Source organism: Epinephelus moara, chromosome 14 (genome assembly GCF_006386435.1).
Source record: "Epinephelus moara isolate mb chromosome 14, YSFRI_EMoa_1.0, whole genome shotgun sequence".
Classification (NCBI taxonomy): domain Eukaryota; kingdom Metazoa; phylum Chordata; class Actinopteri; order Perciformes; family Serranidae; genus Epinephelus; species Epinephelus moara.
This window is the reverse complement of record NC_065519.1, coordinates 2436507-2500040: the sequence shown is the minus strand read 5'-3', so window position 1 is coordinate 2500040 and position 63534 is coordinate 2436507. Positions and strand designations below refer to the sequence as shown.

General features: G+C 41.6%; 3 protein-coding genes across 3 annotated transcripts; 1 reads left to right on the top strand and 2 right to left on the bottom strand.

Annotated features, from left to right (window-relative positions):
• Window positions 1-3734: 3734 nt before the first annotated feature.
• hhipl2 (HHIP-like 2) lies at window positions 3735-18845 on the bottom strand. The gene is made up of 9 exons (XM_050062112.1): window positions 16950-18845; window positions 14170-14822; window positions 12147-12290; window positions 9799-10130; window positions 9518-9644; window positions 7273-7418; window positions 7102-7183; window positions 5354-5436; window positions 3735-4779 (listed from the first exon to the last, which is right to left on the bottom strand). Exons 1-9 carry the CDS (start codon window positions 17388-17390, stop codon window positions 4169-4171), a joined length of 2619 nt encoding a protein of 872 aa, XP_049918069.1. The 5' UTR covers window positions 17391-18845; the 3' UTR covers window positions 3735-4168.
• A 616-nt stretch (window positions 18846-19461) lies between these two features.
• Window positions 19462-35451, top strand: wdr32 (WD repeat domain 32). The gene is made up of 7 exons (XM_050062146.1): window positions 19462-20166; window positions 23333-23446; window positions 23713-23910; window positions 24473-24675; window positions 26457-26537; window positions 26644-26789; window positions 28440-35451. The coding sequence occupies exons 1-7, from the start codon at window positions 19709-19711 to the stop codon at window positions 28809-28811; spliced, it is 1572 nt and encodes a 523-aa protein (XP_049918103.1). The 5' UTR covers window positions 19462-19708; the 3' UTR covers window positions 28812-35451.
• Window positions 35452-37432: 1981 nt separating this feature from the next.
• On the bottom strand, window positions 37433-56598 carry cpxm1a (carboxypeptidase X (M14 family), member 1a). The gene is made up of 13 exons (XM_050062132.1): window positions 56249-56598; window positions 52774-52883; window positions 50253-50392; window positions 50000-50084; window positions 47948-48098; window positions 47699-47787; window positions 47073-47196; window positions 45020-45216; window positions 43167-43346; window positions 40829-41123; window positions 39263-39402; window positions 39038-39140; window positions 37433-38423 (listed from the first exon to the last, which is right to left on the bottom strand). Exons 1-13 carry the CDS (start codon window positions 56526-56528, stop codon window positions 38092-38094), a joined length of 2226 nt encoding a protein of 741 aa, XP_049918089.1. The 5' UTR covers window positions 56529-56598; the 3' UTR covers window positions 37433-38091.
• Window positions 56599-63534: the final 6936 nt, after the last annotated feature.

The following is a 63534-nucleotide window of genomic DNA, read 5'->3' as shown; positions in this document are numbered from 1 at the left end:
GAAGGATAAGGAGAGAGCAACTGTCTGTGGACACCACATGTAAAACCATTCCTTTTTGGGGGTTGTCTTGCTTTTGCCTCTCCATTGCACCTGTTGTCACTTTGATTTGCACCAAAGCAGCTGAAACTGATTCACAATCACTTGTGCTTCCTAAATGGACACATTGATATCCCTGAAGTTTAACTGACTTCCTGTTAGACTGTGACCGTTAAACGTCACGCTGTAGTTTAAAATATGTCATGGTACAGTAAGATGTTGTCAATGTCACGTTAGTTGTAGGAAAGTGTCGGTCTGCCCTCATGTAACCTTTCTTTCTCCAGATTCAAAACAGCAGAGTCACAAAATGTAATTTCAGCCTCGTTCCAGTGATTATAAAATACATAATGTGGGTCTGAAGACCGGCAGCAGGGAAAATGTTAAATGGTGAGATTCATGTAACCTCGCTGCACGTAGTCAGGAGGGCTTTACATTTACAGCGGTCATTATCTAACCACAGTGGTTTCAGTTATGATCAGTGGTGTGGAGTTTAATTACAGAGAGCTGCTGACACACACTCACACACACTTACAGACAGTTTCTAATGTTTATTTTTAACACTTGCATGTGTTGTAAAATTAGACAATTTTAACAACACTGGGCTTCGGTAAAGTTAGAAGTTTCTGTTTTGTGTTTGTTTCCACTTCAGACTAATTTGATATGTTTTAAATGCAGACAGGGAGGTGATGGAGTTGGATCGATTTTACAACAGTCAGAAAATAAAGTTTAAAGGACACAGTGTCGTTACATGCGTAATTGCACGCAGCAGTTGTTCTTTGTACTTTAGTTCAACATTTTAGGAAATACGCTATTTGTGTCGGCGCAAGGGGTTAGATGAGGAGATCAACAGCAAATCTAAAGCTACGACCATCACTCTGTTAGCTTAGTTTAGCATGACAACTTAAAAAGGAGGAAACAACCAGCCCAGCCTTGAAGTAAAGGAATATTTGTGTATCAGTGAATCACCCTGTGTTATGTTGATACATAAAGAAAACTTGGTTTTTCTTGTATACCTCTGAGGTGACCGAAGAATCCAAAAACTGAGAAAATTCTTAATGACTACTAATAACTGTCACTACATGAGCTAGCCTAGCATGAGTGGCAGGTTTGGACTGGCTGTTCCCCAATCAGGCTCAGGTGATGAGGGAGGTAGCAATAAAAATTAAACCAGGGAAAAAGGAAAAAGACAAGTGGAGATGGCTGTATGAACAACAGCTGTGGATTTATTTTACAAAAAAACAAGAATAAAACAGTGAACATAAATGTTTTAAAAACTACTTTCTTTAGAAGGACAGAAATTGATAAACACATAACAATTAGTGACTAAATGACTAAAATTAACAACTGAACAAAAAGCTCGTCACCATTCGCCTCTTCAGGTGTTAAACCATAACGTCATTACTGGATAATAAGACCACAGGTGGGTCCAACCACCCTCATCATTGAGGGGGTGGGGGTATGGATGAGTAATGAGTTGAGCTGATCTCTCATGAGAGAACTTGTCAGCCATCAGGCAGTTCTGGTTCTTGCCTAATGAGCCGGCCACCTTGGGGGCCGCAAGGGCGCTACCTGCAATGTTGGAAAAAGAGAAACCTGCCGGCTGCGGTCCACTTAATGTTGGAACAGTCCATCTGATTAAAGGTTACATGGTCCTCAAATTGTCTATAGCCTACCTACCTATACAGTAAGGCAGGTGCAGCAGTACCAGTCAACAGCCGTTGTCACCTCCCCCAAACTGTCACGTGGATCGGTCCATCATGTAATGTTTAGGAGATGTCAAGTGATGTAAATAAATAAAATAAATGAAATCCAGGAAGAAAGAGCGGAGCAATTGGGAGAGAAATAGGCTACAAGTTAAGATGGACAACAGAGCCAAAAAACAAAAAGGGTTGCAGTGGACTGGTTTGTTCCCAGTGTGACCCTGACTAGTGGCATCATCCGTTGGAAAGTTATCATGTCCTTCATCCTCAGCATCCGGCAGTAACCTCCTCTTCTTGTCCCTGGCCTGTAACGTTACTTCATTAATACCAGCCTGCAGCTGCTCATCTGTCCACGTTAGTCTTTCCTCCTCTTCATTTGGTGCCGCCGGCAGACTGTTACTGTTATCACTGCTGGTAATGTTAGAGACACTTTTTTCTTTTGTCTTGGACCTTTTTGCTTTTTACCTCCTTTATCCATCTGGTTTGTATTTTCATTCCACTAACTCTACTCTTTCTGTCTTGATTTCACTTACTAACATTACATGAAGGACTGATCCACTTGAGGGGTTGGGGAGAGGTGACGGCGCCCATTGGCCGGTACTGCTGCACCTGCACAACCTACAGTATAGGCAGGCTACTGGCAATTTTGAGGCCGTGTAGCCCCTATTCAGATGGGCTATTCCAACATCAAGTGGGCCACAGCAAGCAGATCCTAATTGCTTTTTTTTGCAGGTGGTGGCCTTGCTGCCCCCAAGGTGGGCCAGCCCCTATGGCTGGTCTGAGCCTGAGTATAATCTTGCTGTGTGTCTCAAATCACATACTTGTGTGAGTACACTTCCATGTAGTATGTGCACTATGTACTACATGGAAGTGTAGTATATTATGTACATGTAGTATATTATGTGCACTATGAACTTATTGGCGTAGAGAGTGAATTTCAACAGGGTAGTGTTGTCTCAAACCAAACACGGCCGTTATGCACTCACCGGAAATGATGACCGCAAATTTCGACCTCTTCTTCTTTTAATGCCTAATTGTAACTGGCCAGTGGGGCATTACTGCCACCATTTGCCCGTGAATTTTCGCCCACCAAAATATCCATCAATTGTACTGTATTGTTGCTGTTAGCTAGTTAGCAAACTAGCATTAGCATTCGCGTTATCGTTTGCGGTACCAAATAAACCCAATAAACATACTGCTGGCTTATAACTGACAACAGTATAGTGGTGCTTAGTGCAAAAAACACATGTATAACTTAGATTTGTACAATGCAGCGACGTTCACGGTTGCACAGTCCTTGGCCGCCATTTCCAGTTTGAAAAGTGGTCCCTCCCCTTCCGCTACGTAGCCAAGATGGCGATCGTTGAGGGCAAGAAGTGTCCATAGTTCCACACTCAACTTCTTGACCGTTTTGAGTGCACCATCCAGGTACTCATAATGCACTGCATTTTTCCATACTTCTCAGTGTGAACGCACTTATGCACTCAAAATATTAAGTGTAAGTACAGAAGTAGGCGATTTGAGACACAGCAAGAGACTGTTGCTAAACCAAGACAGCCCACTTTAGATTCATTTCCTGTGTCACATGGGTTTTGCCACTGCCCCGCCTCTTTAAGAGGGTAGCAGTGGCCCTGAGTGTCTTTATTCCAATGGGAAAAGTAAACCTGAGTACAGATTATAACCGTTCCCTTCACCCCTTCGTCAATGTAGTTAAGACTTGACCCATTTTTCACAAGCCCCAACCCTTCGTAACATTCAGACACTGAAATGGCATTTTTTAGGCAAATCAGGAGAAAATCAAATTTGTTTGAGGCTTGTCTCTATTTTTAGCAACACACTCTCAAGAGATCTGGCAACAAATGATGTGATCTCACACTTAGTTAGTATCAGACGTTAAGTTATCAGATAAGAACAAGCAGCTAAGGAAGTAACAAACATTAAATTCATACTTTTTATAGTGATGTGGAGGGATGCGGGCAAGAGATGACCACGCCCGCCTCATTTATCCAGCCTTATATTCAGTACATATCAATTCATCAAGATTGTTCTGTTTTTTGATTCTTCATCGACTGTGGAGGCATGTGAGGAAGATTTCTTCATGAATTTGATATAGTACAGGGTCAACATTGATACAGACAAATGATCTTTTGGTGGGTGAAGTATTCCTTTAAATAAACTAGATTATAATGTGTTATTCAGCGAGCTATAAAGGTGCTGATAGGTGTTTTTGTTCCTTTAGGACAGTCACGTTAGCTGTCTTTGTGCTAAGCTAACCTGCTGCTTCATGAAAGAATCTTGTCATCTAACTCAAAAAAGCAAATAAGCACATTTCCCCAAATGTCTTACAGTTCCTTTAAAACATGACGTTCAACACTGACTGTTTCACAAACAAAATATACAAAAAATGATTCAGTCAAACAAAAAGATATATTTTAAAGTGCTCTGGTATTTTTCGTTTGCTTCCTTTTGACCTGAAGTTTGTTTTGCATTGTTCTGTTTGTCTTCACGTTCATGTTCGTCTTCGTTTTGTTCATGAAGTTGAGATTTTGTTTTGCAGATTCTTTAAAGTTCGTGCTGTTTTTCTGGTGTCCGATCGGCTTCAGTGCAGCTTTCCTCTTGTCGACTGTGTTGTCTTTCAGGCTGTTGCTTTTAAGAGCGTTACTTTTTAAATCAGCTGATTCAGTTTGTTTGATCTTTGGTTTTACTTTGTCTCTGACAGGCTTCGTCACGGTGGTCTTTTTGGATTGTTCCTTTGGTTTCTGTTTCAAAGAATTCTTCTTCGTTTGTGCATTAGTTGGCTGCTTCTTCAGCACTTTCTTCTTCTTCCATGGTTTCAACTTATTTGTCTTCTTCGCTTTCTTATCAGGTGATTTCCATTTCGGCTTCACAGCAGCTCTCGTTGTCGTTGCCGTCGTCGTTGTCATCTCGCTGGCTGCAGTCGTTGTAGGTTTGTCGTGGCTCCTCGTCAGCGTAGGTTTGGTGGTGAGTTTGAATTTTCTTGGTGGTGGTCTTGTCGGCTTTTCATTTGTGTCCAGCACAGTCACTGAAATGGCACAGATGTCAGTAAGTACCCATTTTCACAGTTTTACTAAACTCAGCAGCCACATGTCACATTTTATAAGCCTGAATATTTGGCTCCAAAAACAGGTCTGAATGTTTGAAATGCTTTCCTCTTTTGTCCCTTTTTATTTTAAGTATGTTTGATGTAAAACGGGAGGTGGCTTTTTCCAGTTTTATATATGACCTCAATGCGATTATAGCAGCATATAGACATGAAATGAGGAGGAAAAACCAGGTTCTGCTGAGGACAAGAAAACTAAAGAGTAAACACTGAATGTAGGCGATTTGAACGAACGTCTTCTTACACTAACCTCTAACATCATTGTAATTGACTTAAAAATACGTTGTGTATATTTAATGCACCTTGATCGAACCAAAACTGTTTTCTGTCATTTCAAAAATGAAAAACACCGTATTTCAGTTTTAGGTATAACTTCAGAGGCTCCACAGTGTCAGACAGTTTCAAATCTTCAGCAGGTCTGGTATGCATAAAATTGAGACATCAAGTTAAGAGAAGAAGAAGCCATAAAATGCAAAGGTAAGCGGAGGTGACTTACGTTCTCTTGGCACAAAGGGGAGCTTTTTCCCCCTAACTTTGACAGGCAGCGGCTTCTGCTTACATTTCCCTGGAGGTGCTCTCCTGCAAAAGTTTTTGAGAGTTGAAATTGGGTAATGTTTTGTTAATAAATGGGACAAATCATGGTACGCAATAATGCAGATTTTCCAAAAGGTAAAGAATTAGTCAATAATTAAATTTTCTTTACATCAAATTATTAAAGTTATTGAGTCTCATGTTGAAGAGCATTTTTGACTTGACATGACTTAAAAATCCTTAACTGTATCTTTGTAGGGGTAAAATAACATAGTTGCATCATGAAGTGGGAAGTGTGCAAATATTAAGACTGCTCATATAAAAGTGAAAAACCTAACAAGAAAGTGCAAATCCAAAACATACGCTGCCAAAAATCTAATTGACAGTATGGATCATAAAATACAAACAGGTTAACGACAGGGATCAGTCCATGCCTGGTTGCATAGATGCGTACATGTACCAGAGGTCAAGTCACATGACTTGGACTCGAGTCAGACCCAATCGCTGCATGCACCATGCGTGTTAAAAATTACAGACGGAGGTGCAACATCTTCCAACTTTGTTCATGTAAAGTTGCACAAAGAGCAGTAAGCAGAGGTTAATGCTAGCTAACGCTTAGCTAACGTTAGCTTAATGTTAGAGCTTAAAGAACCTTGTTGCTAACGTTAGCTTAATGTTAGAGCTTAAAGAACCTTGTTTAACAAATTTTTAAAAAAGCATTCAGGATTTTTGTAAATTTATATATTTATTATTTTCAGTTTTTAGAATGGCATTACACTTGGCACAGGAAACACAGCTGTGTCTTGGTAAAAATAATCGCTTTTCATTCAACTATCCTGCAAGGAAACGCAGTGATGTCTCAGTAAAAGAAAACCAATTTTCATGGCACTATCACCGCTGGAAACGCAGCTGTATCGTGATAAAAAAGACAACAAAAAAAACAAACAAAACACTTTTCATGACACTATCCCGATAAAACAGCCACTCTTCGTGTGACTTTCCCAGCAGGAAACGTCTCAGTAAAAACCAACTGCTTTTTATGCCACCATCTCCGCTGAAATCCCAGCTGTGTCTCCGTAAAACACGTCATTTTCCATGCAATGTTCCTAGCAGAAAATGCAGTGACGTCTTGGTGTAAAACAACCACTTTTCGTGTGACTTTCCTGGCAGGAAACCCTGTGATTTCTCTGTAAAATACCTGCTTTTTTTGTGCGACACTCAAAACCCAGTGACGTCTTGGTAAAAAAAACAACTGCTTTTTGTGCCACTATACCTGCTGAAAAACAGCTATGGGTCGCTAAAAACAATTTTGTTGCTTGTTGATTTCAAACACAGGTCTGCAGCTTAGCAGATGTCGCACCTAGATGACACCCTGTCCACCATCCCCTTCACCTCCCGATAACAAAGTCAGCCCCAATACTTTAGAAACACTGCTATGTATGAAATATGCTAATTTAACAAATTCGTGGTTTGCAGAAACGATCAATGCCAAAATTGTCTTCTGGCGACTGGGCTGTTAATGTGATGTACAAATTGTCAGACAGGAAAACTGACAAACTTATCACCATGTGTAACAGATAAAATGATTATTTCCCTATTTGTCAACATGTTTTTATGGTCAATTTAATAACACGTAAATGTAGCATTATGGTAGAAATCTATGATTTCAATTAAAAACACGTCCCATGGTTAAACGTGTGTCTGATACGTCACCTGGAGGGGTCCATGAATTTGAAAACAGTTCCAAAAGGAGACGTGGCACTGGGGTACGCAGTCGCCAAAAAATATAGTTCCCCTTAAACCAAAAACAAACAGAAAACAAGCTCATGAGTACGATTACATTAATGCATAACTTAACTTTAATGCTGTGAGAACGAATGTTACCTGCTTCATCCTCAGCAAATGAGATGATGAACTTGTGGTGATGGTTGATGAGTCCAGGAAATGAGCACGTCTTTGTTTCCCCCATGCACACGCTCCTCTCCCTCCAGCTTCCTGTTGTCCTTTCTTCCTCTAACGCCATGATACGTCTGCAAAATTAAACAGGAATCACTTGTATTGTTATAACCAACCATTTATACATATAATGCAGGAATAAATAATTCATATCTCAACTTTACTGTAGTGAAAATGATGCAAACGCCACTGAAAAAGCTTGTAGACCGTAAACCTACTACTTAGCTGGTAGGAGAAATAAACAAAGACGATTACTGCCCTTTGAGTTCATCTCTATCCAAAGAGGACATCCCATCACTTTAAATATTAAAGGAATAGTTCAACATTTTGGAAAATACAATTTTCACTTTCTTGCCCAGATTAAGATGAAAACATTGATTCCGCTCTCATTTTTTACGCTAAATACAAAACTACATCCAGCCGTCAGTTACCTTAGCTTAGCATAAAGACTGGAAACAAGGGGGGGGTAAAAAAAAAATCTTAAATGATCTTTTAGACAAAAAACAAAGCGTAAAAAACAAGAAGTCGATGTTTTATGGGGGGTTATGTGCCAGACTACACTGCCTGTGATCACATCAGGCGCAAATAAAACAATTCACGCAAGTGAATTACATGTAAAGTTAATGTAAACGACGCAAATTCCTGCCAGGAAGCGCAATGGATGCAATGGACGCCAAATATGCAGAAAACATGGCGCAAATGAAGGGAGTAGCATGATTTTGCGCTTATTGCAAGAGTTGAAAAATGTCAACTTTAGCAACCAATTCACACCACAATAGCCAATCAGCACTGAGATCTTCCAGGGACATATGACATTGAAGATATTCTGGCATAAGTTTATTCACTGATTCATCAATTTCACCCATGTATTCGTGCGCATGAAGCCAGTCAACACAAAATATTCTAGCATTTAAATTTGTGCAAGTATTTCAACGTGAAAACTTGCATTGCATTTGTTGTGAACAAATATAAAAGGGATAGCCAACAGGACGGAACCATGGACAGGACGGGTGTGAAGTTTTGACATGTTATACATGTGACCCACTGCCAGGAGATTGAATTCGAATTTTTGTGTCTCTTTACTCCTGTAAGATTGAACAGCGGTCCATTTGTGTTTATTCATGTCATCCTGTAAGACCCTCCAGTAAGAAGAAGGAGCTTATATGCCAGATATAAAAAATGCCTGAGGGTGCAGCGGTTGTGCTAACTTGGGCTAATGCTAGAGCTAACTTGGTTCATAGTAAAGTACAACCAAAAGCTGAACTCAAGCATTAAACACATATTTTCAGAACTTACAGGGTAGTCCAACCTCTGCGCTGACATTTCTCCAATAAGTGGCTTCTTCTCATTTTCTGTCTGAGGTAGAATCGTAAAGCTCCGGGTGCCCACTGACCACTACAATAATCTCGTCCTCCATCTTTGATTTAACAATGTTGTCAGAGCACTTAGAAGAATCTCAACACTGATTTTACGACACAGCGTCATCCAAAGTTCATGCTCAATTTGAAAAATTTCAAGTCATGCAATTGACACAATGATGCGAATACCACATCTTCACACCAGTCACAATGCATAATTTGTGTTGTGTCACCCGACACAAATTTGCATCTATTCACGTCTTGCATTGACTTTGTGTAAAAAGGTTTCTTATTTCTTGGCCAACAAACAGTCCCGCTGATAACACCACACGTAAAACAATGCATTGTTGTTTTTACACTTTGGTTTTTGTACAGATTAAACATACAGAATAAAAATCACCAACTTTGGTTTTAGTGTTTTTTACTGAGTATCACCAGTTGCTTGTCCCTGTTTCCAGTCTTTATAATCAGCTAAGCAGTTAGCAGGTGGCTCTAACGTCGTATATTGAGCAGTAACGATATTCTCATCTAACTCGATCATTTTCCGAAAATGATTAAGTCAGGGCAAACAAAATGTTTATGGTGTGGTTAAATATCAGGGGGTCGATATAAATACTGGAACCCAAGTCAATTAAATTTTAATTTAAGCCAAAGCAATGTGACTTGAATTTGTTAAAAAAGGCATGGGGTTTTTTATAGGTCAGATTTGCACAACAGCTGAACAAACAAGCTGTTCGTTCCTTCACTCCTAAAGATCTTTTTTTCCCTCACAACAGTTGGAGTAAACTATTTGGCTGAGATCAACACAATCTTACCCACTCATGAAGTCTCCAAAAATGTACAGGCCGTTCAGATTGGGTGATTCGCATCCTCTGTACACATATCCCCCCGTCACAGACTTCCCAACATGATGGCTGTATGCAAATATAGGGAGGATGTCATCTGTCGTGGCAGAGAGAGATGCACTGAATTTAACTAAACTCTGAGGAATCAAAATTAGATTGAAAGCAGCGAAATAACAGGTGGCGAAAGTATCAGACGAGACAGAAAATAACTCTTGATTTTTATCAAGTTTCACATGAGCAGAAATACTCACTTAGGGAGGAGTTGTGGCACAGTTTCATATCAAAGCACTCAAAGCCCTCCTTGGCTCTCCATCCATAGTTTCCTCCCTTCACAATAATGTCAATTTCCTCATAGCGGTTTTGACCCACGTCTCCACAGAACATCCGGCCCCTGCCGTAGCGGCTGACCGGGTCTCCGCGGTCCACAGAGCATCGCCACATGTTTCTGACCCCATATGCGTACACCTCTGGTCGGGCTTCTGGGTCACGGAGGAATGGGTTATCGGGGGGGATTCTGTACTGCTTCCCACTGAAGTCACTTCCATCTACATCGATGCGGAGTACTTTCCCCAACAGAGCACTCCTGGGTGGGAAAAAATAAGATTTAGCATCAGTTCAGAGGCCTTGTTGTGCAGTGGTTCTCAATCTGGGGTACGTGGAAAGATTGTAGAGCAGCTTAACTAATGAGAAAACATTTAATGAAAAAAAAATCTGCATATTTTATCAGCTGAAACTCCACCAAACTCTGTTGCAGTCCAAACAGTTAACTAAAATGAGGCCTAAATGGAAAGTGGTTGAAACAGATGAAGTCATCCCTATGTTCCTAGGGTCCTGTGTCTCTTTTTACAAACCAACACAGTAAGTGACTGGCACGAGCTGTCTTCACAGTTCAAATAGCAAAACAACAACAGGCAAATGGACGTTTCAATTGTAGTTTCAAAGGCAAAAATCTGTTCAGTCACTGTCAAGTCAAGAAAACTGTCTTGCCTGCGAATTTGAGGGAGCAGGTTTCGAGGAGTTTAACATCAGCAGGCTATAAGCTGTAGTTGACTGATTTCAACATAATGACCCAGGGAAACATGCAGTGAACATTTGACTTTGAAAAATAATGCTGAGAACATAAAACCCTTTGATAGGTCTCCTTAATGAGTCATATGAAGAGGATATTAAGTTGGGGAACATACGACCCTGAGAACATAGATAGGCTTCCACCAAAATAGTTCAGTTTTAGCCAATTTTAAAAACTGCTTAAAGTAGTGGATAAACAGTGAAAAAGTTTCCTAACAAATATCTTTGAAATTATTTGTTTGGATAAACAGTTAAAAAAGTTAGCTAGGTGATAAATTAATATGAAATTGTTTGCTAAATGTAATCAGCTGAAATTGTTAGCTTAGAGAAGAACAGTTGGAAAAAATAAAAGTAATGGATAAATGGTTTAAAAAGTTTGCCAATGAATATCATTGAAATCATTAATTAGGAGCAATGGATAAGTTGACATGGTTAGCTAAATGCATAAGTGGTTGAAAAAGTTAGCTAAGTAATGAAGTGGTGATTGAAACAGTTCACTAATGGGAAACAGCTGAAATTGTTAGCTTAGAGTAAAACAGTGGAAACAAGTAAAAATAATGGATAGATGGTTGAAAAAGTTTCTTGACAAATATGGTTTAAATTTTTAACAAATATTTGGGGAAAAAGCTGAAATTGTTACTTAAAGGAATGGAAAACTGTTGAAATCATTAGCTTATTAAGGCAACAAGTAAACAGTCAACATGGTTAGCTAAATGAATAGACGGTTGAAAAAGTTTGCTAATAAATACTACTGAAATTGTAGCTAGAGGTAAGGGGAAACAGTTGAACGTGTTCGCTTATCAGAGCAACTAATTAACTGTCAACATGGTTAGCTAAATGGATAAATGATTGAAAAACTTAGCTAAGTAATGAAGCTGTGTTTGAAACAGTCAAAAAAATAAAAGTAATGGATAAATGGCTGAAAAAGTTTGCTAATAAATACTACTGAAATTGTTAGCCTGTTAAAACAACAAAAATACAGTTGTTTAAAGTAATGGGAAACTGCTAAAATTGTTCATTTGTTTGTGAAATTGTATAATGGATAAACAGTTGAAATCGTTAGCTTAATGGATTAACGTTTGAGAGTAATTATAATTAATGGATTAAATAGTTTGCTAAAAGTATAAATGGGCAACAGCTGAAAGCGGAAGCTTAAAGTAATGGATAAATGGTTGAAATAGTTAAAAGTAATGGATAAATGTTTCAAAAACACTAAAAGTAATGGATGTGGTTGTGTCAAGCTTCTGCCACTTCAAGAATTAGGAGAATGCAAACTAGAACGACTAAACTGACGTAAATACTGTTAGTTCAATTGTATGAAAAAATATTGTAACAAAATAGACTTTCATAATGATTAATAGTGTTAAATGACATTTGGTTTTAAATCAAAGTGAATAAACACATGTGGAAGATGACAGGTGGTGCTGAAGGGGTGCATTCATCTGATAGAGCTGTTAGGCTGCTTCAAACAATAAAAGTTTGGGAACCACTGTCACTGTCTTCCCACTTGAAGAAACCTGAAGCACCTTACTTGTTTTGTGCGTTGCCGTACTTCCCAAATGGATCTCCAGCTTTTCCACCATCACCAGTAAAGATGTACAAATATCCATCGAGACCAAACAGCAGCTGACCTCCGTTGTGGTTTGCAGCTGGCTCCTCGATCTCCAGAATGACCCTGAATGTTAAAAGGAAGCAAGTTCAGTACAGTCACATCTAAGAGGTGATATGTGTTGTTTCCAGAGATAAATATCTGGTTGCCTTGATTCTTAAACCTCGATTCTATCCCTTAAGGTCATGATTCATCCTGGCTTTACTTTTCCAACACCAGTTCTTGGCATGAGACACTAATTCTGCTGTAGTAATTATTTGTCAGAAAGACGTGATAGCAGAGCAGGCCTCAGGCGTCAAGAGTTGGTTCACCCACATCACAGAAAAACATGAGGGTTTGCTCCATTTGAGATTTCTGTAAACACACCAAATCAGAGCAGTTGAATTTTTGTAGGAATGATTCTGATCGTTATTTTAAAGCCAATATCGGCTGATACCGATGATGTGCTGATATTATCGTGCATCCCTAAAGTTTTGGTCTTAAAGGCTTCTTCTTGGCCTGGAAAAGTTCGGCCTACTTCCTGGAGTCTTTTCTTATTTTCTGGCACATAACCAGAACTTTCCATTTTTACACTTCTAGGATCAAACAACATAATTATAACACATATTAAATCTTTAGAGGCACGTGTCGGCAGATTTTATTACTTTTGGAGAGAGGCAGTGGCTAACTGTTTCCCCTTACATCCAGTCTCTGCGCTAAGCTAGGCTAGCCAACCATCGCAAGTTTAACACACAGGTATGAGAGTGATTTGATCTTCTCATTTAACTCTTGTATTCTTATTCCAAAATCCAATCATGTTTTCTTCCTGTATCTAGAATTTATTTTAGGAGAGTGGTGTCAGTGACAGATCTGGATATGTGAAAGAGTACGATGGACTGTGATGGTCTTTATAACTTTGTTTTGAAAAGTGCTAATTAAATAACAATGTTATTAATGGTATTTTTTAGGGATGAGTGAGTACACTATTATCTTAATCTGTGTCTGTATCTGCTCAACCAACCAAATTACCTGTATTCGTACTCAGAATTTATTTATGCCAGAAATGTAAAGTATTAACAGAGCAGCCTCAGAATTGAGCTTCAGATCATTTTTATCACAAGAGTAATAGATAAAAGCTACCAAAATGAGGTTTGTCCTTTATCACGAGTTCAGATAATGACACATTTTACTCATATAGTACTCGTATTCGTAAAGAGTACATTACCTGTACCGAATACTCGTTTCATCTGAGTATTTGGCCCAACCCTAGTATTTTTATCTCTCTCCCAGATGGATACTACTATCCTGCCGGCGTTACACTGCTGGGGCGTCATTGTTATGACACGCCCGCTTTCCAAAGACACAACTTCTGTTTCACTGGGACTTAAAGTATTTAGAAATGCTCCCTAACAATACAGGACTTGGACAGACAGAAACGTGTTGATCAAGCTTTTGTGTCCATAGAGCCAAAGTTTTGGAACGCTCTAGTCTGCCTGCTCCCTTACGGTCTGCTGATTCTGTGGCTTCTTTTAAAAGCCAGCTAAAGATGCACCTGTTGAGACAGGTGTTTGGGTAAGAGAGGCAGGACAACATGCAGCAGTCGGCCGCAGGTCGGAATCAAAGTGGGGCCGCTGCCTGTATGGAGAACAAACTCTACCAGGTGAGGTGTTGCCTTGTCACAATAATATCTTATAGCATCTTTTGTACTTTTTAAATGTGCTCTCCACTTTTTTCATTGGGTGATTTTCTAGTTTTGCATATTGTAAAGATGAGTGTCACCTTTATTTGCATGTAGCTCAGGACATGTTAAGGCCTATTTGTTGAGTACGGTACCTTTACAGCCCAGAGGGTGTATGACAGTATAGTTATATATGTCTCTCAAAGGGTAATTGCAGTATGTGCAGACCTATACATTATCAGCCAAACTTTGATGCAGTAAACAGATGGAAACATCCCCCCTGCGTACCTCTCTGAGTACAGATCAGCCAAGTTCATATCGTGGGCGGACACCTTCATCTCACTGACTCTGATTTTCTCCAGCATGCTGTTGACCTGGATCGAGTAGTAGATGAAGAAGCGTCCGTTGTCCCGGTACTGTGGGTGGAAGGCCATACCCAGAAAGCCCCTCTCATCCCCCAGCCAGGGTGTGGTCATCACCTCCCCGCTCATGTCCAGGAAGGGTTGCTCCAGCCGGCTGCCGTCACGCAGGTAAACCCACACGAAGCCCACCTGCTCGGCGATGAACATGCGATGTGTGCCGTCGCCGCTGTGAAGCATCAACACGGGGTTCCTGAGGTTGTTGGCCACCTCTGTCAGGCACACCTGGAGACACCCTCTGGGGTCCTCCGACACCTGTCCCAGGTTACTGTTTAGGTCGGAGCTCTTCAGAACGTTGGGGTAGCAGTAGTCCTGGTCGGACAGGTCGACCACGCTGCAGAACGTGGCCACATCTCGCTCAGAGGTGTCCCGCAGCAGCTGGTTCTCTGTTAAATATTTAACCACGTGGCGACATTTGCCATGAAACTCGGAGCAGTAGCCAAAGCAAAGGCCAGGTAGCTCTCTGACAGGTGTGTACGGGTCCTCAGCATCATAGAGGTGGGCGGCATATGGAGAGCACTCCTGGATGGATCAAACATGAGACACTAGAGTGTGTAGATTATCACAGAGACATTTCAGGGCACTGTTAGGACAGGAGGGGAAATTAAAGGGACATTTTGGCTGACTGGAGTGATTTGACCGTTCTAAGACTGACATTAGATCAAAGCTGAAGCATGGACATGTCCCTTCAGACCTGTTTCCACCAAGCAGTCCAGTTCAGTTCGGTTCAGTCAACTTATCCTCATAGAATGGTTTGTATGATATCCTACGAATTATTGCCCCAAAAATGACATTACGTCCTTAATGTAAAGTTACGTAATTAACGCAAAGTTAAGGAGGTTAGGTTTAGGAAAAGAGACATAGTGAGGACATAACTTAAAATTAATGAAAGTTCACATGGTTCTGAACACGCGACTCCAGGGGAACGTCCCAGAAGAAAGTCTGGAATTTTGTGACCCATCCACCACCCCCAACTGTCTCTATACAGGACAGCTCAGGACTGCTTCCATTTGTACTCCCATCAGCTCATTGGTCATGTGCTCACAGCCTTTCAAAATATGAGGGATACATACAAAATTGGATGCACTACTTCTTCGTAAGAAAACCTAGGAACACACTATGAGAACAGCCTGGTTCAGTTTGTTACACGTGAGACCAGTTGTTTTCACATTTCCATTGTCAAAAATTCTGGATGGTACCGACAGAACTGTTCCATTGTCCCATTTTTCAGCATCTGTTGAGATACTCAGTACATTGATCTGATACTAAAAGGTGGAGCTACGAACACTGCAGTCCGGTGATTGGACACGAGAGAACCGTCACTCTTGCTCGACAAGGACTCAGTGCACAAACCTGCTATTTTAAAATATTCCATCGATTGTGACAGAAACTCCGTTTGGTCATGGACTTTCCACGTCCACATATGACGTCCAAGGTACCCTGGGTGTGTTGGTTGTTGACGTTCTGGGACACAGTGTCAACTTCAGCCTGTTACATGCATTGTCTGTTTTCAAAATACACTTCTGTTTTCACAGGAAATGTACAGTTTGCATACAGTCTCTTTCAAAATAAAAGCACTACGTCGGTACAACAGCGCCAACTAATGTTTTTTTTCCTTCAACAACAAATGCATGTGGTTGGGTTCAGGAAAAAAGAACAGGGTTTGGCTTTACAATCTTACAGGAAGTGAACACCGGCCTCCTACATGAAGGTTGGTGGTTGTTGGACCCATCCACCACCTCTCCAACCCGCCCTACTCAAACTTTCGCTGCCTAACTTTCATTCTTGTCCCGCCGTGTTTCTTACTGATGCTGTCGGGCACCATTAAACCATAATGGCAAGCAGTCATGTATCATTCGGACATTAAAGGCCGGCTTTTTTGTTGATGTCTGATGCCGCAAGTCACTGGAGTGCTGGATTATGACGACTCTGGAGTTCGACTGGGTTGTCCGTGGACAATCAACAAGATGCAGGTGTTTCTCTGCATCGCCAGTAAAAAGGAAATACAGTGAGATCTGGATAGAGCGTACACTTAAACTAATACTGTTTTTTTTTAGGTGCAACTTTTATTGATGTCTAAAATAATCATAAGTGCTATATTGTAGGCACTTATGATTACCATGACCTGGATGACTGAGAATCGACATGTCTAAAATAAGTTTTGTTGCTGACCCTGTCCACAGCAGTACATTGCTCCAGCCTGCTTCTTCAAACTGAGGGGCTGACTTCTACTGTAGCCTATCCCTTTAAGAGTACTGTGTATGTTGGAAAAGCAAAACAAAACTAAGGGTTAGGTACGTCTGTATAGGTTATGTACCATTTCTAAAGGAACCATACCAGTGTTTGGTGGAAACATGTGTAACAAAGACATATTCTGGTTTTCAAAAAAGGGCACCTAAGCACTCAGCTAAAATTATAGCAAAATAAAATCAAAGTTGGGTGATGCCTAAACTTTGATCTCTTTATAAATAGATCTGGCATAACTTAAATGATGGTTTTAATGAGATGAAACTGAAAATAATTCAAACGTTAATAGAGTTAAAAACTTTTATCATCACACTGAGTAGTGTTTTTTATTCTGTGAAATAACCAGAACATTTAAAACCCACAGAACCCTAAAAATCACACAAGACAATAAAACATATTTACCTGACACATGATTTCCTTCAACATGTCTGCACAGAGCTCATGACCCGCCGTTTCCAGCTGGTCAATAATGTCCCAGTATCTCTCCGCTATCATGTTGTCTGTCTTCTGGTCGCAGCAGCCAAACTCTTCGTACTGCGTACAAAACTCCAGGTGCCATGACGGTTTGAAAGGTGGCGCGAAGTCCAGACACTGAGGATGAGCTGATGCTGGCTGGACCGGGACGAGCAACATCACTAATAGGATCAGGATAAACTCAGGAAGGCTCGGGGTCGTTTTGGATGAGCTCGGACGTGCCACCGTGCGTAAAAGCGCGCAGCGGGCTCCGCTTGGATGGAGCGCGGCATCCCACATACCTGTCATATTTGCCGTCTGCCCCCGAAAGAGTTCAGCTGTTTGCTCTCCTTTATGTATGAGCCAGAGAGGAAGTGTGCACGCGTGCATGTGGATGCGTGTGTTACGCGTGCGCGAAAGGATGTAGCTGAACGTGCGCCCCAGCAGCCAGTCACTGCCTCATTTGTCCTCCGCTTGTCTCGCCACCTGCTCAACCCAGGTAAAATCTCACCTTGTTGCCAGCTCTGCGTCCCCTTAACTAAACACACGTGTTTAATGGTTCGTTAAGTTTATTAGGATTGTTTTTATTTTGCTCTCCGCCGCGCGCGCTGTGGTTTTCTGCACCGCAGAGAAGTTGGCGGAGGAATACGCACAATTACCTCGGGAGGGCGCACGCTCCCAAGCACTCACACACACACATACATAAACCAGGGCACAGTGTCGAGGCTTGCAAACAACATTCAGGCTACCACAACACAAACTGTAATTTTGTCTCACATTCATGTGAAAGCGCCTCCGGGCCGCATGCTGTTTTTTGCAACAACCTGGCAGCAGCTGCTTCATCTTACAGCTCCATACTGTCACGGCATGTCAACACTGATTTGACTGTACAGTCAGAGTGTCTGTCATCATTATTCTTCAAGTGCCGAGGAAAAACATGAGTCAAACAAACAGCTTCATCAACCTGCTTACTCAGGCAGGTTTTTATAATCCAGACCACCAACAGACTCAGTTCATCAGAAATTATGACTTGACATGTTTATATAAGGGACTAATCTCAGTTTATCAGAGGAGAGGAGCGGCTGGGCTTTGATTTTGTTTTTTTGTTTTTTGTTATTTATATTGACCCCCCAGAAGCTCCAGATATTTTTCCTTGATCCTCCCTGAGTGACTGGAGGAAAGTCCATGACCCTGCCTCCACCAGAAATGACTTATTAGATTTTTAAAACGTAACCTTTGATGTTTGAAAGATAAAAGTTGTAGATGAAATCCTGGAGTTGAAAAAGCCTCTGTTTTTCAGTCTTGTTGCGTAAACGGTTTATTTTTGGACAAATTTCAAATGAGACGTAGAATTGTATTTGTATATGTAACTCCTAGTGAAATGGCCTTTAAAGATAGAAAAACAGAGCACTTCAGACAGAGGGTGATTACAGCTATATTCAGGGAGACAATATGAGAAAAAAATCTTTTCTAACCCTTTGAAACCTTTGAAATCGGCTTGATTTCTTTTACAAACATGAGGAGAAGGGAATGAGCAGTGAAAGAAAAAATGACCCAAAATATCAGCAAGAAATAAGTAAAAAGAGAAAATTAAAAAAAGAACAAGTTAAAAAAAGAAAGAAAGGACGTTAAAACAAACAAACAAACAAACAAACAAACAAACAAGGAAATGACTTGGAAAGAGTACTTACAATTATAATAATTCTGTAACATAACTTTAAAATGTAATTATGAATATAATCTTTTTTTCAATCATTTTTAAAATCTCTCTTTTTGCCAATTTGTGGAACGTTTCTTACCGAGCTGGTCACTGCCTTTTTGCCATGTTTTTGACAGAAAGAAAGAAAGAAAGAAAGAAATTTGCTCAAAGTTCAAAGGTTTGAATATTTGAGAAAGGTGTCTGAAAGCAGCACAAAAAGTGATGTAACTCCAGGTTTCAAAGGGTTAAAGCATGTGAACATGTTCTCCTAGAAAAATACAAGAAAATACAAGTATGAACCTGAACATGAGCCGAATATGGACCTTTAATGAGTGTGAATGTTGCCATACTTCCTCTGTGCATTTGCAATAAAAACAGAAGATGTCATCAGGTACTACATAAAATAACATCGTGTTTTTCCAGCAGATGGCAGCAACCAACCTACTAATGCGCCACAGAGTAGACAAGGAAGCGGAAATACGTCATTTCTTTTTTATTTTGCATTTGTTTTGGTGAGAAGGAAACCGTCAAGAAACTGAGAATAAAGACAGGAAACTTCCGTCGGGACGCTTCAGCTTAAAATATTTATTGATGAAAATTGATTTTCTGATACGTAATTTAATTCTAAAAGCGGCAACAAATAAATAATAATGTAATTGAAAATTAATAAGCAAAATGCATTGTGTTTAGTTTTTATTTAAGACTCACATGTAAAAACAAAAATAATTACTACGTTTATTTTGAAGGCTACATCGGTTCTCTTCCGGTAGCATTTAAGCTAACCGTGTTTGTGTTGACGCGCGCGGACGAGGAGCTGCCAAGTCTGACAAAATATAATTTGTGTAACGTCACCTGTGCAGCTAAAACCCACCGCCATGGCGTCATAAACGGCTGAAGGGAGGCACGGTTCATGCTCGGTAGGTGACCGGAGTCAGGCAGCCTTTCGCCGCAGAGCCGAGACGCCGCGGCCCGACACACAGACGGCTGTGTGGCCGCTGGAGAAGCGACAATGAGCTCGGAGCACCAGAGCGACAGCGAGGACGCAGACGAGTCGCAGGACAGGCCCAACAGCGGCAGCGCCTCCGACAAAGAGGAGGACCCCGACATCGACGACTCGGACGTGGAGGATGACATCGCTCCGAGAGTTTCTCCGTCACCGCCGGGGAGCGGCGGGAGCAGGCCGGAGCGCAGCGCGAGGTCGGAGGAGCGAGAGCCCTGCTGCGAACCGGCCGCCGCGCCGCAGACAGGGAGCGGCGAGGGCTCCAGCGCCGACAGCCGCAGGGGGAACAGCCTGTTTTCATGGCTGCAGAGCAGGACTATAAGACGGGGAGTGTTTGTGGACCCAGCCCGGGAGAACTTCAGGACAATGACCAGTCTGTACTGCTCCATGAACCCGGCTGCAGAGTCTGTCAACCTGAGCACTCAGACCCACGGAGCGGTGTTCAACCTGGAGTACTCCCCGGACGGGTAAGACAGCACCTCTGTGTCAGGCCTTTCACCCAGAGGTCATGTTCACAGGGTTCACACTGTCCTGGAGGGTATTTAAAATGTGAAACAGTGCTCTAAAGGGTGAACTGCCTGGAAAGTGCTTGAATTGCATCATCAGATCCATCCCCATTCATCTGTCTGGAGTCTTAAGGGACTGTTCTTTACTATCAGAGGAGGAGGGTGGCAGGGGTGAGACTTTATTTGTTCTACCCTCCCCGAGGTTACAGATATTTTTCCTTGACCCTCCCTGTGTGACTGGAGGAAAATCCATGATCCCTCGAGTTTTTAGATTTTTAAAACTCCCCCTCTGATGTTTGAAAGGTAAAAGTTGTAGATGAAATCCTGGAGTTGAAAAAGCCTCTGTTTTTCACTTAGTTAGGGACTGTTTGTTATTTATAAGAGAGAAGGGGGTGGTGCAAAACAGGAGAGGCATGTCATATAATATTTTAAGCACTGGGAAGGGACTTGTGTTTTCTATTTTGGATTAAGGGAGGGGCATACAAAGGTAAATGGTTGTATTTTGTATTTATTTTATTTTTGAAAAAATACGTGGTTTTTAAAAAGCGGCAATATGACACCAATTATCAGCTGGAAACTGTAGAAACAGAAATTATTGTTGGATTTTTAAATTTGCGACGGTCCTGAGACACAACATGCGGAGCGAATGCTTCTGTCAGGAAAAAAACAAACAAATGTGAGCTTAAGATATTTAAAATTTTACTTAAAATTTGGCCTAAAATAAAGGTTTGCACGACAAGAGTGGAAACTGAGGCTTTTTTCAGCTCCAGGATTTCATCCTCAACTTTTACCTTTCAAACACCAAAGGGTAAGTTTTAAAAATCTAATAACTCATTTATGGTGGAGGGAGGGTCATGGATTTTCCTCCAGTCACTCAGGGAGGGTCAAGGGAAAATATTTGGAGCAAAAAATTGAAGTCACACCCAAGCCACCCGTCCTCTGATAAATAACAGCCCCTTGGTGCAAACAGTTTATTTTTTTTAATTGATGGAAGTGTTCCTCACACATGATGTGTCCAAGGACCGTCGGAAATTTTGATAATCCAACATTAATTTCTAATTTACAGTTTCAAACTGTGATAAATGGTGTAATTTTAGGAATTTTTAAAGAAAGCATTGCGGCATGTTTTCTTTAGAAGTAGAGCCACTATGAAGTCCCCTCTTTATTACTGTTTTGCATTTTTACACAGAACCAAGCAACAGTGGCATCATGTTGTTTCAGTGTGTAACTTTAGACAACATGATGGCATCGCGGAATCAAGAGGTGTGACGGGCGTGACCTTTAACACAACAGCGTCGGCCTCAAGTGTGACATATAAAATACGCGTCAGCAGCTCTTTATAAACAATAACAATGACATCACATGTCAATAACAATCATTTACCATCAGTGTTAATTTGCGGCTGATCTCGTCCTCTGCTCTGAGGGTAAGAAGCTCCTGAACGTCACTGTTTTCTCTATTTGCTGACGTGATGTGTCCAAGGACCGTTGGAAATGTGAAAATCAAACTACAATTTCTGTTTTTACATTTTCTGGCTGTTATACATGGAGTCATTTTGGTGATTTTAAAAGAAAAATGTCTTAAAATTTGGCGGTAAAATCCATACAGAATATAGCCATTAAAATTTGTGTGCCCCTCCCCTAAGCCAAAATAAAAAAAAAAGTCCCTCCCCAGTGCTTAGAAAATTATTTCACATGCCTCCCCCTTTTTGCACCACCCCTTCACTGCATAAGTAAAGAACAGTCCCTTACATCCAGGGATCACTTCATGCAGGGAAGTCAGTTATTGGTGTTAATGTTGTAAGGATTTAAATATAAACTGTCATGACAGCTTGAAGTTCTTGAATTTCCGGAAACAAAACCTGTGCATGTGTAAACTGACAGTGAGCACATGCACTGACTCCACGCAGGCTTTAAGCCTCTGAGTGAGCAGACAGCAGATGTAGGATGTTAATCCTGCAGTGAAACCAGGTCAAGCTGTGTCCAGTCTGGGTCGACTTTGTTTGTGGGCTCATTGTTACAGCAGCACTTGACGCACACTCACCCTGCACAATGAAGTGTTGTTGTAGAAAACATCTCAGGCTCTACATCATGGGGCCTGTCATGTTATTGATTTATCAAAATTAATGAATGTGTCATTGACATGAATAGGAGCCACATGCACATTTTAAGAAGGTTACGTTCCCAAACAAAAGAGGACTGGAGAGTAAATGATGCCAACATGTGTTGACTCAGCAAGGAAAAACATTTAATAAGAAAAGTTGATCTACAGAAGAATACATATTTGAAAGCGATACAGACTGCCTGAGAGCCTCACTGCATTATATTCCATTATGTTTTCATTTTGTTTGGCGCTCACTCGCTCAGACTTTCCTGAGGGGACGACCTGGGTCTGAAATTAAAACCCATCACGTGCCAAATTCAGGTAGATTTTCTGTAAGGCAAGTAAATCTCAGGGCTATCCGCCACACTGGCAGGTAAATGTTTGTTATCAGGGGTGCCCACTGGCTCACCTGGTGGAGCAGTTGCCATTTTGCACTTGAGTTTCCATCTAATAAAGGCAGCAAAGCCAAAAAATTATCTTTTGGGCAGTTGAACTGTGGAGCCAAAGGCAAAGCACTGGCTGGCGCATGTCATCAGCAGGTACGAGGAGCACATGCTGTTTTTCCATTTTCCTAAAATGTATTCACTTTTTAGTCTGTACTGCACCTTTAATTTTTTACTTTATGCAACTAGTCTAAACTGTGTTTTGGCATCATCTACCTGCGCGATGCTCTGCTGCTTCTCTCCTGTTATTAGGCTCATTATAGATGAACTGCGCTGCACCTGTAAAGTGGACGACAGCAGGCAGCAGCATTTAGCTTCAAATTTAGCTCTTGCCTTGACCTTAAGTTTGTATTCAACATAATACCTTATTATCACAATGACCCGTACTGAAACAAATGTTTATATGACACAAAAGGCAAAATATTATTTTAGTAGGTAAAATTCTACCAGTCCCCTTGGCCGGTGACACTGGGGACGACCCACAGACCCCTGCTTAATATGAGGCCCCTCCAGTTTTTATGAACTGGCCAAAGAGATCAACTCTTCCCTCCTCACGTGTCTGATTTGTCTTTTCTGCTCAGGTCTGTGCTGACTGTGGCCTGCGAGCAGACTGAGGTCCTGCTGTTTGATCCCATCTCATCCAGACACATCAAAACCCTGACGGAGGCCCACGAGGACTGCGTCAACAACATAAGGTGCCGTTTTCCTAATTTAAATCATCCAGAGAAGGTTTTTAAAGCACACAGCATCCTGCATCTCAAACTGAAGACAGGAAACAAGAGAGCTCAAAGCAGTGACACATAAAAAGCTTCAGAGCAGCAACATGACGCTTACATCATCGTCAGATGAAGCTCCTGATCAGGATATTATGAAGAGACCAGTAAAAAGTAGCTGCTGTCTTGATTCATGTCTGCAGAGAATGCTGGATTAAGTTTTTCCCCGGACTGTCTGTCTCCTGCAGGTTTTTGGACAATCGTTTGTTTGCCACCTGCTCTGACGACACCACCATTGCATTATGGGATCTCCGTAAGCTGAATTCAAAGGTGTGCTCATTGCACGGCCACGCCAGCTGGGTGAAGAACATCGAGTACGATACCAACACTCGGCTCCTTGTCACATCTGGCTTCGACGGAAACGTCATCACGTGGGACACTAACAGGTGTGTGTGTGTGTGTGTGTGTGTGTGTGTGTGTGTGTATGTGAGACGCCCCATGTCCAACGCTTTGTTTCCTCCCACAGTCCAAAGACATGCAGGTTAATTGGTGACTCTAAATTGTCCGTAGGTGTGAATGTGAGTGTGAATGGTTGTCTGTCTCTATGTGTCAGTCCTGTGATAGTCTGGTGACCTGTCCAGGGTGGCTTGTCTCTCAAAATATAATATATTATTCAGATGATATTGGTGACTTGAGCATGATGAAGCACCTCATGATGGCATAAACAGACAGTAAACAAGCAAACAAACAGTTACTGTACACCAGATATTTCCTGTAAGGTAGCAGACGTGGGCACAGCAAAGCATGAAGTCAGAGGTGAGGGCTGCTGCTTTCAGGAGCAATGGGAAGTTAAATACTTTATCACTTAAAGATGAAACTGTTGCATTTGTGTCATGTGTATGTTATTTTTTAATAACCTGTATGAAGTGAGAAGCAGCTGGCCCCCAGGTATTTTCACATTATCTAATCTGCTGCTTTAAGTGTTGTTTAACTGTCCTTACCGTGCAGGTTTACAGAGGACGGCTGCCCGCACAAAAAGTTCTTCCACACTCGTTACCTGATGAGGATGCGTCTGACGCCCGACTGTTCCAAGATGCTCATCTCCACTTCCTCAGGGTATCTGCTCATCCTCCACGACCTAGACCTCACCCAGTCCCTTGAGGTGGGCAGCTACCGCATGCTGCGAGCACGACGGACGCCCCTCAGCTCAGGTCAGATTACAGCCTCAGTATTAAACACTAAAAAAAAAACGATCTGTCCATTTTTCATACAATAATTCCACTCAGTTTTTATCCATTTTTTTGTTCTCACAATTTTTTCATGGTTTTTCCTTCTCCATATAATCTGTTTTTTTTTTTATTCTAATTATTTTCACTGAGGTAATTCCTTTCTGGGAAGCTTACACCGATTTACTGCCAAAGCAGTTGCAATAATCCATCATATTAAGCAACAATTTTGATGCTCCTGTAATTGAGCTTTTGTTCTTTATCAGGTAAAAACTGTTATAGTACAGATTACTTCTTCGTCTCTTCTGATGTTGATTAATTTTCAACGGCTTATCTGGGGCCGGGTTGCGGGGGCTGCAGGCTGAGCAAAGCACTAAAGATGTACCTCTGCCAAGTGACGCTTTCCAGCTCCTCTTGGGGGACCCCGAGGTGTTCCCAGGCCAGATGAGATATATAATCCCTCCAGCGTGTTATGGATCTTCCCCGGGGCCTCCTATCAGTGGGACATGCCTCTCTAATGGGAGGCACCCAGGAGGATCCTGATCAGATGTTGAACCACCTCAACTGACCCCTTTCTTTGTGAAGGAGCAGCGTCTCTACTCTGAGCTCCCTCCAGATGTCTGACTCCTCCTCCTTTCTCTAAGGCTGAGCCCAGACACCCCACAGAGGAAACTCATTTCGGTCGCTTGTATCTACGATCTCATTCTTTCAGCTGTTACCCAAAACTCATGACCATAGGTGAGGGTTGGGACATAGATGGACCAATAGATCAAAAGCTTCTCCTTCCGGCACAGCACCCGCATCACTGCAGATGCAGCACCAAGCCATCAATCCATCTTACACTCCATACTACCCTCACACATGAACAAGACACTGAAACACTAGAACTCCTTCACTTGAGGCAGTAACTCACTCCCAACCCAGGAGGGGCAGTCCACCGGTTTCCGATAGAGAACCGTGGACTGTCGACTGCTTCACATTCAGCTGCAAACCGTCCCAGATCATGCTGGAGGTCACGGTGTGATGAAGCCAACAGAACCACATCATCTGCAAAGAGCAGAGATGCAATTCTGAGGTCCCCAAACCAGACCCCTTCCTCCCCCAGCTGCACCTTGAGATCCTGTCCATGAAAATCACAAACAGGATCAGAGACAAGGGGCAATCCTGGAGTACGCCAACACCCATTGACAACGTATTTGACTTTACACCAAGTATGCGGACACAACTCTCAGTTTGGTCATAAAAGGACAGGATGGCTTGAAGGAACGACCTTGGTATCCTGTGTTCCCGCAGTGCCTTCACAGGACTCGCCAAGGGACGCAGTCGTTAGCCTCTCCAAGTCCACAAAACAGATGTAGACTGGATGGGCAAACTGCCATGACCCCTCCCGCAGCCCTGTGAGAGTAAAGAGCTGTTTCTCTGTTCTATGACCAGGACGGAATCCACATTGCTCCTCCTGAGTCTGAGGTTTGACTCTGACTTTCCTATGGAGGCTGAGCAGTGTGATACCCCGATAACTGGAGCACACTCTCCAGTCCACTTTAGGAAGTAGGAACCACCACCCTGGTCTGCCACTCCGCAGGCACCATACCCGACCTCCATGCAAAACTGAACATTTAACACGTAGAATCTGTCACCACTGCACAAATGAATTATGGCCCTGGTTATTTATGATGAGTATATCTTGCTGACTAATAGTGACAAGGACGTTACTGTTATATTACAGACTACAGAGAATGACTTCTGAACCTGTTGTGATTCTGCAGATGGAGGCACGTCAGCGTCCAGGTCAGCTGGAACTCCTCGCCATGGTAACGACTCCAGCAAGATCCACCCTCCTCGTGAAGGTCAGAGGCGATCAGTGTGTGAAAGCGATAACAGATGTCATCTGAGGTTCTGCCAGAGCAATTAAGATGAAGACTATAATGTAATCTCTCACCTCTGCTCTCGCAGGTCTTTCTCCCAGAAACAGTCTGGAGGTTTTGACTCCAGAAATCCCCGGAGAGAGAGACCGAGGGAACTGCATCACCTCTCTGCAGCTCCATCCGAAAGGCTGGGCCACACTCATCCGATGCTCCAGCAACATGGACGACCAGGAGGTGAGAGACACCTCTCATCTCTGAGCTTGTTTATGGATGTGATCTTAAATTTAGTTTATTGTGACTCACTGCATGTCTCCATCCTCATGTTTTAAAGATCTGAAGCCAAGTCAAATATCTTTAATGCTTCTTGATCAGTGAGGTAATTTATCACCTTTGCTGGTGCGCTGTAAGATCTGCATCATCGTCATCACTTAGACTATAACTGCACTCTGACTGCACAGTGTATTTTTATACTTGCAGTGCTCGTGCTCTGGTACAGATACCACAATTATACTTTCCAAAATACCTTCTATAATCATGTCTTACTACAAAGCTCTCTTTGTTTTTTTAAGAAAAGAAATAAAAGTTCACAATTGTCTAAACACAAGCAGCCATTTAAAAGCTTTGCCTTGATAAAATACACAGTAAAATTATTATCTTTTAAATCAGGAAGCGTTTAATAAAAGAAAAGTAAAGATTATTACAATTTTGGTTGGTATAAAAACAGGTTTTTATTAGGGCTGCACGTAAGTTATTTTTTTTAGTATAATGTAGCAATTCTTTTTTGATTTGTCGATTAATCTAATGACTAGTTTATCAACTATTCTAAGGAGGAGGTCCCTGAGGAGTTACACACCTGGGTTCACGTGTTATTAGCATGTAACAAAAGCCTTGGTTTCAACAGCACTGTATGGACGCAGATCTTTGCACAGGAAGTAGGTGAGGGACTGTGTTATTTTCTTGGCTCTCACACAGTTGGATGGTAGTTGTGTCGAGCTAAGTGTGTCCAGTGTTGGTTGACTTTTAGGCTGAACGGGTTAAGCGTTAGCTTGGCCGTCAGCGGCTAATGCTATCTCTGGATGTATCATCTCTCATGTTTGTAGTATTCCCAAAGTATTTTTCTCTCATATGACACTGCTTGTAAATCACAAGTGTCATATCCAAGTCCTCCTTTCCTTCTGTGTTAAAAGATCCAAAATAAGTCCAGACGTTTTCCTTCACCGGTGCCTCCATCTTTGTTTTGATGAACTTCCTGTCAAATGCTGCAGACTGAGACCTCTGCTGACCTCACCAGGGAAAAAAACACCAGAAAAAGCAACTGATTTAATTGTTCTAGGACCAAAAGTTGTATTAAAATGTGTATTTGCAAAAGTTAATAATGTATATTGATACTTGGCTGTATCAATTATTTTCCCCCACCCCTAATAGACTGTACACAAAGATACATATACAGGTTGTGGTTTTGTAAATGAAGTTTTCAGATTTGGGATTTTATTTAACTTTCAGATACATTTTCAACATACGTGAACAACTGTAATTAGAACCAGAAAACATCAAACTTTGACACTAGTTTGTCAAAAACAGAATTTTTACTGGGGACCCACTCAGATCATCCCTGTGGGTCCAAAAACCATCAACAACACTGCCACTGTGAACAAAATATGAGACCAGATGTTTTTAAAAACAATACCATTTATTTAGAGTTTGCCTCCAGTGCAGTTTGTGAGTTGTCTCATCACAAGCAGAAAGCCACTAATGTTTGGTTGATGTCACTGTGGGTCACGGACCAACGTCAGGTGTCTCTTTAGTGACGACACCAACATGATTGATAGTTTCAGCCTCCAGTAAGTGACTTCATCTGACCCTGTGTCTCCATCTTCTCTGCAGTGGACGTGTGTGTACGAGTTCCAGGAAGGAGCGCCCACCCGCCCGCTGGTGTCCCCCCGCTGCTCCCTCCGCCTCACCCACTACATCGAGGAGGCCAACGTGGGCAGGGGCTACATCAAAGAGCTTTGCTTCAGCCCGGACGGACGACTCATCTGCTCCCCGTATGGCTACGGTGTCCGCCTGCTGGCCTTCGATGAGAGCTGTGCCGAGTTGGCCGACTGCCTGCCCGTCCAGACCAGCTGCCTCAGGGAGATCCGCTCCATCTACTCACACAGCGACGTGGTGCTCACCACCAAGTTCTCCCCAACGCACTGCCAGCTGGCCTCGGGCTGCCTCAGCGGACGTGTCGCCCTTTACCAGCCCAAGTTTTAGCAACTGGTGCTGTGAAACAACGATGTGCTGCAGATCTGGGTAAAGAAGTGCTCATCAGGGTTCCTGCACAGATCTAGAAATGGGTCGAAGAAGAAAACTGTACAACTACATGTTTACTATGATTTTAAATTCTGAGCATCTAATTTATTTATGCAGATTTCTGTTGTGCAAAAACTACACCTGTGTTTTAAGGGCCTGTAGACATGGTGTGACTTTGATCACCTGGAAAATGAGAGGTCAGGCGCTGGGTGCTACTGTTGAGCCAACTCTGTACAGAGCGCAGAGGCAGGTTGTGTCTGAGGTTGCTAAGCGACCATAACAAGCACCGTATCACAGCCTATTTACCAAAAGTCCTGAGTGCAGAGCTGATCTTCCTCCAGCCGTTGTTTCTTGTGTCTATTACACCTAAAATGTTCTCCGTGGGTAGCCCTGCACTAAAACCATCAACTTCTCCTCCATATTTATCACAGACTGATATTTACATAACAGGGGAAAGATATCTCCTGGCTGTGGTTGGTCCGTCCTTGTCACATGACATGCGGTGCGTGCTGCTGCCTTTCAAAAGTTAAACTTTTTATCTCAGAGTGTGGCTATTGCGCCTTGAAAAATAGGTGTTTGGGAAAGCTTGGGCTCCATGAAGGCATCGCTCTGGCTTTTGAGCACACCTGCCATGTGTATGGCCTCTAATATGGCCTACTTGGTGTCCCTTAGTAGAAATTATATGAAAGCCATCAAAATAAATTAAAATTTGAAAATAAATCTGAATCTTCAGGAACCTTGAATAACTAGCATTTGTTTTAAAGTGCTCAGTGGTCCAGATGGACGGGCATAACTGCCTGCAGGTATCTAAAATAGTTTGAGATGTGATATAAATTGAATATTGGGATTCCTCTTGACCCTCTGCCAGACAATCTGTATGGAAAACTCCACCCATCTGGTACCTAAAATGGATAAACTGTAAAGATATTTAAGCACTTCTGATCCCAGGTCTGCAGCTGTGAACCAGACTGACTTTGTTTTGGTGGGAACTGTCAGCTGACGGCCACCTGAAGAAAAGAAAAAAAATTTAAGCAGTGGATTTAAACTTTGAGCCTCTCTGACCCTGAACTTCAAGAAAAAAAAGACAAAGGGCACTTGAGGTTTGCAAAGTAGACTCTCACCCAGACTGAGGAGAGGGTCGGAAGTCCAAACCGTCAAGAGGTGCAACGTGGCATCGGTCAAAAACAAACTCTGTTTTTCATACTAAAGATTAATTTTGGTCTCTAACGCAGTAGAAAACTTTTGCGACTCAGCACATCCGGACGTCGCTGTCTCGGGACAAAAACACTAAGGATGCAAACAGACAGATATTAATGCATTAATGATTCTAACGAGACAAACAAGAAACGGGCACTCGTGTCTGTCGTCTGTTGTCGTCGATCGTCTTGACTCGGCGTCCTCCGCTGCGGATCGCGTCGCTCTCAGCTGCTCCGCTCTGCTCATGCCTTCTTCACAGGTGCTGCTTCTCTGCTCATACAATCTGAACTTTGACCCCCGACTTCAAGGACCTCATCGTCAACGCCTTTACCCATCTGTTCTTTTCCACCTTCACCCTGTTTCCGCCTTCATGGTCTTTACTGTTTTTTTAGTGGTTTTATTGGTGTATTAATGTCGGCACTACTTGTTCACGGTGTTTAATTCATTTGATTCACTTTTTGCCATCATTGAGGCGGCTTCGGGACGAGTTCTGTTCAAATAACTTCTCATTTCTCTTCACTGTTTGTCTGTTTTTATCTGAAGCCTGTGAATGGTAACTTCATGCTGTCTGTTTTCCAAACCCACTTTCTGTGCAAACTGCTACTGCAAGTTTTTCATGCTTTGCAAAGGAAGTACTTTTTACAGTTACATATTTCTTCCCTGAAAGATAAGGCTGGCTTTATTCTGTATTCTCTAGTTATTTATTTTTCGTAGAAGCCTGGTAGTCCGTCCCTGAAGTGATGTAAATTTTTAAAAAACATTGCTTGAGTTTTTTTTAATAAGGCCCAGTAATTTCCTGAAACAGGTCGTCACTGTAGTTTGAAGGAAACATTACTCAAACAGGACTAAATAGTAAAGTTTTTTGGGACTACTTTCAGCCGCGGCGGAATACACAATTAATCTTCTCGTAAGTATTTATGGCAGCAGGATAGTGTATAGAGGACTGGTATGAAGAAACTACAATGCCCTTGTTTAATCTGTATGTATCTTTAAGAAAATTTCAGAAATCACCTTGGCATCGACCAAAACAGTGACAAACACCAGACTGATTGTGACTGACCGTCATCATGTTGACAGAATGCTGGAAAATGAATAACAGTCATATTTAGAATAACGTTACCATCTGTGTTTCATTTGGACCATTGGCTCCATCATATTACGTAGAGTACTGTTCATACATTACTTTATCAGCTGATGTTACAAGCAACCATGTAGAGTAGCTAAGTTTCAGCTAGCTGGCTAAACTTAGTTCGGGTTACTGTTAGCTTGTTCGCCGGTAATGCATCACTCTAGCGATTTGTACATAATTTATTGTTGACTAACATTAAATCATAACGTATACTCATGTATTATGTCATAATACATGAGTTAGCGTCATGTATCACATTAGCTGAGGGAATAATTTGGCAAGTTTGCTAACCAGCATAACCACTAGCGGTAAATGTTGGTGGGCAAGCAAGCTAACGTTAGCCAGCTAGCTGTAACTAAGCTATGCTGTATTGATCTGGTGTTGGTTGTTTTGTAATGTTAGCTGAAAATGTCATTTGCAAGTGGTAAAATAGCTAATTTACCGGCAAGATCAACCCTGGGGTGTGGATGAATTAAATGATGTGAATAACCCAAGACTATTTTTCTACCTTAGCTAGCTAGCAATTCAAGCAAGCTAACGTTAGCTAACACTAGGCAGCTAAAACCACAATATCACAATATAATTAACATGTCAGTGCTTCCTCTGATGTTAGAATTTCTTTCAACACCGGGGGCAGTAAAATTATGATATGAGACACTGAATTTGATGGATTTACTGGTAATCAGACCACAAATGAGACAAATATTAGCCAGCACAGCCTGTGGACCCTCCGCCTCACTCACCACCGCCAGGACACTACCTCCCCAGGCTAAATTCAACTAACTACATGGCGCTTAGTGAAGGTTCGTCTCCGTCAGGCTGCCACTGCTATAATGGAAACACGGTGTGTGTGGACTGTGTTGTGGTGTTTGTCAGTTATTTGTTGATGTTGGCGGACTCCATGTCTTAGCTAACGTTAGCTATTGTTGCACACGTTTGGGACTGTAGCAGAGCTGAAGAGAAGCAAGTAGGGTTGCAACGATATACTGGTTTCAAGGTGTACCATGATATTAAAATTTACGGTGTACATTTGCTCATCTACTTTACTGAAAAAAAAGATGCTTGACGGAGAATCTCAGCCTTTTTTTTTAGTATTTTTCAAAAGGGACTTTTTACTGGAACTTCCATTAAAAAATGTTTCAATTATAGTAATATAATGTAAAAATAACCCTTCTGTTTAAATTCCTTTAAGGGTCATTTTGACTGATAATAATTATAATAATTCTGTAATACCATGATACTGTGAAATGGAGATATTTTCGGAGACTGTTATCGTACCTTTAAAATCTCATACCATTGCAACCCTAGAGGCACTCAAACATCACATCCTCTGGATTTTACTGGAAAATTCAGCCCTAAATCCTTCACCTAGAAATCAGTCCACAGGCTTCAAAGGAAATCGAAAAAGTTCAGTTAAAGTTACATAGCAACATATTCACCCATTAGCAATTTAACAAAAGATAATGTCTGGTACATACAGAATCTTTAATGAGGGAGCATGTGAGCACAGACATGGTTGGTTTAGATTTTTTTTTTTTTTTTTTTTTTTTTTTTGATACTAAGAAAAATACAGAATATTGCCAGCTTCATCCTTTCCTCCGGTTTCTTGTTGACTTTTTTGGCCAACAGTTTTTGTCAGAAGAAGTTGCCTCAGCATCGTCCGCTTAACCTTTTTAGGATTGAATTGCTGCCAAGAAACATTTGACTTGTTTTTCTACCTTGTACCTCATTTTGTTGGTTTCTGAAAAGAGTGTTGATCCACATTAGTGTTTGATTTTTCTCTCTCGCATCACATCCAGTTTCTCCCTTTTACAGTGTTGTCATGAAGGTGACCTATCAGGTTGTTTTTCCTCTCTAAGGACTGAATGGGTTGCTTTTGACTGTTCTAGTATCGGCGATGCTTTTGTGTTTTCCGACCAGTGTAGTATAGCTGCTGTAAGAGCCAAGCACACGCGTGGATGTTACACCTTTAATGTAAACTGGTAACAGTGCATACTGACTGACTGCAGAATAGATATTACGTAAACAAAAAATAGACATTAGCGTATACTACTATGCATACCGGCCTTTATGAAGATTCTCCTTTCTTATTTATGCCAGGGAGATGCTCTGTGTGGAGCTGTCAGATGCCAAAATGTGATTTGCATGGACGAGGCAATGCTGCTCCTCTGTAGTGTAACTGTGAGCTGAGAACTTAATGTGAACATCTGCTATTAGGGACTTATTAAAATTTTTATATGTGGCAAAAGTTTAAAGGTCCAGTGTGTAGGATTTAGGGGGATATAATGTCATATAATGGAATATAATGTAATAAGTATGTTTTCTTTAGTGTTTGATCGTCTGAAAATAAGAATCATTTTCGTTTCCTTAGAATAAGATGTATATACAGGGAGCTGGGCCTCGTCTACGGAGATCACCATGTTGCACTGGGGTTAGGGGGTTAGTTTCTGCTGGTTGTAATCTGTAATCCTCTCCACTAGATTCCATTAAATCCCCCTGAATCTGACACACTGGACCTTAACATTGTAAAAGAATTAATTGATTTTTTGGAAATAAGCTCTCCTTCTTGCAGAAAGTGAGATGAGCAAATTGATACTTGTCTCAGACTTGTCTTTTGAATATAAAGCTACAGCTAGCAGCTTGTTAGCTTGATTTAGCTTAGCACAAAGACTGGAAACAGCCATCCTGCATCCTCCTAACAGCATCTCTTAATATAATTATAATACCATATGGTATGCCTTTTAATTCGTTTAAAAACTGGAGTGTAAAACCAAACCTCGCGCGTTTTTGGACCAGACTATTTCTTGGCTGGGGTCAGTAACTCTTTAGGATCTCTGCTGGTTGCCTGGCAACCAAACAAAGAAACATTGTGGGACATAGCCCCCGTAAAATGACATATTTTTGGTTTAACGCTTTGGTTTTTGTATCGATAAAATAAACAAGTGTGTTATGTGAGCTTTACATTTGATGGTAGGAGGGTTTTGTTGCCGCTCTAGAGCCAGGCTAGCTTAAGCTAATGACCCAGCTAATGTAAGCTAACCGGCTGCTAGCTCTAACTTTGTGCTATGTCAGTGAAGATAACTGCCTGCTAGCTGTAGCTTTGTGCTTAGACAGCTAAGGTTTCCGGCAGCTAGCCATAGCTTTGTGCTATGCCAGCTAACCTGACTGGCAACTAGCTGTAGCTTCATGCTTAGCCAGCTAAGCTAACAGGGGAGTAGCTGGTGCTTCATGATTTGCTATCTAAGCTCACCAGCTGCTACATGTAGCTTTGTGCTTAGCAGGCTAGGGTTACAGGCAGCTAGCTGTAGCCTTGTGCTATGCCAGCTAAGCTAACCACCTACTAGCTGTAGCTTCATGGTATGCCAGCTGAGCTTACTGACAGCTAGCTGTAGCTTCGTGCTTAACCAGCTAATCTACGCAGCTGCTAGCTGCAGCTTCGGGCTTAGCCGGCTAAGCTCAGTGGCTGCTAGTTGTAGCTTCATATTATCTGGCGGTATCAATCTTCTCATCTAACCCACTGCCAGAAAGGTAAGAATGAAGAAATGAATTGGAAGAGATTAATTCAGATTTGAGGTGAAAATACATCTAAAAAAAAAACCAGATGTAACTGATTTAATAATTCCCAGCTCACACGTGGTCCTGTTCGTAAAGAGGAAGGATGCTTTTAACACTTTGTACCTCAGTTAAACTGCTCAAAATATATTTCAATATCACAAATGGACGAATCCATTTCACTTTCAGTTCAGTCAATTCAGGGACGTTTTCCCTCCTCTGGAAAAACTCAAATCCCAACTTGCAGACATCAAGAACTCTCTGGAATGATTTAAATCCACATTTATAGCATTTATATATTGACTGAGCTGAAGGTGAAAGGACCGGCCGTGCTGTATATTCAATGCTGCTTTTATTTTACTTCTATTCACGAGCTCTTCGGAGAGAAGTGTCTTATCTGCCATTTTCACTTCAGGTATAGCAACTATAAAACCGGGTTCATTTTTATGACTCTGTTCTGTTTGTTTTTCACTCTTGTTCTGGGTTTTAACCTGTATTCTGTTGTGGATTAAGGATCTGAATGTTCTCAGTAGTTCTGGTGTTTCCTGTGCACTGTCACCTGGACTGATCACAGCTGGACGAGGGGGGGTGGACAAGAGACGAAAACTTGTTGAATTGCTCGCACTGTTGTTTCCTAAATGGCTATACACAGCAAGTAATCTCAACAATGATACTAAAATGGTACTTACTATCACTGAAATAAAAAGGTTAGCTTCTTTTGCACTGCTGACTGTCTGAGTCCAGTATTTATGTCCCTCAGTGGTAAAACTCCACACATGAAGTGCAGAGAATCGACCACCAGATGGCAGTCAAACCCAATCAGTGGTCCCAAAACCAGGGCTCCTGACCCCTCCTAATTCTAACCTTCTGATTTGTGCTGCTGTCTTGTGAATTTCTGGCTAAATGTCGCCTCCTCAGCCCTGTAGAACATTCAAATAAAACAATCACATATTGGTTGAACTGGTCACAACTTGTAGACTTAAAAAGCCTGTGATTCAGGTTTGCAAGTCGGCAAAGTTGTGTTTTAGGGGGTCACATACTGATGGAGGTTGGGACTCGCCACCTTTTTTGACTTGGGACTCTTTCTAGCCAAAAACTGGTTTATTGCAACCACATATCACAGCTTAAATGTTCATGAGCTGTGAGCATGGGTGGATTATGAGACAAAGGGCCCCACCATCTCTCCTACAGAGGTATGAGACACAGCATTTGTTTTTGTCACTGACAGGCTCAGATTGTTTTTCTAAGTGTCTGACAGTATTTTGGAAAGGATCCGTACCGAGACAGACCTCTGTGTTTAACCAGAAACAGGCCTGAAATCAGCATCACCAAACCTACCAGACTCCATTTAAATAAATAGTCATGTTAGTGTGTATAGAGGCAGCATGTTGTCACATCTAACTGGTGAATTATGGGTAAATTTCAACCAAACCAGAGCTGGTGATTGTTGGAACAGTGGAAAGATGAACCAAGATGGTTTTTGTGAGTTTTATTTTGTTTCTGTCAACTTTGAATGAAGTGTGTTTAATGATGATAAAATGACTGTTAATTTAAATGGTGGGTTTGGTGACGGTGATTTCAGGGCTGTTTCTGGAAAAAAGAAAAAAGAATCAAAACAAAGAGAATCTTCCTCTTTAACACAAAGCTCTATCTCTGTAGGGATCCTTTCATAATGTTGTCAGACACTTATAATAACAATCTGAGCCTGCCAGTGACAAAAACAAGCACTTTGTTGGACGTAAACTGCAAACTTGTCCCACGTGGTTAGTTTTTATTATTGCAGCTTGTTTCGTCGCTGCCATCTGCAGTCTTGTCGCTCAAAACTGGACCAATTTATAAAAAGATTAAGTTATTATTTAAAGCACCCTTCAGTGTTTAAGATAAAAGCCCCTTTTACACTCCCTCTTCAAGGCGGGAATTTCAAGCCATTATGTTGCCTCACTGTTCTGTATAAAAGGTACAATCATGGAATCAGGGGACAGAGTTGTCTTGTCTTTAAGCTGGTATCACCGGTAGTAACAGCGCTGAAAGGATGTCTGTATATGTAATGCGTGCAACCCACCGCGGGAGATTTAAAAAGTAGCTTTAGCAGTTAGCAGCTAACTCAGAGAGGAAAAACGGTGGATGAAAATGACTGCAAATTGTGAAAAACGTGAGGTCAGGAAGCTCCTTACCCTCTGAGCAGAGGACAAGATCAGCCGCCATATACCAGGTAGAGTTCTCAAGTCTAAGAGGTCACGGAAAGCCTGACGGGTCGGACTAGGTCCAGATTAAAAATGTGCATTGACTGGCCAGGTCGGGTAGGGCTGTGGAGTTTCTTTTTTAAAAATAAATAATATTAAAAAGTGAGTGTTCTGTGTTTTATTAATTTAAAATGTAAATCCAACATATATTGTAGATATTACATATTGAGTGATTGGTTGATCAGTTTTAGCACCGCCTCTCCTTGTCACCTTGCCACAGGAATAGAAGAAGGAGCAGCCAGGCTCTGTGCCGGGCTCTCTGTCCGTCCTCCCGGCCGGAGCGGGGAGCAGAGTAAATATAGTGTGGCTTTGGCTCAGTGTAATCAGAGTTTTTAGTTTGGCCCATCTGCTAACATTTTATGCCAAGTCTTCTGGTGATTGGGCTGCTTTTTAGGTGAAATAAAATGTTGTATATTGCTAACGCTTTTAGCTTTGCTACTGGCACACTAGAACACAAATAACACAAATAAGTGACATTTATTTGAGGTTTTAATGTCCTGTTGGACATGAGTCAAACACAAACAGTCACATTGTTAGAAAAAAACATGTCACATATCAGACCAGCTGACTCTTAATTAAATCCTCAACTCAGTCATGTAACAGAAGCAACAAACACTACAGCATCATCGGCTATCATGTGGAGAAAAGAAAACTACTGAAGTGAAGTGAATTTGTGTCGTTCCATGAAGCCTTCCTGTAAATCTGTAGATGTCCATTCTCCTTCAAAAAGTCCAACAACTTGTTTCTGTACCTTTTTAGAAGTGATTCAGTTTGTGTATAAAAACCCTGTTTTTAAAGTTTCCTGTCGAGGTGTGAGTCTGTGTGACTGTCATGGTTTAATCTGCCTTAAAGGGTCAGTGCATCCAAATATGTCTAATTCTTTTATTTGATATTTAAGTTGAGACATACAAATCTCAGAGGAAGATATTTCTTCACATAAAAACTGTCTGCATGTCTTTATTAACGAGGCTCTGCAGAGAAGTTTTCTAAATTTAGTGAACTGACCCTTTAATGGTGTCCTCTGTGGTGGGAACACGTCGCTGTTCCCCGAGGACAACTTCTGAACTCCTTGAACCTGTCATCCAGCTCATCTTTGAGTCTCCTTCAGTCCCGTCCCCTCTCACGCTCTCCGGGCTCTGGATGACCGGGCTTTCCTCGCCTGCAGCAGCCGCTGACTCTCCCGGCGCTGGTTGATGACCTTGGTGGTGGCGCGAAGCTTGCGGAGCCTCAGAGCACGGAGACGCAGCTGAAGGTCCTGAGGGATCTTCCCTCCTTGAGCCCGGATCTCCTTCAGCCTCTGGATGGGCGTCTTGGTCAGGGTGAAGTCACAGATGGTGGGACGTGGCTCCATCCCAACGTGGCACCGACGCATGGACGGGAAGTAACCCTCCGCCCAGACCACCACCTGGTACTCGCCCGGGTTCAGGAGACGCCAGTAGTCCCCGTCAGCCGCTGAGGTAATAAAATAAGGTGGAGACAAAAACAATGTTCTTAAATGTTCTATGAATGTTTCGTGGTTAATGTGTGTGAATGAAGGTCACAGTCGTCACATTTCAATAACTGTTTTTTATGCAGTAAAATGAGGTGAGTGACTTCCTACATTTCCCAGAATGCCTGTCAAGAAGCTCCCAGAGGACAGAGGTGAGTCTGCTGTATTCAGTGTCTCTCAACCTTTTTATCGTGTGATGTCTTAAAATGAATCTTGTGACTACTTGTGCATCACATCCTCACTGTGACCTCGTCACATGTCCACGTTTGGTCATGGACTTCCCACGTCCACATATGACGTCCAAGGTACCCTGGATGTGTTGGTTGTTGACGTTCTGGGACGCCGTGTCAACTTCAGCCTGTTACATGCATTGTCTGTTTTCAAAATACACTTCTGTTTTCACAGGAAATGTACAGTTTGCATACAGTCTCTTTCAAAATAAAAGCACTATGTTAGTACAACACTGAGAAATTCACATTTTTTTCCTTCAACAACAATCACGTGGTTGGGTTTAGGAAAAAGAACTGGGTCTCTCAGGTGAAAGTCGCTGTTTGTTGGAATAAAATCAGTGTGTTACCTGATCGGATGTCGTGGTCGTGGTCCTCCACCTTGATAATAGCGTCTGCGATTCCTTGTTTGGTCAGTTTGTCTCTGACCACGCCCTTAATGCCTCTGTGAACCTGAGAGAAGACGACACACTGCACTGTGAGGCCTCAGAGACACAATTAAGGTGGAAATAACTGCTGTATTTTAGCGCTGCTGTTCAGGACGTAGCATCTGGAGACTGTGGACGCAGACTGACCTGCTCCATGTAAACCAGCAGAGACTCCTTGTTGTTCTCCCACTCGATAGGAAGCTCGCTGACATGAGGGAACTTATCACAGGACAACTCCACCGTCACCTCGAAACAGTTGGTGTGCATGTAACTGAAGTCATTCATACCTGCAGAAAACACACACAAGTATTTATACAATATGGGCAGAAGAAGGTCAGGCAAGTAAAGCTTAAAAAATAGCAGTTTAAGGATAATAATATTTTAATTTATTTGTTTTGTTCAGATTATATGAACCTGTCTCCACCCATTTAATGTGTCTCCTTTCCCTCGTCAGCCTGTCAGGACTTATACCAGACCCTTTAACCTAGTCAGTGCCTCAGTGTTGTCAGTGTTTCTTTGTGCCTTTTTGCTCCAGCCAACTAAACCTGGAACCCTGGATCCTGGAACCTTGACCTTCCTCCTGTCTGATGCCTGTTCACCCGTGGTTGTTCTGCTGCTTCTGAAGGACTTGCTACCCATGTAAGTAATCTTTTGTTACTTTACTTTTATTAAATTAATGAGCTGTTCCTGTCTGAATTTGCATCCTGTCCCTTGTGACCTTGTACTCACATGCCTGGCAGAGATTTAAGGGTTTAACCACTTAATTTAAGGTACTTAAGAGGCCTTTTTATACCTCTGTGCCAGATATAGCCGTGGTCAAAGGCATTATGTTGTGGTTGTCCGTCCATCCGTAAGTCTGTACGTCTTTACGTCCCATTCTTGTGAACGTGCTATCACAAGAAACCCCTAAGGAGATGTCTTCAAATTTGGCACAAACGTCCACTTGGACTCAAGGATGAACTGATGAGAATTTGGGGTCAAAGGTCAAGGTCGTTGTGACCTCATCTGTGTCATTCTCATGAATGCGATATCTCAAGAGCACCTGGGGGGAGTTTTGTTAAATTTGGCACAAACATCCACTTGGACTCAGGGATCAACTGATTAGACTTTAGTGGTCAGAAATCAAAGGTCACCATGAACTTGCTTCAATCTCATTTCATGAACATGATATCTCAAACAGGCCTTGAGGAAATTTTCTTAAATTTGACCCAAACATCTACTTGGACTGTCTCATTTTTGTGAAACCAAGAACATGGTGAGCGCACTTCTTTAAATTTGGTACAAATGTTCACTTTTACTCAACAATGACCTGACTGGATTTCAGTGGTCAAAGGTCAAGGTCAATGTGACACTGCATCTGTCTCATTCTTGTGAACACGATATCTCAAGAACACCTCAAGTGAATTTCTTTAAATTTGACACAAACATCCACTTGGACTGAAGAATAAACTGATTAGAATTTAATGGTCAAAGGTCAAGGTCACTGTGACCTCTCAAAACAGGTTTTCAGCCATAACTCAAGAATTCATACGCAGACTCATACAACCACATGGCAGTAATTTTAGTTCTAAGCTTGCAAAGCAAATAAAGACTGAAGCGTGACATTACAGATTTAAGGGACTGTACTTTAAATGAAGAGGTGAGTGTTTTGAGAGGATGTTCGTCTCCTGGTTGGAACCTTTTCTCAAGTTACCACTTAAAGAGGTGACTCACTGCCGGGGACGGTGTGCCAGGCTCCACCGTTGATGATGTTATTGTAACGCTGGAAGTCCTCGTAGTGGCAGATACGGCGGTCGGGGTTGGACATCACCAGGTTAGTCGAGGCGTAGACGCTGGCCAGCCAACGGAAGAAAGCGTTGTCCGCCGTGGGTGTGTCCTCCTGAGGGGCCCAGTCGCGGGTGCAGTCAAAGGGGTACGTGACCACCAGTTCTCCCCCGTGGAGGTTTGCACTGAGCACAAAGGGGATATCCTGCATCCAGCTGATGACAGCACGAGTCTCTGGGGCAACCTGGGAGAGACGGACAAACCTTATGTCACTTTTCAGACACAAAATTGTGGGAAAGATTCTCATGAACACAAACAGCAGGAAAATAAACATTTGTTTAATTTTAGTTTAGTTTAAAACTTTATCTATCTGTAAAGGTAACAAAACACATTTTATATTAAAGGATTAAAAGATTTTACTGCCGCTATAAAAGAAAAAAGACACCTCACCAAAAAACAAATCAAACTGTGCCATTTAAAATGGAATTTTATTGGTTAAAAGTTCAGACTTTATTTAAAGTTACCTGCATATTCTGAAGTCCCTGTACTTATAACTTTTGTGCTCTGTAGATTTGATAACAATGATTAGTAATTGTTTAACTTCCCAAACGTCATCAGCTCTTTACTTTGATTTTCTATCGATTACATTTGAGTTTCTGTAGTTGGAGCTCTTTTCTTCATCTGTTCAGTCACCATAATGATCTCTGCCTGAACTACCTCTACATGTATTTCCATCTACAAGCTACAGATATGGAGGTTTTTCCTTGGAAAGCCCGACCAGTCAGAAAACCTCCAAACACCAGAAACCAAAATAGATTAATATTTCAAAATGTGGTGATCTTTTACTGTATCACTGGTGTCAGAGTTTCGATGTGTTCTGTTACCAAACATTAAGTGACATCCAGGCTTCCAGTAAAACCTCTTGGCTCTGAAATGACTTCCTGATCTGAGGTTTGCATGCTGCTACAGTGGAAACATTATTTTCCTCTTCCTCACACACACCCTCCAAAACTGCCTCTCAGTGTGACCTACATTCATGCACCAATACATGACTCACTTTGTTTTAAAGGTCCCGTGTGTCAGATTTAGGGTTATAAAGTGGTATCCAGTGGTGAGGACTGCAGATTGCAACCAGCTGAAACTTGTCCTGGTTAGAATTCCTTCAGTGTTCATTGTTTTCACCAGGAGCTGAATTATCCACAGAGGTCTCTTTCTCTCAAAATAAACTGACCAGATGATTTGAACCAGTAAAAACTGAATAAAGACGTTTCAAGTAATAAAACAATCACTGTTTCTTCGACGCTCTTGTCTCAGAGGGGCTGCTAACTTTGGTGGCTGATGCGAAAACGTGAATGTCCCCATCTAGAGCCAGTGTTCGGTTTGTCTGTTCTGGACTACTGTAGAAACATGGCGGTGCAACATGGTGATTTTTCATTGACAATGACCTGCTCCCTATATAGATATTAATGAAACAAAAAGGTAACGAAAACACAACGATTCTTATTTTCAGGTGATTATACCCTGAAAAAAAATTACTGATTATATTATACTTCATTTCTGCCAATACATCCCTCTGAATCCTACACACTGGACCTTAAAGGTAGGGTCTGGAGGATTTTCCAGTTGCTGTTTGTAAACACACATTCAAATTCGGCCCCTCCTATCAGGCTCAACTCTCCCGGGTGTACGGAGCCCGGAGGTAGGAAGAAGGCTTCACAGAAGAGGTTCAGGCAAGGCTCGCGCTGGTGCACGCTCGGAAACGCTCGGGCACGGCACCTGCGCTCTGTCATTGGCTGGGGAAATCTCCGCCCAGAAGCGGTCCGAGCTCACAAAAACATCAAAATACAGTTAAAGGGCAGGAGCTCTGCAAACAGAGTCACCACCACACATGAGTAGAAGCCCACAGGTGATGATTAAGCAGGATTTCATTTGTATATGTCTATATTTTGTTTTGTTTGAAAATCCTCCAGATCCTACCTTTAAGTAGCAGTCTGGTCTTTTAGTAAAGGCGTCTTTGGTGCAGTGATCTGTTTTTCACTGTAAACTCTTCTCTGGATGTTTCAGTATATTCATTGAGAAACAGTTAAGTCTGATCTCAAAGTCCTTTTTCTTGGTTTTATACAGAACGTTGAATTTTGATGTGACTGTAGTTTTTTCCTGGCTTGCATTTCTCCCTGCCACACTGTCTTAAGAACACCACTGTATGATGCCAAAGAAATGCATTTTTAAAAATCCTATTCTTAGTGGCTCTAACTTGGTCAGCTGTGTCTATGGATTGTGTCCTCACCATGGCGTCTTCTTTAGTGTAGTACTCTGGGATGGGGATGTAGTGGTTGGTGACTTTAGATTTATCTGTTGCCGTCTCCTGGGCGTCCCACATGATGTTGTTCAGGTCTGGAAAGTTGTGATTCAGGTCGATTCCTTCGTAGCTGTATCTTCCATCAGCCCAGCCGGCCAGTTCAGAGCCCTGCAGCAGATCATTGGTCAGAAACAGAGTTAGGTCGGATGAGTCGTAGCATATACAGAGCAAATGAGCTAATGACATGTAGTAGAAAATATCACTATGGGTGCCACTGTCAGTCCTGTAAAGTTTATTTTATTGCCAATACTTTTCTTCTTGTACTTGTAACAAATTGTTTTACACTGTTGTGTGGTGACTTTTATCTAAGTACTAGAGCTGAATACTTTTCTAACACTGCAAACTAGTGACGCAGCCCAGTCGATAAGGAACTGTTCGCATTGTACGTTTCTGCAAACCAAGGATACGTTACATTTGTACGTTCCTTACGTATCATATCGATGTTTATGAAGTGATGTAGCTCTAATTACATGTATTTGAGCTGACAGTGTCAGCAGGAGATAGAGAGCATTTGAGCAAGATGGCTACCAAGCTGCAGACCACTGTTGGAAACCAACATACAACAAGATTGGTTGGTTTTTAGTGCGACTTCTGCAGCATTTCTAGTGGCGATTGACATCAGCTGCATTTACAGCAGTGATTATGCCACAAAAAGCGTAAGTTTTTTTAATGAGACAACAGCGGCATTTCCAGCAGTGATTGTGCCACCAAAAGCGGGTGTTTTTTACTGAGACATTAGTGGCATTCCTAGGGGGAATTGTGCTCCCAAAACTCACGTTTTTTAGGGAGCCATAGGCAACATTTCCAGCAGTGATTTTACCACAAAAAGCATGCATTTTTTAGGAAGACATTAGCTGCATTTCTAGCAGCAACTGTACCACCACAAGAGTAAGACTTTTTTTAGTGAGACAACAGCAGCATTTCCAGCAGTGACTGTGCCACCAAAAGCGGGCATTTTTTAGGTAGACACTGGCAACATTTCTAGCAGCATATGTGTCACCAAAAATGGCCATTTTTACCGAGACATCAGCAGCATTTCTAGCGGAGATTGGGCCACCAAAAGCAGGCATTTTTTAGTGAGACAACTGTGGCATTTCTAGTGCCGATTGTGTCATCAAAAATGGCCATTTTTTAATTGGCAGACATTGGCAGCATTTCTAGCCTAATTTAGTCATCAAAAGCGGGTGTTTTTTTACTGAGACATCGGTGGCATTTCTAGTAGTGGTTGTGCCACCAGAAGCATTTTTGGCAGTGATTTTGTTCCCAAAAACAGGCGTTTTTTAGTGAGACATCGCCTGCATTTCTAGCCATAATTGTCCCACCAAAAGCGTATTGTAAACCAAGAGGTCATCTTTTCGTAACCAAGACCAAGTGGTTTGTTTGTGCCAAAACATAACCACATTAACTACAGCGTTGTTCAAACTTACAGTTTCAAGGTATCCACTTCATAATAATGTATAAATGTTACATATCTGTGGTTGGCAGAAATATTCAATACCAACATTTATATTGGCAACTCAGTTGGGTGACATTGCTGTTTTATGGTATGCACCTTAACCTTGAGGTGCTGTGAGCACCATAACCCGAGTGCCATCTAGTTCCATTATATGGGAGAGAAAGCAGACATCTCTATGACTGATATCTCTAACCCTCAGCAACTCACACCAAAGTAAGAGGAAAAATTTGTGTTTTTGATTTTGGGGTTAACTTTTCCTTTAACACGTCTTGGCCAAATGACAAGACAACTTGTCATTCTCCACAGTCACTTGAACATCACTCACCTTCTCATAAGCTGCTTCGTATCCATCAGGGTTCATGGAGGGCAGGAGGTGGATTCGAGTCTCAGTCACCAGCCGAACGACGCGTTGGTTTCCTTTCTTGTATTCTTTGCACAAGTACTGCATGAGGTTGAGGACAAGCTCTCGGCCAAGAGCCTCGTTCCCATGCATCCCGGCCACGTAGCGAAACTCTGGCTCACCTGCCAAGAGGGAACATTCAGAGAGTTGTGTCACTTGCCAAGTAGTAAATGTGGAGGAATTTGACTGTGGTACAAAGTCACACTGAACATGAAGCACCTGAGATTCTCATTTTGGTCAGTAGGTCAAAGTTAAAGCTAAAGCCCAGAGGCACATCAGGAACACATTCAGTCTCTCAGATTAAACTTCCATCCCGTTTATAGTGTGTCAGCCAACAGTGTGACAGCACTTAGCCAATAATCACACACAGATTGGCCAGACTTGATTGCAGACATTCCTAAAGCTAAAGACACAAAATATTACCCTAAAAATAAAGAATGCCCTTTTCTTCTTGTATTTGGCACCAGTGTTCACTGAACCATGAAACCATTGAAATCTAAATCAGCTGTTGGCACTTATATAACCTTAAATTCCCGTTATTCCTCCTCTGGGAATGAAGCAGTTTCGAAATATGTTTCCTGAGAAGAATGAAAGAAAAGCTGCACTCTGCTGAATTCATTTCAACTTTTTGGCCTCAAACCCTTCATGTTCATGTTTTCTTGTTTGGTGGAGCGAGCGCCGTCTCTGATTTCAAACTTATCAGTTTGTTTATACAGGACAGGCCTCCTCTACGAGACACCCCCGGCCTCTCTGTGTGCCGCTGCTGTACAGAAAAGCCTGTATAAACACTGGACTGGAGGATGTTGAACTGCCCCCCCGAGCAGCTCCACTCAGAGTAACTGGAGAAACATGATGAACTCTGGTCCAGAAACTTTAAAGGTTTCAACTAAGGGACTGTTTGTTATTTTTGAGAGGAGGAGGGGGGTCGTGCAAAAAGGGGGAGGCATGTCAAATAATTTTTTAAGCCCTGAGGAGAGACTTATGATTTTTATTTGTAGCTTAAGGGAGGGGCACAAAAATGTAAATGGCTGTAGGTTTGGAATATGTTCAAGAGTTTAAAGTGCACTTAGTTAGTTTATATTCGTACATTTGATTTATCATTTAAAAGTGTTGTTGAGTGTTTGTGGATTTTATCTCTATGAGATATTTTTATTTACTGTTATTTTCAGTGTTTACTGTGGAAATAAACTTAATGCACATCCCCGTTTCTGTACCTTCTGGGTTTCCGTAGCTCCTTCAGCTGCTATGTTTTGTTTTGTTTTGACCGCTAATATGAGTTTTGCAGACTTTTTTTCATGTAACCTTTACCGCCATTTGTATTCCAGTGAGCAGCCTTTTGTCATGTGATTAACACTGCCCTTTTTAACATCCGATTTCTGGTGTAAAATGTTGTTATTTTGTATGTTTAGGAGCAGAGGTGCAGAAATAGGTGTCAGGAATGCAATTAATGTGCCATATTGTCTTCTGTCGTAGTAAAGCAAAGCCAGAAAACAATATCTTCAAGTTGTCATCTGTCCATTCCCCGTCCACACACGTTGCAAAGGCCTGTTTTCTTAAAAAGACCAAAATTATAGAATTTATCACAGACACAAACTGTAAAAACAGAAATTATGGTTGGATTTTCAAATTTCCGACAGTCCTTGGACACGTCATGTGTAACGAGCACTTCCGTCAGAAAAAAAACATAATTAAATCTGAGCTTAAAATAGTGATATATCATCAAAATTACTTTATTCTACATCTCATTTTAAATTGCACAAAAGACTCCAGGATTTTGACTTCAATTTTTAACTTTCAGACATTAAAGAGTAAGTTTTAAAAATGTAATAACTCATTTATGGTGGAGGGAGGGTCAAGGAAAAGTATTTGGAGCTTCAGAAAGGGTAAAAAAAAGTTACTTAAAGTCACAGCCCAGCTCCCCTCTCATCTGACAAATACAGAACAGTCCCTCAGATAAGAAGAGTTGAAACACTCTTACCTAGTTCATGTTTGCCGGGGTTATCTGAGATCTCCATGACGTACAGTTTGAGGCCCATGTAGCTCTTCCCGATGGTGTAGATACGGGTGATGTCAGGACACTCCTCTGTCACAGACTTCATGAGCTGCGGGGTGAAGAACAGTGAACACGTTTAAATGCACAAAATATTCAGGTTTTTGCCCTTTTTCCGAAAAAGACGATATTCCTACAGAACTGTTTACACAGCTGATGAAAATGAATATTCTGCTTATATTCCTGTTTACATGCAGCTGTTCCTACTCTGATTAACGTGTCCTAACATGTCGTTTATCTCCTCAAAATATGCAGAAGTGGAACAGCAGGAGCCGCTTTTCTCATTTTGCTTCCTTGCATCAAAATAGGATTTTTAAAGTTTCAAAAGAACGCAGCTTTCTTCTTCCATTCATCCACCTTCTTTAAAAAGACAGCATTGCAATAAAGTGAAGTCTTTAATAATAATAGTAAAACTATGTCTTCAAAGGGTTAAATGTGAAGTCGGAGGAAATCTGCAAGCTGTTAAGAGTCTGAGTAAAAACACCAAATCTTTCCTGGAACCAAAGTTACTCATCATGCCTGTGTGGCCCTGCAGCCGTTCATCACACTCTGACCTTCCTCATCTCTTTGTAGTTGTGTTGTCTGAAGTCCAGAGCGTCTTTGGATCCAAGTTCTCTCTCTGAGGCGTAGATGTCGTATGGATCTACAGGGAGAGAGCACAGTATCTCAGAAACCACGTGGCCTTTAAAAACAGCAGTATTTAAAGCATGCTGACATGTTAGTGACTCTGAACATTTGTTCTGGGGGTAAACCACTCAGATGAATCATTATCGCTATCAGTCACACGCCGTGCTGCAGCCTACCGTGGACACGGCAGCCAAGTATCTCGGCCCTGAGGCAGATGGTGCCGTTGGAGTACCAGGTCTGAGGGTTGATGCGGATGAAACGGGCGACGGTGGGAACAGGAAGGAGTGCGAGCACGGGAGTCTCTGGACCCTGGTTCCCTTCAAAGATCTGAACATGTCAACATCACATCATCACAAAGGTCTGAACATGTTTGGAGCCACCAAAAAACATGCAGACATAAAAACTGTAAAGCTCTGCAGTGTTTATCATCATCACTGTGCACAGTTATCTCAAAGTGGAAATAAACACCTTTTTTTGCTTTAACTAATTATTATGAAGTTAATGTTGATTGCACAAAGTCATTTCCTGAGAATAATGAATAATGACACCATCTCTTTTATGATAAGTGCAGCTTAAATGCAATTGGCAGAAGTAAAAAGCTAATGTTAGGACCTCACGAGTCATAAGAGTAGAAATAACTCTCTTTGTTTGTTTGTTTTGGTCTCACTCCCTCCTGACTACTCTTTGTTTACTTTCCTCACTTCCGTTTCTCCTCTCGTGCACTGAGCTGAACTTGACAGTCAAAGTGATTTCATTCACCGACAGGCTCTTTTGCCCCCGATTCAACATGCTGAATTGGAAAAAAAAAAAAAGCTGACGGGGGTTGTAGACCAGACACTCACTGACAGTCCAATATTGACCGGTGGCCAGCGGCTTGCGAAAGTCATCAGAGTGACTCATCTAATCATGGTTTTCACTTCTTCCATGATTATCTTCTCCACTATAGCGAACAACCTCAGAATTAGATCCAACAACCAAAATATTTTCAGATGGAGACGTCCCTAAAGCAAAGTCCATGACCTGATGTGTATCAGTTTAAGGGTCATTGACATGAAAAGGTTGAGAGTCAGTGCAGGAGCTCACAGTAAAAGGTTCAGAAGGTCCAAAACTGCCATTGATCACTTGTTTCTTGACCCATAAGGCCCTAACACATCAAGCCGACATTCAGCCAGTGGTGAGTGTTGGGCTGTCAGTGAGCATCTGTGCCCCCCATTGGCTTTTTTGGCTGTTCAGCTCAGCGCACGAGAAGAGAAACATAAGTGAGGAAAGTAAACAAAGAGCTGAAGTCAAGAGGAAGTCATAGAGGGCACCTGGTGGCTTAGTGGGTAGAGCAAGCATCCCATATACGAAGGCAGTGTCCTTGCTGCAGCGGCAACAGGTTTGATTCCTGCCTGCGGCTCTTTGCTGTATGTCATCCCCTCTGTCTTTCCCTCTGTCACACTTGTACTACTATATCTAATAAAGGCAAAAAATAGTATTTAAAAAAACCTATGCTGTCATGCAGGCACAGAATGTATGTGCTGGATGGACATGAGCTGTAGTCTTTGCAATGTGTTTATGTGCAACTTTTTGACCATGTCACCTTTCAGCCAACTTAAATCTATTAAAATGTATTTGATGGGGCGCCCAGCAGCTCGATGGACGAAGCGGGTGTCCCATGTGCAGGGTCAGTGTCGCACTTTACTCCCAATTCTGTCCTATCGATTAAAGGCAAAAGCCCCAAAAAATAATCTTTAAAGAAAGGTATTTGAGATACTGAAATACAAAGAGGGCTGAGAACGTGACCTCGTCTGAAAGAGGTGACGAATGTTAAATTAAAAACAGTGCTGAGAAATTTTTGTTTCACCTCCAGCTCCATGGAAAGAGATCAGATGTTTAAAAAGTGCAAACAAAGTGCAGGTTTGGATTAAAACTTTACATTTACGTGATTTCAACCTGCCTTCATCGATGTGTGGTTTCAATACATGTTTCTATTTTGAGTAGAGGCTCTGTTGGACAACTGACACATGGAAAAAGAAATATGATATGATCAAACTGAGATTATGCCAACCACAAGTTTCAGTTTCTTGCCCTTTGTTTTCATTCTGACTCTGATTCTTTCATTTTGTTCATGGTACATTTTTCACTCTGGCACAAACTCTTCAAAGTCTGTTTTCCATCTGTAGATGTCCGCCGGTCACAGTAGCTACATTCCTTTTATATCAAAGAACACAAATACTCATTCTTACTGCTTCTTCTGAGCCGTTCATGCAGGTTTTCCAGCTCACAGAGTCGTTACTCAGCTGCACTTTGTAGGTGTGGACCCAGTCCCAACTGTAACAAGAAGGACAAAGAGTCAGTTTCTAGTTTGCAGAGTTCACTGCAGAGACAGAACATTGTGCTCTGACTTGTGTAATCAGTCTTTGTGTGTTTTTTAGCAGCAGTTTTAGATCTGATTTTGGAACAGAACCTCTTCAGATGTGAGTCCTGATACTACCTGACCTCCAGATGGAGTTTCGGCCCTGCAGGATGACTCCAGTGAACAGGGTGAGGTGAAGGGCGTCCACCTCCAGCCACTGGTGCCGGTCCTTATACTCTGCACACCAGGCTCCGTCGTACAGGTCCCCATCCTCGATGCCAGACTAGAAACACATGTTACACTTGGAGTTTTTGTCTTGTCGACTAGAGAGTCCATTAAACCCCTGTCTCTGCCTCAGTGTGAAGCATTGCATAAGATTCTGGTGTTTGACCCTGACTGTAAAATAATTGGTTTCAGACCGCAGAGCATGAGCGAGGGCGGGGCGTGGAGCAGCACTGCTGGCTCTGTGTTTTACACATTATGATATTTATTTTCCAAGAAACTCAAGCGAGAGCTCTTTGTACTGCAAAATCCATCACTGGAGTTTTATCATTGTGGTAATTTTACATGCCAATAAAGCAGAAGGAAAAGTGTTATTTCATAGTCCATTAGTTTAACAAGTGTGAAGAAGAAATTATGAGCAGATTAAAACATGATCATATGAAATGAACGAGTGAGGACTTATTATTTACTGCTTTTAATTTGTGAAGCTTTATATTTCAAAGTATAGGAACTTCACATACTTACAGAGTTTAAGACAGAAAAAAACTGTTAATTAAAATGATCCCCATTTTGCCACTGTAAGAGCCAAATATGTCACTGGGTGTACACTGGGTGGCGCTATGCTGGTATTTTCGGCTTAGTTAACAAAGGTAAGAGGACATTGTTGCCTTCAGGTGTTTGACCCTGGAAGGGCAAATGGTTTTTGACCGCTGTGGAGCAGAAGATTGTGAGACATGCTGCAAGAGTTGTGTGTTCTGTTTTTGGATCAAAATGAAGAAATGGACATTTGTTCGACGTCATGCGTGCTGGCGTGAATACGATATGACGATTGTTGGTCATTTTCTCAACGTAACACAACAAAGGGAAGCTGTGGTATCAACTGAAGTAAGCAACTAGCTATTGGATAGATTGCTATTAAAGTTTGTGCAGACATTCATGATCCCCAGAAATAATAAATCCTAATGACTGTGGTGGTCCCCTGACTTTTTCCTCTAGCGCCACCCTCAGGTCAAACGTTTACTCTCTCCAATTCTTTGGTTTATGACCAAATACAAAACAATTTACAGTCCCATCAGCCTCAGCTGTGTGTTGAGTGCTAATTAGCCAATGATAGCATGCTAAACATTAGCATGTTAGCATTGTCACTCAGTACGTTTGGACAGTGAAGTGGAGCTACAGTCCCAGCTGGACGAGGACATCTAACTGGCCTACTGTCCTTGTCCCAGTATACAAGCACGGGAGGGGAATCCATTTATTGAGCCAAGTATGTGCGACTCCTCTACGATAGGTGGAGATATGCCCCCTTTCAGCTTGTTAGTATTGGACCTTTTTCCTGTTGACCTATTACGTCACAGACCAAACAATGGACAAACAAGTTAGCTACGGTTAGCTAGCTGCTAACTGGTATCATGGTGGACAACTTTACAGCTCTGTACATTTGGTCCGTCCAAAAAGTCACGGCTCTGGATGTAGATTTCTCCATGTTGTTACCGGCTTCTTCTTCTCTTACACATTTAATGCTATTGGACTTCCGGGTCAAAGCCCGGGGCGGAAACTGTGGAGCATGCTCAGAGCGCCTCGGCCAGTTTGGGTCTGATTGACTGTATACATGCAGGAGTCACATGATCTGGGTGTGTTAGTCCCACTGTGACAAATTCGATTAAGTGCGATTTCAGTGGGACTAACATTTCTTTCTCATGTCATGTAAACGTGCTGCCGGGGAACATGTCAGCATGCTGATGTTAGCACTTAGCTCAAAGCACTGGGTGGTCAGAAGTTCCAGGTTCCCTGTCACAAATTATAACCGAAACACCCCCTGAAGTCAGATTCCCGACCTCAAAATCCAATATGGCTGCCTCGCACATCAACAGTACCCAGCTGGCCTCCAGCCTCTTTTAGCATTGATATTTGGTTGAAGTTAGGTTGTGACATCAGGAGACCAAGATTCAGTGTCAGGACATCGTCCAACGCCAAGAACACTGACGACAGATGATATTTTGTTGGTTTTAAGTTGTGTTGTTAAGTAACCAAAATCAAATGTCTTCCAAACGTCTCACGCCAATATCATTTTAAAGTAGACTAGTGAAAGGACGCTGGGGGGACCAGATTGGTTGACATCTACATGAAAGCCAGGACCAAAGGTTTCCCAGCAGAACACTGGATTGTTAATGAGATGATCAGTGCTATTCACCTGTCAGTGGTTTTAGTTCTTGGCTGATTGTTGTAGATGCAAATATTATTTTTTTAATCATCTTACAGACCTGAGCAGGATTTTTCCCAAGAAACTAAACATCACTCCACAGCTGCATTAAGAGAAGTGACACTTCTAGTCTTCTGCACTCTCCCTTTAGGAAGAGTTCCTGTTTCCTGTTATTCTATGCCTCTGAACCTCTTTGACAAACAGCTCAGGTTTCTTTGTGTTTGATCCGGATCTGAACCCACCTGGATATTCAGCCTCCCCCTGTGAGGACCCAGACCCATCCGCTGGTAGGAAGACGCCTGCATCTGGGTGTCATCGACTCGCAGGGACTCGAGGCCGAGGGGAGGACAGTCTGGGAGGAAAATGAGAAGCAGATAAGATCTCCTGAGGGTTTGTGTCTGTGCTTATCTGGAGATCTTTAAAGACAGAACCAGCTCTGGGAGCGACTGACTGCTGAGGGGTTAAAACTCTCCCTCTGGTTTCTCTGAGTAAGCAAACACACGGCTGATGTAATTAGACGTCCCAGCGGTTGTTATGTGGAATATCCCTAATCATCCCGGGTCAGCTCAGTGGAAGTTTGGAGGCCCTCTGCAGAGGAAACTGCAGATAAGCGAATCCGTGGAGGGTTTGAATGTAACTTGAGACGAAGCTGAGAAAGTCAAGTCAAACGTCCAGCAGAGCTACAGCTGCAGGATATTTTATGGCTTTGGAAACAAGCACAAACAGACCCATTAATCACAAACACTACGAGTACAGGCAGGACAGAGCTGCTCTGTTTGTTCTCTTTAGGTCAGGAGAGGTTTTCACTGCGATGTCCTTAAAGTTAAAGAAGAAGGAGCAACATAAGGACGTGTGGGTTGTGAGGAGTTTACATCAGCACTGCTCAGATCTCTTTAACATCTGCAGAGCTGTTTTCAGGCGTCACACACATTCTCAAAACTTTCCATGACTTTTGTGCAGCGTTTTTCAAACATATCACATTCAAACATAATTTCAGCAAGTTGGCAGACATGAAGGGAGAGAGAGGGAACGCTGGGAGGAAATAAAGAAATGTACATGATGGTAAACAAAATTAGAGCTACAGCTACGGAAGATAAATCACTGTTATGTTACATTATGTTCTACCTCTTGGTTCATTAAGAGTTTCTTTCCCTGTGCTGTGCGTAGCTTAAATAGGCTTTAACTGCTCACATGAATCCATCCTTGTGCCTGCACGCATTGGTGCAAATGTGAGTATCCATTATTATTATTTTTGTTGTTATTATTATGCTTTTAAAAGGGTGCTAAACATGTGTACTTCTTTATCTTGCACTTTTAGAAGTCTTGTACTTTATCAGTGATGTTTAGTGCTGATGTTTGCACTTTTAAATTTCTTGTGCCTTTGTAGATGATGTGGGCGTATCGCTGGAGGCGTCGTCCTTGTTATGTACCGACCTGTTTGTATTATTTATTCATTTAAATGTTTGTCTTATGGTCCCTTATGTCTTAAATGTGAACTCTCGCAATCGTTTTCCAATGTGGTATTTTACTGCAAATGGCAAATAAACTGACTCTGACTATTTCATGACTTTTCCAAAGTCCATGACTTTTTCAGGCCTGGAAATTGAGATTGTGAATTTCCATGACTTTTCTATGTTTTCCATGACTCTTGGAATCCTGTGTTAGTTGATCTTGATTTTTGCAAAGAAACGTATTTCCAGCTTTTTTTTTTAAATATTGTGAATATTGTGTGGTTGTCAGTTTTCTATGAAAGTAAATTAAATATATTTGGTTTTTGAACTGTTGGTTGGACAAAACAAGCAACTTGTAGACGTCCCCTTGAGACAGAGGAAACTGTGATTGGCTTTTTTTTTGTATTTTTGTAGTGGACTGTAGTTCTGAGCCTCAATTTCAGCATTTTGGCCGTCGCCATTTTGTTTTTTTGGGAGCCATAAGTGACCATATTTGGACGAGAGGGTGGAGCTGTGGAGGAGCGAGGGGTGGATCTGACTGAGCAGCTGAGGACATTATCAGCAGAGGATGTCACTCAAAGCTGCCTCGCCCTTAAATATGCATAACTCCAAGCCTTATACAATATAAACAGGTGAGTTATATAAAAATTCAGCCCGTGTACAGTTGTCATGAATGTTGAAATTTAACTACAGAGGCCAAAACATGTTTATTTCTGCTGTAGAGTTAAACATTTTAAAATGGGGGTCTGTGGGGACTGACTCGCTCTTGGCAAGAAATTCTCACTGTGACCTCGTCACGTAAACAATTTCCCCCCGGGATTAATAAAGTATTCTGAATCAGAGTTTCGTCATGGACTTTCCACGTCAGTATTTGACATGCAAGGTACCCTGGGTGTGTTGGTTGTTGACGCTCTCTTTCAAAATAAAAGCATTACATCGGTACAAAAACCGTGAGAACAACTAACGCACATGGTTGGCTTTAGGAAAAAAGAGCAGAGTTTGGCTTTATATACTTTATATGCTTTATATACTGGCACCGCTCTCCTGAGAGAAGGTCAGTGGTTGTTGGATCCATAAGCCAGCCCCCCCAACAAACCTACTCGGACATTTGCCGTCTTAACTTTCGTTCTTGTCCTGCCGTGTTCCCTGAACGCCACAGAGTGCCATTAAACGGCGACCGGCAGCAGATCATGCCAGTGTTAAAGGACAGCTTTTTTCATCAGTGTCTGACGCTGCAAGTCACGACCCAAGCGCTGGATTTCGACGACTTTGGAGTGAGACTGGGTCGCTTTTGGAGCCAGCCTCAAGTGGACATTCTGAGAACTGCAGTTTTTTTGGCACTTTCTAATTTATCAGCCTTGGTTGTTGCCACTCGGACAAACAGTAATAAAATAATGCAAAGTAATAACTGAGTTCACAAATTTAAAGACCGTTTTATGAGGAAATCCTCTGTGCAGCTACTACAAATAACTGATTAACAATTAGCTGCAAAACATTCACTGGATAATTTACAGGTTCTCTTAGTTTTCTGTGATAGTAAATTGAATATATTTGGTTTTTGGACTGTTGGTCAGACCAAACAAAACTTGCAGACGTCTCCATGGGGTGTAGGAAATCATGAATGGCATTTTTTAAAAATTTTCTGACATCAGTTGCTGCTCTTAATATTCATGAATCCAACACAGGATGTTCCTGTTGTTTCATCTTAAATCAAATATAAACCAAATATTTTCGGGAACTCAGTGAGCGAGCTCTAAAAATGTGACAAACAGTAGCAAAATTATGCAACGTAATATTTGATTTCACTCATTTAAAGACCTTTTTATGGGTAAATCCTCTGTACAGCTTTAACGTATCATCAATCAATCAATTAATTACAACACATTCACAGGTTCCAGGTTTTCAAATGGTTTTCTTGGTCTTTTGGTTTTGGACGTTTTTCTGGCATTTCATGCACCAAACAACTTAAAGATTGAGCAAGAAAATGACTGACAGCAAAAGTAATTGTTTGTAAAGAAGCTCTGGATGAGAGCATCAGAGTAACAGAATTATATAAACTAATATTTATTTTACACTAATTTAAATATGTATTATTCTCAATGAAACCTTGCTCTTTACAAAAACCATCTGATGTTGATTAATTGTTTTACAGGATTACAGGAGCAGAGCAGATGTTAGTCAGGAGCTCAGAGGGTCCCTGAAGGCATCATTAATTATGGCCTCTTAAAACTTCACAATAAAGGTAAAACTAAACATTTTTTCTTACCCAGTCCTGTTGTTGTCTCATCTTCTTCCTCCTCTTCTTCGCTGGTGTTTTTGGTGTCCTGCTGTGGGACAGTGGTGGTGCTGGGTGTCTGTGTCTGAGCTGCAGTTGGAGTCGTCCTGTCTGTGCTGAGATCCTGCGGCTGCACAGTGACAGACTCAGCTGTAGCAGATGTGTTGTTGAAGAGTGATTTAATCTCAGTTGTTGTGTTGTCTGTCAGCGCCGCGTCTAAAAATCCTCCCAGTAAAATCACAGCAGCCAACGTGCACAATGACTTTTCCATCTTCCTCTTTGTTTGCTGCTGCAGAGTGAGGAGGGGAAAAAAGTCCCCTGGCTGGTTTATGTGGAGATGTCAGAGAGCCAGACCTCCATCCACATCCCTCCTCCTCCTCCTCCTCCTCAATCCCACCTCCCCTTCCTTACCCTCCCTCCCAGAATTCCAGCTGAAGTCCCGGGAAAAACTGGGGTTCAAAGACAGATTACATAACGTGGGTTATATGTGCATCAGTGACCCATTTATTCAACTACAGGAACATTAATGTGTCATTTTCCTCCTGCCTCTTTATTCTTTTCCTCCTCTCATGACAGGACGATGTGTTGGGAATATTAATCAGTGTTGGAAACATTTGCTCACATACTGTACTTAACACAGATTTTAGGTACTTGTACTTCACTCATTTCCATTTCCTGCTGCTTCATATTTCCACCCTGCTTCATTTCAAATGCAAATACTGGACATTTACTACATTTATATGATGACTTAAGTCACTTTGCATGTTCAGATTAATAATACAAAATACTGTAAAACTTCAATTAAACACCCAGTCCCTTTTACCAGCCCCGTGTGGCTACACACCGGCCTGTCTCAGTTAGAGTCTGTTTGCCAAGCAGATCATTTTTACAGAAGTTCTTTGGCTGTATAAAACCAGGTTGTCCATCCCTGGATTATCCTGTAAATTATTCATATTTTTTTAGCCTGTAAGGGTCCTCAGATCAAAAGAATCAAAAGGGTTTTTCACACCATGTTGCACTGCCATGTTCCTACAGTAGCCTAGAAAGGACAAACTAAACACTGGCTCGAGGGACATTTGCAGTTTCACAGTTGTGCATCGGCCACCGTAGTTCTCCTACACGCTTGGCACACAGGAAAAAGTTCAGTTGGTTGCAATTTGCAGCCTCACCACTAGATGGCAATAAATCCTACACACCTGACCTTTAGAGTGACTACACATCAGTTTCCATAGTAAGTCACATCCTCACCTCTACACAAGATACGCAGGTCTCTTTCTCCTCTGATGGCGTCATCCTAAATCCTTTAACGGTTTATTTACTTGATGAAATAATCAATATTTGTACAGGGTTTCAAGTAGTTAAATTGCTTTATTGCCACTTTTGTGACATTACGTGCTGGCACCACAAACAAATTTACACCATAAAAAGAAAGGAATGTTGTTGTTTTTTTATTTACCATTGCTCCTCTACGTAATTAACAAACCCCACCCCTGGTGTAAATTAACTGGTAGCTTGCAGAGCTCTTCTTTCACAGCAGCTTCCCCGACACTGGTCTTTTCCTTACAGCTGCAAGAGTGTGCAGAGAGGTGTGAAAGGTGCATCCTGTCACTGATGTTTCAGTAAACTGTCATCATGCGTCAGAAGATGTGCCATAATCAGTTTCAATGTTTCATCTGATACCAGCCACTCAGGATACTGCAGGGGAGAGTGTGACAGTTTCCACAGATGAACCGTGTTTCAGTGCTTCACTATATTTATTTAAAGGTTCAGTGTGACTCTGGAGGAAGACAGTTGATGGTCGAGTCTCATCTCCACACAAAGTCCACAGAGTTTAGCATCATCGTCCATTTTTGGACCACATCATTCTCACGTGTAATGAAAATACACAACAGGTAAAAAAAGAACTCACACTTTGCTGTAAATTAATAATTGTTTTTTTAATTTTTTTTATTTAATATACTTTATTAATCCCCGAGGGGGAATTAATTAATAAAATGAATAAAAAATAAATACATGTTATAAACAGATAAAAGTATAAATAAAATAAAATAAATATTAATAATATCTAAATGAGAGGAGGTAAAGGCACGTCATTTAACCCTTCCTACCATTTTAACCTTTCCTACAAAAACTTGGGAGAAGGCAATGAGCAACAAAATAAGAAATAACCCCCAAAAAATTTGCAAGAAATTATTAAAAAGAGAAAATTTGTATAAAAAAAATCCACACAAAAAAAACAAGTAAATGACCTGGAACAAGTGCTTTGAAATTACAATAATTCTGTAACATCATTTCAAAATGTAATAATTATGGATATAGTTGTCCCTTGCTTCTCTTTTCCTTAGGTTTGTTTTTAATAATGTTTTGAATTTATTATGTTTTTTGCAATTAGTTGGACATTTCGTCCTTTTTCACCATGTTCTTGAAAGAAACTGCATCGATGTGCTCAGGGAGGCTTCAAAGGTTTAAATACTTGTGAGAGGCGTCTGAAAGCGGCACAAGGAAAGTGAAGTCCCTCCAGATTTTAAAGGGTTAAAAGAGACATGCATCATCAAAATGAATATATTGTATTTGTCCTACATTGCTGGAGCTGCAGTGACTCAGTGATCACTACTGAGTGATCACTGAGTCACTGGGTCGGAAATTTCTCACGGCTGTTAAATTTCCCACACATTTATTTTGAAGGAACAGTTTCCTCCTGGTTTCTGCTGTCTCAGTTTAACCAGAAGCTACAAATTCTCTGTTGACACTGCGTTTGGACATAATCATCTTATCTTCATGATTCACCTCCTCCTCCTCCTCCTCCTCCTCTTCCTCCCTATATGCTGCAACGACTCTCTTAAAAACTTGTCTCCAGCTTGTTGTGTTCCTGAATCACGTCCTGCAGCTCCTGCTGGTGACTCTGAAATGTCTCCTGAACAACTCCCGGAGCGTTTCCTGAAAAACATCTAACACAAACCAGCTGTGAGAATGTGATCCGTCTAAACAACAATATAAAAACCAGACAGTGATTGTTGATGCATCAGTGTGAAGATCTTCCTGTCCTCCTCAGTACTGTGTGTTTACTGGACCGCAGAGACGAGCTGAGATTTATGACACCAACAACTGAAACACAGATGATCATGAATATGACAAACAGGAAACACATCACACTCCTGTTTGTCTGCTTCCTCCCGAACCACATATATATTGATTGTCAGCAAACATCACATCTGTGTTGTATTAAAGTCTTGACTCAGTTTTTACTCACTCGGCTGTCAACGTCTGGTAAAATTAAAAATGTTCAGATTCAAGACGACACTTAGACAAACAAAGAGTTTACTCAGCTATAAGTTTTATATGACGTGTTCTCAGATGGTCTGTGAGCGTGAACACAAACAGTCCATGTAGTGACGCTGTCTTTGTTTGTGTTTCCAGGTTTGGCTCAACTTCACACTCGTCCTGAACGACTGCCACAAAACTCTGTGGAAATGTTCAAACTGCTCCAAAACAGTTTAATGTCAGTAATTATACCTAAAAATAAAAATAAAAGAGGCAGAGAGAGTTTCTCTAATTTCACTTCAGTCTAGGAACACTGTGACAGGATGAGGCAGTGACATATGAACACATGAGTGTAAACATCTTATAATGTTGAACACTTATGTTCTTGTTAACAACAGAGGTACACTGCTCAAAAAAATTAAATGAACACTTAAATCACATCAGATCTCGATGAACGTATTATTCAAGTGTAAAATCTTCACTGATGTACACTGTATAATTTGTTGAGAACAAAATGATACAACAACGGTCAGTGGAAACAAAATCATCGACCCACTGAGGGCTGGATTCAAAATCACACAGAGAATCAAAGTCAAAAAGGGCCCTCTGCACCAGGAGGAACCCAGGGCCCTCTGCACCAGGAGGAACCCAGGGCCCTCTGCACCAGGAGGAACCCAGACTCTTTCACGCCTGTCACATGTGCTCAGTGTGAACCTGCTCTCATCTGTGAAGAGAACGGGGCGCTGATGATGGACCTGCCAGTTCTGGTGTTCTCTGGTGAATGATGGAGCTGCACGGTGCTGGACTGTGAGCACAGGTCCCACTAGAGGACGTGGGGCCCTCATGCCACCCTCATGGAGTCTGTTTCTGACAGTGTGGTGGGAAGCATGTGCACGTGCATGATAGCATGCACTAGGGCCCATTGTAACTTCCTTACACCTCTGCCTCTGTCAGTGAGTTTCCTGAGCGCAGGAAATAAGGAGGGTGTCAGATGAGGGTCACTGCTGCACGTATCTGAATGCACTTTACGTCTGTTGTTGCACCATGTGTGTGTTTTTATGTGCCCAGGACAAATTTCCCACGGGACAAATAAGTAATTTTGAAACTTGAATGTTGAGATGGACAGACAGCTTGAAAACATAATTGTTGTGCATACAGCTATTGGATGCATAAACTGTGACTTTCAGGTGATGACATGAGAAACGTCTTCTTTTCAACATGCAGATGAAAAGTAGAGAGAACTTCTCGCCCACGCAGACAGGAAATGTTCTTTCTTTATATTAGTCATTTCTGTTTCTGAGAAACTGATAGAAAATCATCTGCACTTTGTAGCCAAATGTCACGACCCTAAAGATCCACTCATCAGAGAAAAACTCTGTGATGTTTACTGCTGGTTCTGGGAGTTTAACTCCTAGAATTGATTTCTTTGTAAAGACAGGGTGATCTGAGAGAGTTTGTGTGGTGTGCTTCAGAGGACTGAGAGAAATCAGATGGATGATGGTAGGAAACATGAACGCACAGATGAACATCTAGACATTCGACATGTCAAAAAAAGTTTCAGTCTGTCTGATAATTCAGGGATCTGACGAGACGATGGTGACGTCTCATGCATTAGGAGGTCAGAGTAAATCTGCCGTTCCACTGTCAATCAAGGATACATCATGTTGATCATACGTTACTCCGTCTTCTTTATCTGTTCACCATCCAATCACAGAAATGTGGGGAGAGGCAGAAAAGAGAGTTTATGTCAACATATTTGTTCACTGTGTAACAGAGATAGTCGAGGCTCCAGTTTTCAGTTATCACTGCACACTCTCCACAACTTAATTAAACCAGTGGTTCCAGCCTTTTTTTGCTTGGACCCATTAAAATCAGTCAGTGTCTGCTTGCAGCTGTCTTCATAAATCATGACCTTTATAACGACAGAGGAGTAATCTTCCTTCTCAGATTTTGTTTTTTAGAGTCCCAAATAGGTGAACATGCCCAGTGTTTTAAACAAAAGATCAAAATACAGTTTATTTTGTATAACAACACATGAAGTTTTCCTCTCTTATGGCTTTAATCATCTTGTTACCCACCATATTTATCTGAGGATGCCAACCACTGCAACACAATGATAAGAATATATTATTCTGTACCGGGAAAACACATGTAATGTTTATTTTAATGGGATTTCATTTGAAGTGTCATTTGCAAAAACTGATATATTTGTTTCCATTTAGTTTCCTAAATCATGCTTTTTTTGAAAATGTTTTGATTTATTTGTTTTTTACTGTGCACTTAACCAAATATCTCACATATCTCACAAAATCCTTCACGTCCCAGCCATCTCCCCTCTCCTCCGGTGTTCCCCAGAGCTCTGTCCTCGGTCCCCTCCTCTTCATTATCTATCTCCTCCCCCTTGGCCATATTTTTTAAAAACACAATATGCGGATGACACCCAGCTCTATCTCCCCCAAATACACCTCCACCCTCCCGCCCACCTCCCTCTGTGTCTGTTTACAGGACATCAAATCCTGGTTCTCCGTCAACTTCCTCAAACTGAACAGTGATAAAACAGAGGTTCTCCTCATTCGAAGTCCACCCTCAAAAAAGCTAGCAGTTTTTCCATCTCCATAGACAACTCCACTGTTCCCCCCTCCTCTCAGGTTAAGAGTCTGGGTGTCATCCTGGACAGTACTCTATCATTCCAAACCCACATCAATAACGTCACCTGGACTGCATATTTCCATCTTCGCAATATCAACCAACTTCGTCCCTCCCTCACACCCAGCAGCACCGCCATACTGGTCCACTCCCTCGTCACCTCTCATCTGGAATACTGCAACACCCTTCACACTGGTCTCCCCCTCAAATTCATCCATAAACTTCAACTGGTCCAAAATGCTGCCACCCAAATCATCAGCAGAACACCACCCATCCAGCACATCACTCCTGTCCTCCATCAACTCCACTGGCTTCCCAGACAATACCGCATCCAATTCAAAACCCTACTGCTCACATTCAAGGCCATCCAAAGCCTCGCTCCTCCATACCTCACTGACCTCCTCCACATCCACACACCCAGCCAGACTCTCAGATCCTCCTCCTTTATCAGCCTCACTGTCCCTCCAGCCTGCCTGACCACCATGGGGTTCAGAGCCTTCAGCTGCTCAGCCCCCCGTTCCTGGATCTCCCTCCTAATACCTGAAATATTCAATCCTTGGACGCTTTCAAATCCAACCTCAAAACATATCTGTTTAAACAAGCCTATCACTGCTTAATGTCATTGCCTGCTGCTAACTTCTTAATGTTTTATTATTGCTGCTGTGTTGTTTTTATTTGTTTATTCTCTATGTACCTTGAGTGTCTTAATAAATAAAATGTATTATCATTATTATTATTATTATTATTATTATTATTATCATTAAATACAAATCAAACTACTGCTGTTTTTTTTTAATCTGGTCTTTAACCACTTTTGCAGAGGAAACCCTCATTTTTACTTTTGTGTTAAAAATTTACTTGACTTTTATTTACAAAAATGTCAGCGAGGAAAGTTAAAGTTATTGAGGGCCATATGCAAAACAATTACAGGGAAGAAGACGTAAAAGGTGGGGATAAAAAAAAAGATATACAAAATATAATATTATGTATATATACACACATATATATGTATGTATGTATGTATATATTTGTAGTGCAGTAATAGCAAAGTGAATGAACTGTAATGTAAAAGGGAGGTAAAAGGTAGTAAATGTAAGCTATATGTTTAATAATAATAATAATAATAATAATAAGAATGATAAAAACAATCTAGCCGATACAGAGATGTAAACAGGGTAGTAGAACAGAAAGTAAAAGTACATGAAGGTAAAGTGAAAGTAGAGTAATAATTAAGTTACACAATGTTGTTAAAAAAAAAGTGCTCGAAAAAATTCACATAATTATTATTATTATTGTTATTTATTTGATTATTTATTTATTATTTTATTTCTTTTTTTTCTAGTAGTAGTCGTAGTAGCGGAAGTTGTAGT

Bases quoted from the DNA above. Each gene is read 5' to 3' on its own strand.
- hhipl2 (XM_050062112.1), bottom strand. From the start codon at position 17,390: ATGCACGCGTGCACACTTCCTCTCTGGCTCATACATAAAGGAGAGCAA. The intron at 14,823-16,949 runs GTAAATATGTTT...TGATCCATCCAG, and splicing joins TGAAGGAAATCATGTGTCAG to GAGTGCTCTCCATATGCCGC. The intron at 9,645-9,798 runs GTGAGTATTTCT...CTGCCACGACAG, and splicing joins GTGCCACAACTCCTCCCTAA to ATGACATCCTCCCTATATTT.
- wdr32 (XM_050062146.1), top strand. From the start codon at position 19,709: ATGAGCTCGGAGCACCAGAGCGACAGCGAGGACGCAGACGAGTCGCAG. The intron at 23,447-23,712 runs GTGCCGTTTTCC...TGTCTCCTGCAG, and splicing joins GACTGCGTCAACAACATAAG to GTTTTTGGACAATCGTTTGT. The intron at 24,676-26,456 runs GTCAGATTACAG...GTGATTCTGCAG, and splicing joins ACGGACGCCCCTCAGCTCAG to ATGGAGGCACGTCAGCGTCC.
- cpxm1a (XM_050062132.1), bottom strand. From the start codon at position 56,528: ATGGAAAAGTCATTGTGCACGTTGGCTGCTGTGATTTTACTGGGAGGA. The intron at 50,393-52,773 runs GTGGGTTCAGAT...ATGTGTTTCTAG, and splicing joins GGGGGAGGCTGAATATCCAG to TCTGGCATCGAGGATGGGGA. The intron at 39,141-39,262 runs GTCAGTCTGCGT...GTCTTCTCTCAG, and splicing joins TGCTGGTTTACATGGAGCAG to GTTCACAGAGGCATTAAGGG.